This window comes from Megalops cyprinoides, chromosome 15, assembly GCF_013368585.1.
Source record: "Megalops cyprinoides isolate fMegCyp1 chromosome 15, fMegCyp1.pri, whole genome shotgun sequence".
Classification (NCBI taxonomy): Eukaryota; Metazoa; Chordata; class Actinopteri; order Elopiformes; family Megalopidae; genus Megalops; species Megalops cyprinoides.
Window position 1 is genome coordinate 6,042,319 of NC_050597.1, and position 72,089 is coordinate 6,114,407.

Here is a 72,089-nt window from a genome sequence, read left to right on the forward strand (position 1 = left end):
AAAGAGCAGCATTTTCCCTGACCTGTTTACACTGTGGCCTTTCTACATGTGCTGTAATTAGATGAGAATCGCAAGTACATATATAAAAAAAAAACAAGATGTATCAGTGTAAAAAATTAAATACACTGTGCAAATGCTTCACATGGGTTTAACTGTGGTTACTATGGTGACAGTTTTCAAGGGTTTTAACTTTTTCAGGACCTAATTCTCTTTTGTGATGTTCTTTATAGCCAAAATAGGAATCGGCGACAATTGGATAATGCTGTGGGACTAAACTAACTTTCTGCCAGGAAGAAGAGCTAAAGAAAAAACATTTCAGTCTGATGTAATTATTGTGTATTTTATTACATAATTATATATTGTTTTAAGTTATTTGTGAAACTTTCAGTTCAACCATTCACAGTGCACTGCAGCAGAAAACACCTCTTGACACTTTGACACTTTATTCAATTATTTTAATGTCATAACATTAAATTGTTGTTTACCAAAGTAGATACACTTCTCATTCTTGAAACAAGTCGTGTTTATTTCTACAATAAAAATGGATGTTGGTCCCACCTATGTGAATGTACCACAGGTTGCGGTTGATTTACAGTGTTCTTTCAGAGCAGACGCTAGACCTCGAGGTGCCGTCTTGCCCTATCCTTTCAGGTGTGTCTGTGTCTCTCAGCTGCTGCCACTTCCTGTCCACTCTCCCCTTTGACAGTTATGGTGACTTTGTGAAAATACAGGAAGTCTCGCTGTAGAGGGCTGCCTGCACAACAAGCAGAGCTCTGGCTTCTGTCTGCAGCAGATTTCTCCCTCTCTTCGGCAAATGAACGCCGTGATTCATCTGGTGGGAGCACCTCACTCAAACAAAGAGCAAAGGAAATGTACAGTATCTCAGGAAAGACAGACTGATGGTCGGGCATGATCTGAGGGCAAGTTTGCAGAAGAGTGTCAGGGTCACTGCCTTGCTGAGTCCTATGTCCTATGTCTTTTGTTGTGTTGGTAGGGTCTGGACCTGCAGGAGCAGCGGTGGGTGTGATGCAGGTATGATTAATTTCTGTTTACAGAGCCACACCGAGTCCCCTGAACAAAGGCTCAAGTGAGTCATGGAATTTTGAAACAGGCTTCAATATTAACCCTTTCCTTCTTGTCTCCTTTGTGTCTCCAGAGGACCCTTGTTCTCTGTGAGAATGGACTTTTCGCAGTCGTGATTTCAGGCTGCCGAAGCTGTATTTAAGCTGGGACATAATACACTTCCTGCACCAACATGACCCTCAATTTTAGGATTGCTGAACCTGGCTTAAACCCACTCTCTGCTCTTCCTATAAATCATGGTATTAATGCACAAAAAGTACAAAAAAAAATTGAAGTTGTATCATCAAGTTCAATGCTTTTTTTTCACTATTTGAGTAAAGGAAAAAAAGCAAAACATTTGAGGTTCAGAAAGAAAATTTGGAGACTTCTTAGTGGTGCAATCAGCAAGGCACTTGGTTTGAAACTGGCTGTGTATTCTGCCAACAATGTCCCGATCCCACAGCGGCAGATAAAATTTGTTTTTCCCTACCGAGTGTGAGGGTGGGTTGAGGAGCCAGGGCTTCTTCCTCTCATTACTCTCAGACATCCTGCGATTCACCGGGCTCCTGGGGAGTTGCCTTGGTTACGTCAGTGGAGTAACACCTATCCTCCAATCAGCTCCCGCTCCACTGTGGTGCGCTGTGTGACTAGTAATATGAAAAGCAGCGAGTGTGGCTGTGTGGGAGTATATGGGAGGGCTGGATTTGCCTAGCCTCAGTGTTCCTGTATGCGTGCAGAGGCTGATGCGGTCAGATGAATCTGACGCACCTTGCGCTGTCAAAACAGCATTGCATAAAGGGGTGAAAGGCATTTGGAAGAGAGTCATTAAAGGCATTTAACAAATAAATACAAATATAAATGGAAATAACATCAACTGGGCTGTAATATATATCTCTGTGACAGCTTCATGTGCAGTTACTGAACAAGATGTTCTATTGTACAATGTACTGTAGAATGGCAAACATAGAAATGACTTACTTACCTTGTGTTATCTTCTCCCAACTGTCATCTTGCAAAGGAAAGTGTTTTTTGTTTTTTTGTTTTTTTTGATTTGTTGTTTGATATTGAAATGAGTTGAGCAGACATATATTTTGAATTGCGGTGCAGTATTTTTTTCTATGTAGGAAAAAATGAACAAGACCATGTTTCCTTTTGACAAAATGCTAATAAGTCTCTGCTGTTTGTTGTGATTCATGCAATTATAGTGGCAACAGGTTCACAATTTTGGTTTCAGTGAAACCTTTGGAGGGGGTTGTGTCTTCTATGGGGACATGCATCTGAAACATGCAAAAAGCTTATCCACAGGGTTGCACACATACTGTGTGGGCACAGGACAATCTCATAGTACCATATGTTATGTATGGCTATGCAATCTTTTGGCCTTATGACAAGATATGTATTCCCTTGGTTTACTCTTGTTTCTTTTTGTTTATTTGTTTAAGAACCATATTGCTAACCCTCATAGCATGTTAAAGGACAGATTGTGATTTTGCAAAATTTTATGTGTGAACTTACCTGTGGCCTTGGGGGGTATTCTGTACCTCCTGTGAAGGATTCAAGGTCCTCTGGGCTACAAAAAACAATCTCTTGTCTCATTGGGGAGGGCAGTTAAAGAAGTGAGTCTGCCAAGCTCTGTACTTGTGTGAGCTTTTTTGGTATTGCATTTTTTTGTCTTAGCTGCTGTTCATATCGTTTTGTTGCTGCTAAACAACAGTGTGTAATGTGCATACTGTTTTATTTTTTTTTCAAGCCACCTTCTCTTTGAATGTTCTTGTTGAGACTCTCACAATGAATCCACCCTTCAGTTTTTTGAAGAGTCTGTGACTTTTGTGATCCCTCTCACCCCTCCATTGACTGCATGACCGCTTTGCATTTCAACAGTGTGTGTGTGACAGAGAGACACCACACCACATATCCACAGAAGTGTCTGTCTCCTGTAGGGGAGAAAAAAAAAAGAAACACTCCCATAATCCACCCCCACCCCCCCCCCCCCCCCCCCCCCCCCCCCCACCACCTCTTTTTTTATTTGTCTGTGGTGAGGTCACTGTTTCAGGGTTGGCCGTCTGTCTTTTGTGCCTCCGTCTCCGAACACTGCAATTACCGCGGACGCTCTGAGTGCCTGCACACAGGCTGGGTCCCAGTGAGCGTGCTCAGTGCCCCAGGCAACCGGCTCTACCGCTCTCAGACAGGGATACGCCCAGACATGTTCTGCAATAGATTTCTCGTGCGCCGCTCTCTTGTCCAGCGCTGCATAAACACAGCCAGGCAGTTTGAGCCCAGCTGCTCTGGTCCACGGGGGGATTACACTGTCCTGCAGAGCGTGGATCCAAAAAAAAAAAAACGCCGCCCCCCCCAAGGTACCACCGGGGGGAACTGACCCCTGCCTTGAACTTCCGTCTCCCCTCTCTCACTCATCATCTGGGTATTACTCGCCGCCCAGAGCTGGCTGGAGATAACGAGCAAAGGACAGAAACCACTGTGTAACTGATATCATGGGTTATCACTGAACCTGAAACAAAACCATGCTGAATTAGAAAAAAAAACAAAACACTAATTTAAAGGGACAGGGAGGGGGGGGGGGATGTCAAGAGGCCGTGACCCTAAATGAGGGTTTGGGGAAACCCACATTTGCAGTTTGGCTCAAGTCAAACCGAGAAGTGTATATGGAGTGGTTTGTCGGGTTGAATCACACTTTTGTGACATTTGGAGCATGTGGGTGATATTTTTAGGCCCGTCATGGTTGTAAACAAACAGCAAACATTAAGGAGTAGTCTCCTGCAGCCAGCGTGCAGGAGGATGCAGTGGAGAGAGCTGGCTGATGGATCCGGTCAACACTTGAAATTCGATTTAACGGCTGTACGGCGGGGATTTGGCCGCTGATTCCTGGCACCTGAGCCATACCTCCCTGCAACCTGTCAGATATCAAGCTGCTCCCGTTTGGGTTGTCCTGGCACCACACACAGCCAGCCTCCCACTGCCTAGTACAAAGTCTTCATCTCTGTTAGCCTGGATACAGGTAATGGTGTTTCCTTTCATGCAAAACAATCGATAGACCACCAGCTGAGGCTCTTATTGCTATAAAAAAAGCAGCTGAAAATGAATTCAATTCCCAAGTTTGTGGTGTCATTCATATCGTCATATTTCTTGAAAATGTGATATTGTATAACAGTTTTAAGTGTGCCTGCTCTGTGCAGTGATTATTACTTAATAAATCTGATTGTAGAAACATTTTTATTGTAGAATAGCTGTCCTACAGAGCTTTTACTGAGTTTCAATCCTATATGGGAAGCGTATGTTTGAATATGTTGTACATAATTAAATAATTAAATTACTGGATTTTGAAGAGCAGCACATGGTTTTCTGTAAGTCCATCTGAGCATGTGCTGGAACAACCCCACCACCGCCGCCACCCCCCCCCCCCCCCAACCAGTGGCAGCTAGAGGGTTAAACGTCCGCATTGGCTGAAAAGGAGAAGAGAAATGTCGCCGTGACGACAGACGCTGTGAAATCAATGCAGAGCCTATACAGAAGTGGAGCTGACAGGCAGTCTGCCCAGTAACAGACTCAGGAAACACACCCCTTTCTGTTCTCATGAGTCACTGTCCCAGGCCTGATGCACACTCTTTACCCAATGGGAAAGGTCAGAATGCACTCTGTATAAACATACAGTATTTCTCTATACAGCATACAAAATATTGATCTCAGTGTGAAATACTCTCCTAAAATATGCACAAAATACACAGTGCAAAAATAGGCTAGGTAAAAGTCCCAACATTACATGAATCCTTTACCTTGTAAGTGTATTATATCTTACACCTTTTTTCATTATTACAGATTAAACAGGCACATTTTTAATAATAAAGCAATATTATTTTCACACCAAACAGTTTGATCAAGGGATTGAAGTTGACAGAGCTCTGTCCTGGTCAGACAACGATTAACTCAGTTTAGGTAAAAAGGCTAAACACAGGCTAAACTGGATTGTTTAGCAGTTAGCAAAATAATAATGTTACATGAAATTTTTGTGATTATTGTGATTAATAATTCATTTAAAGATGAATGAAGTAATGTAGTAGTTTGATTCATTAATTACCACAGCCCTCATATTTATTGATCATATAATCTTCATACAACTGTGTGCACTATTTTACACACAGGGATGATCGTGGGAGTTGGAGTACGTGGGTGTCCAGTTAAACTACAAATCCCTGAGACTAAATTAAAACCAGAATGACTGTAGATTTTGCATTTTTCATATTTGCATCAATTTTCCACTTTGATTCTTGCATGCCTCTTCAATCTCACTGCCACCTGATCAGCATGTTTCTCGAAAGGCATGGGTGTGGGCACATTGTATGTGATAATATGCAGTCATTGTGCTTAGGCCCTGATGAAATTAAAGTCATAAACATAAGCGTGTGGGGTGATACCATAGACTCAGGGATTCCCCTAATTGTTCCTCTGTCAGGAAAACAAGTTTCATAATAGTTCAAGTTCCACAGAAACTCCCCTTTTTTTATGCCAAATCAACTTAAACAAAAACTCCGTCCAGTATTCCCTTAAATGATCTGTGCTCTGTAAACCTCCTAGTATCGAGAGTACAAATCATTTTAAAAAGTGGTTGACAGTTCCCGCTGTGGACATTTTAATGTGCTTATTGTATTTTATTGCACCAGTTATTTGCACCAGTAAAGCTTGACACGCACCTGGGAGTTGTGGGGTTAGATCCATTTTTTTGGACACAGGTATGGAACATTTGAACTTGTTCCCCTGTTAAAATGTTCATGGTATCACCAAAAAAACAAAACGGGTGAGCACTTTAGTGTGGTCTGAGTCACCTCATGGGGATGCTTTAACTTCCATTGGATTAATCTGGAAAGGCTTTTTCTTGATCGAAGGGCAATTTTTCTTGTCAGCTTTGGCAGTGTTGATGATTCTAGGTTTAAGTGTAATAAACAGTAATGCAGTGTGGGTCACTAAATTCTGGAATCAATAAACATTTGTTCTGAACTTTGACTAAAATATACATGCAAGTTTTTTTGTCTTTTATTTTCATGATTGGTCAAACTGTTTATGAAGGAGAAAAAGAGGCACGTATTTGTCAAAATTATGGATAAATGTTGATCAAATCCAGCTTCTGGTACAGTGTGACAGATCCATGAGGTGTCATGGTGGACTGAGACAGTTTCCCTGTGTCTTTCTCACTCCGGCTTCCTCACAGTGAGCCTCGCAGTGTCAGACTGTGGCAGGATTGTGATCTGTGTTGTTTTTATACCCACCTAAAAAAAGCCCCACCTGTCACCTGCAGCGGGACGGCCAGGTAGCGTGACTCACGTCCTGCACGGCGTCATTCCTGCCTCTAACAGGAAGGTCGCACAGCTATCTATAGGAGCAATTAAATATGAGTTTACACGCCGCCCAGGAATGAATAGCTTATTATGTTAAATGATAAAACAAAATATTTATCATATTGTGTATGTTATCAATATAAAATACCGCCTGAAAACTTGCTATAAATCTCTCATAACAAAAATTAAATAAAAAAGAAAAAAAAATGCGTATATTGAAGTAATCAGTTGCAAGCAAATAAGTTTTAAAAATCAACCAAACAAAACAGAACCAACAAAAAAAAACAAACCAACAGAAAGTTCACAAACAGTATTGTGGGGTAGGTGATGACACCAACGCCCAGCGGCTAAGCTTGCTTTCCACTGGGGCCGGTGAGTTCCCATCCTCTGGAGGACGTACCGTACCCCATTGTTCTCACCCGGTTACGCGGGCCTTCGGACACACAAAGAGGGGAGGATTAGGCCCTGAAAGAGTTAAAGTCCCTGGATGACAGCTGACTAACGCAGCAGGAAAGCACCCTTGCCGCCCGGCTCCTTGCCTCAGGGAGGAGGTCAGAGTCAGGCGCTTCCCCCCCCCCCACCTTCCCCGCTGTAATGGTGTCTCCTTTATCGCTGCGCTTATCACGCCCAAGTCCCCGCCTCAGCCGGCAACAGAACAAGGAAGTCTTTCAGCGGAATGCTAATGTCACATACCTGTGTTTGTAATTGTTTTTGTAAATGCACACAGCAAGTAGAAATACACACAAAAGTATTCGTGCTGAATGTTTTAGCACAGAATTTTTATTTTACAGTACATTTTTATTTTACAGCATCCTTCTATTTTCCAAAAATTTAAATCAATCAAGAGCGGGGATTAATTTTACCGTTATTAAAATATTGGCAACTTTTTTGGTTTGTTTGTTTTTCCTATGGATATCACCTGTGTTCTGTAACAATCTGCACGTAAATGGCTAATTCAAATTGATTAATTGATTGGCTGACTGGCTGACTGACTGATTAAAAAATACAAAATACAAACACAAAATCTCTTTGGCTGACAATAAAGCACCCTTTGGAATAAATTCTACAGTCAGGGTCTGGTCAGGGGTGCAATAGGTAGCAAAATCATTTTTTTGTCCCTTGACCTCTATAAAATGTACAGCCCCTGTCAGCATGAAGTGGAAATGGGCAGAGAGAATTCCCTCTGGGAGAGCAGCAGGCTGGAGGCCTGGCCCCTCCTCTCAGCTCTCAGCTCTCAGCTCTGAGGATGAACTCAGCGGTGTCCCTGCCTTTATGAAAAGCAGAAGGTGTGGGGGTCTGGGGTGGGGGCGGGGGGGGGGGGGGGTTGCATGCACGCATTGTGCAGAGTAACTGTGATGTGCACTATTTTGTTTTTCATCTGAAAGACGGTGACACACATTTTCCATTACCCAACAGAGGAGGTAGTGCGTGTGACTGATGTGGTCGCTCTCGTTACTGCGTTTCTGAAACAAGTCAAATCAAGACCTGGGTCCCTGAATCCCCCCCCAACCCCCCCCCTCCCGAAAACAGCTGATTTTCGCTCACAGAAAAGGGGAGGCAATCTCGGTTGCAGATCCGGCACTCTGAACTTGTGTTTGTGTGTTGTGGGTCAGGCTTACCAGCACACCAGGTTTCTCTTCCTTGTCCCCAGCTGTCAAAACATTCCTGCCAGTCTTTGACTCATGGATATTACCAAAGACTGAAGTGACTCGTATTATTTCAAAATATTTAGCCCTGTTATAAGAAAACACAATGACGCCCATCCTAACACATGACATAGAGACAGAAAAGGGCTTAATAAAGTGTCCTGCAGAGGTTACATAACATCCTAAGAAGTATAATCTGTAAAGAGAACAGGCCATTCAACCCATATGGGCGTGTCATTCTGTCCACAGTCGGGTTCATCCAGTGCATTTTCAGGAGTCAATCAGTGTCAAGCCTGGTCTTGAATCATTTAAGCTTCTCCGCTTCTGTGACATCTGCCGCTGAACTATTCCATGCATTTATAATTCTCTGTGGGAGACATTAATTCCTAGTGTCTGTGTAAAATGTACCTTTGACTAATTTCCACCTATACACACAGCCATGAACACATGGCACATATACACATGTGGCACACATTCACACACAGAGCACACATTCAAATGGGAATACAAAGAGGCATGTGGAGGGACATTCACGTTTGCCTGCATTGTGCTGGGACTGTGCTGGTTTCTCAATCCCACAATTCACCCGAGGATAGTACATGTACCGGGTGTGTTCCCACTGAAGGTCCCCATTGGCTGGTTCTTGAATTTTTTTCAGGTTTGTCATCCCCTAGTGAGGAACTCTGTGTCCTTGCATAGACACATACACACACACACACACACACACACACGCACACACACACATGCGTGCGCACACATACTCACACACTCATATACAGTACAGGTACAAGTTCACTTTTACACACACATTCACGCACACAAAACACACACACACTCGACTTAATCCTACCGTATGATATCAATGATAGCCTAACGCTCCCAAAAACTCGCAAAACATGCATCGGAAATAAGAGCCGTGACTCAAGGCCCTGTCTTAATTTTGCAAATTTAGTCATGAGGTCATGAAAGACTGAGTCATTAGCTGACAATGACTGAGAGTCCACATGGGCAGAACATAACCGGATCTGTTCCCCTGGGGTTGGGTGTGGTATGCCAGCCAGGGTCCCCTGCCTTTTGAGGCCGCTGTGAGCTCCTCAGATGACGTTGTTGGGGGTTGCACCTGTCCTCCATTTGCGTGTGCACTCCTGCAGTGCATTGTGGGATTGGTGGCGTGAAAAATAGCCACTGGGTGCATGTGAACGTGTGCGTCACACTTCGGTGCTCTGCAGGCTTAATGCGTGCACAATCCACCATCCCAAAGCCGGGGTGAAGAAGGGAGGAAAAGCCTATTTCGACAAAATGTCGCCATTCGTCATTCTTGTTTTTCATGCAAGTAGTAAAATATTACAACTCCAGGGAAGTTGTGAGTGCTCCCGATGGGCCGAGTGGTGTGCAGACAGTGCAGCGGAGTGTTGCGCGGGTTGACCTTTACCTGGGAACAGGGACTTTGTGGTTTCCCGACGGAATCGCTGCAGCACTCGTGGGGGTTTGGCAGACAGGCGGAGAGATAGAGATAGGAGAGAAACTGAAGCTGGAAGCGTGCCCCGACAGCCCGGGCCTCACGGCTCCCTTATCAGCCCAGCTCCTCTCCGAGCTGGGCTGTGCTGGGGGGGTCCATTCCTCCAATCCCCTCCGCTGGGGAAAACCAGGGGGGCAGTGAGGTGAGAAGACACAAGGACAAGGTCCCTCCGGGCTGTCTGTCACATGCAGGCACAGAATTTTACAATTCGATGTCTTACAATGGTAGTTTCACACCGTCGGCAGGTCGCCTGAATACATAAATCTCGGGGACTTACCAGGCAGTTAGAGCCCGGTGTTTGTTTCCAAGTTTGTGCTTGGCAAGTCTAAGCAGAATTTTTTTTTTTACTGCTTTCTTTTTCAGGTATGAATTGTGAAGCCTCCAGTTCCAAAGTTCCAAAACTCCTTTGACTCTTTTATCTGAACTCAATTAGCTTTTGAGAAAAGCTAAGTTAAAACTTGACAGCCACATTCTTAAATGATCGTGTTAATGGAGAATTGCTCATAAAGCTGTCAAAGGACAGCTTTATTTACCTTTGAAGCCACTTTTTTATTTTCAGCTTGCATCTCTATCAATAATATTTGAAGCGTTTCAGTTTTTTTAAACTGAGGTACTGGAACATGGAGTGTCCACTCCCTGTTACATGCAGAGATGGACCCAGTGTGGGTATCCCATGGCCCATGAAGTCTTAGCGAGTCACTGCTGGGCTCACCGTGGGCAGAGGTGGAAAACCCCGGCTTCAGAAAGTAAAAGTCCTACCATGTATTTGTTCTAGCCATTCACTAAACAAGGTGGTTTGAACTAATTAGCTCCTCTACCTGGCTGAAGAGTTGTGCTAATTAAATTCAGCTGGTGTAGTGCGTGGTTTTCCACCTCTGACCGTGGGTCAGAGGAGGTCTCCTGCACAGTCCTTACCTGACTGTGCCACGCCTGGCAACGCTCTGAGGCGCGATATTCCCACGGTGTCACGGGCGAAACGGCCGAGGGCAAGGGGAGGTGAGGACTGGGCCCTGCGGCCGTCACCAAAGCTGTCCTCCTACCGGCAGCGTCAGAGCAGCGCTTTGTGTCGTCCGCCTGCCCTCCGGGTGAGAGAGACACTATGATGGGAACGGCCGACCTGTGAGCGTTCCCACCGCGGCACCCACACAGACGCTCACGATAGCCGGTTATTACCTGCCCGCCCGCGCCATTGTTGATGTGGAGAGCAGAGTGTCGGGCGGGCTGATTAGCGTCTGACAACATGACATTGCCGAGCGGCGACGCTTTTGTTCTGTAATTTATAGATGTGGGGATTGACACTGAGTACTGACCCCAACAGAGAGGGTAAGTCCACACACAGCTATGAGGAGAACAAGACATGTAGTTCTTACTGAGGAAGGAGCTGAGTAGCGACAACAGCAACAAAAACATGAAGCCAAAGAGACAGAGCAGCCAAAATGTACAAGGAGCTCCATAAACAAAAGGTCAAAGAAAAGAATGGGCCAAAATGTACAGTGAGATCCATCCTGTCAATATTCCCTTACATCTTTACATTGTACACCAACAGTGTGATCCTTTGAAATGCATGACCACAGAAGAACTGGAGGCTTTTCGTGTGTGATGTATTCACTCGGTCTGAAAGCATGGAGTGGTTTGTAGTTATCAGGAGCTATTGGCTGCATGATTACACCTCCTGGCCTCTGATGGAAATACAGTTTCTTTTGGGCTGTAGGTACAAGAGTAAATAAAAGCACACAGCCAAAGGGAAATGTGTAGGGAATACAGTTCAAAGGGAAGGCAAAATGCAAAACAAAATGGATTTCCAAATCACTGTCTCGCATCTCCTGGAAAGAGATGGCCTTGTACGTTGGGGGAAAAAAGCCCCGACTGGACATGCAAATGCAGTATTAATGGAAGAATGACAAATTGTTGCAAGAAAATGTCAGCCTTTTTTCCTCTCCAAGCTATATTTAAGCTATTCTCATTTTATTCTCGGCAAATGTTCATTGTCAGTCCAGACTAGCACAATATTTCTGAAATTTAATATATTTTTGCCACCTCATGAAACCAAGTCAAAACTTCACAAACTTGACACAAAGCACATGCTTTTAGTAGAACTGTACTTTTAGTAGAGTTTAGCAGAAATTCTTTTTGTAGACTGTAGATTCAAAGATTCAGATTGGGCTTTCTTGGTGTGACAATTCCTTGTATAGTACGGTCAATGCAGGACTGCCATTTTTTTCAAGATATTACTTTATATATATCTTACATTACTAAACTGGAATGTAATATTACTTCAACTTCAAGTTCTGCTAAAACAGATGGTACGTGGAAAATGACATTCCATTTCAGCTGCTGTGGAAGCTGTGCCGTTGAGGGTCAGGTGAAGGTCACGGTGAGAGATTTCGGCATTGGCAGCGTAGCGTGAGGCCGTCCACCACGCCGAGGCAGAAACAAGGGAAAGTAGCGAAACGGGGGGGGGGGGGGGGGGGGGGTGTAAGAGCGCCAAGGCCGCAGACGCGCAGCGAAAGACGGAATTGACTCATCCACTCCCACACAGCACTGCGCAATCCGCTGCAGCTTGTAGCTGAGCACGCTGTCCGGTGGCACTCGCAGGACAGCCACTCGCCTACATCTCCCAGGTGGCTTTGCTCTCAGGCCGGGATTATCCCATTTGGGGATGTCCGACACAAGCGTTGGGATTTGGAGTTTTTGGAACGCATGTTACCATCCGTACCGTCATGGAGACTGCTAAGTAGCTTACTGGACCTGGATTATACAGTGGTAATGTTGTAAAAGTAAATAAATAAATAAATGAAACTGACTTGTTAAATTCACAGGCTGGACATTGAAAAGGTGAACAGAATTTTCAATGGAGTAGAGATGTTTCGCCAGTGTCTTGGGGGGTATTATTGTTGGATCTGGCATTGATCTGAAAGAGGGACTTTGATCCTGAAAACCTGCAATGCGAGTTACTGCAATAACCACGGCGGGTTGTTATCTTATCCTAACGAGCCTTTCTCCGTGCCTAAGCTGATTATTAGTGTTTTGCTTTGTGTCCTACAACGTGACTCAGTTGTTCTTGATGCATTGCGGCTTAATATCTTCTGGGGTCTGCACAACCGCTCGGCAGTCATTTCAGACTAAATCATGACTCTCTGCTGAATCACACACCACATTGTCTACTGAGCCATAAAACACAGGATAATATTGTAAACAACATATAATTACTTAAATATGACTCTACAAAAATACCACATGCCTGATATTGCTCTAGTTACACATTGCTCTGGTTTATTATTTGGCCAACTGAAAATAAAGCCATATCTTGTTTTACTCTCCAGTGTTAGGTGCAATCAGAGTAAAGTCGATATACATTTCATTGTTTTTTATTGATTTTTTGACTGCTCTCCAATCATAAAGCATTGAAAACCCAGCAAACTTTCAGTGGTTTGTTTCTGTAGCTTATGGGTGCTGTTTGCCAGCAATCACTGGCCCATGGACTATCCTCCTCCATAAGAGTCATGCCAAGTTGACAGGGTGTAACGTTTTTCACAACGTTTTTGCAATGTTTGTGCCGCAATACAACAACTCTGACGTGACGTGCTGCCTCTGCAAAGAAGCCATCTTCATTAAGGCCTGGCCCAGAGTGTCTGACATCAAAAGGGTTCTCTCCAGTGAAGTTGATGCAAATGTGATGCAATCTATGCAATCTAAGCACCCAGGCACCCCCACTGCTCTGGGCAGGGCCTGAGAAGCCAGCGCAGATGACGACACTCACACGGGCACATCGAAAGGCTGCTCCCTGCTAAAAATACAGTGGCATTATCTTCAGAGGCTGCCTGACCCAGATCACTCAGCAAACATCCAGGGACAGCACAAATTCACACCCCTCAGATGCCCCAAATGTTCATGTGTCCTAAAAGTCTCTCTTTTATCTGGTTTCCTAACAGTCCTCTCCATTCCGTTACATTCATTCACCATTAACGTCATGATGGTACTTAATGTGATACGGACATTGATGTCCTGTTAGGACATTTTTCCCTCCTTTTTTGTCCAGCGTGTTCTAAATATCATTTATGCCCTGAAAACAGTTTTAAAATTTGTATAGACCAGAATGAAAAAAATAACAAAACTGCAAGAATCTCTAACTGTGAGGTTGCTTGGGTGAAAAATATGAAAATTAAAAATAAATTGTGCCTTCCACCACCATTGTTAATATCATTAACAGACTTTGGCCAGTGCTGTGTAATGCTGCCGTTTAAATTACAATGACAGCAAACTACAGTCATCATATTTTTATTTCTTAATGGTAGAAGTTAGTCACAGCTGTGACTTTTCTTTTGTAAGAACTTCAGTCTCAAATCATCTTTTTTGCCAACAGCTCTTAAAAGACAAAAAAAAAAAAAAAACAAGAAAATGAATTGCCTCTGGAAACAAACTACACAGACTTGAAAACAGATTTTGTGTGCAAAAATATGATTAAATATAAAAAAGGGCTAATGGTGGTTTATTTTTCAGGCAAGCGTCCACACTTATTTTGGATTGTTTCGGTATGAAGCTCTTTGAGTTTTCCAGCAGCTTCTGCTTTGTCCATTAGCAGTGCCGCCGACCGCGTGGTGCCAAACACACACACTGTTAAAAAGCTGGTTTCTCTCCCTGTCGCTTTTATGTCCGCTGAATGCAGACAGCATGTTTCGCACTGTCATGCGAAGCACTTTGCTTTTCACTGGGGGGAAATCAAGTTCCCTGCCTGGCTCGGATTGTGCCGTGAAAAATGAAATCGTCGCCTCAGGGCAAACGTAAACGTCACATACAGTTAAGGATGTTTCTAACAATTGACTTTATCATCATTTCCGGTCTCACTCATATAGTAAACACTGACTGCATCTGCTGTCCGCATACATTTCCCACGCAGTGCCGTCAAGAGGAAATAACAAAGTTTGAATACAAAATATGGCCAAAAGTCCTTTAAGGCCAAACATTAGCTGTTAAACTAATTTGTTTGTCTTTTTTTTTTTTGAAGATAACGTTCTCTAGTGCTCTGTGAGAAGAGTGTTTTTGAAGTGGGCATTATCAGAAAGCAAGTTTTGAAAAGCTTTACAATGGACCACACCCATCTCAAATGTTGTTTTTGTGCCTCCAGCCACAGATTTTAATCATTGTTTCATAATTGCACAATTTCAGAAGGGAAGCTGTCTAATGGCATACAGGTTCTCTTTCAGGAAAGAATTTGAGCAATAAATTCTGTAGCTCTGCTCATTTTTATTATGTATTGATAGTTATTAAAACAAAAAAAATGGCTCCCCTTTGCTGCTTGTTGCTTCCCCTCCCCCCAACTCCCCCCTCCCCCCAAACCCCCCGGCCTCATCTCTCAACAGCACTCAGCTTTCCACTTCTCATACAAACCGCAAAAGCTTGACTTCAAAAATGTCTAAACTAAAAAAAAAAAAAAAACAGTTTCCAGCTGACCTGCATCACTCTTTCAGCGACAGAGGAAGAGAGAGAGGTGCCAGTTTTTTGCTGCAAGACCAACACTGACGCAGCTGAAGAAACAGCAGTCGAGATCAAAAAGTCCTTAGAGCATGTTGCCTAACCCCCACTGCCTTCCTACATGCTGCAAAGACAGACGCCGTGCAGTCTTACACTGACATGACACTCTGTGACCCGTTACGGAAAAAAGCCTCTGCTTGCTCATTAATTGCATGTAGAGGGGCCTAGCGACTGTCTCCCTGCATGTGGATGTGATTGATGAATACCGTATTGCATTTTTAGTGTATGAGACCCAGAACATAAGGTGTTTGAATAGAACTGTTACAAGTACAACTGCCTTACTAGAGGAAGAAATCGGTCTGGGGTTTTGGACCACTGTATCCTTGTCATACCATAGCTACCCCGGGAAGGCTCAGACAAAGAAGTGAGTGAGAGAGTGTGTGTGTGTGTGTGTGTGTGTATTCACATGTGTGCTTTTCAGGGGCAGACAATTTGGAACAGTAACTGCACCACAGGGACATTGAGCGGGAGTGCACCATGAACACTGAATTTCTTGCAAATTAACCGCTAAATTTCCGCATTATGTCCACTTTATCTGTAGGGCACACACCAATGCGCCGGGTGAGAATACACATCAGCTCGGAGGAAAGTTATAATTTTGTTTTCTGAAATTTTACAGACTTTCCTTGAAGAAGTCACTTGCATTTGATCACTGGTAACAACTAGCTCCCTAGAGCAGATCAAAATTTTTTTGAACGTGCTGATTTTGATGAGAAAAGGAAACTGTCTGGCCTCCGGCGAGAGCCGCGGTAGCCTGTGTGAAGACTTGCTGTGAGCATGAGCACAGCTCCTTTCCAGCCGGCTCATATGGGACCTGCGCAAGAGAGACAAACACACCAGAAAACAATAGATTCAGCACCAATTACTTTGGAGCTGCAACCTCTGTCAAAACAAAAGGATTTATTAATTTGTTAAATTTTATTATTAATTATTAATTTTAATAATAATATTAATTTTATTAATTTAATGCATTTTGCACTCAGTGTCAAAACAACAATGAAAGGGAAATTCTCCTGGTTAGACCCTGTGCGTGCAAACCCAACCTCACCAAACAGACAGACATCAGCCAATATTGGCCAAGATGGGACTAAAAGTGAGAGGGATTTCTTATTAATACGCAGGCATATATATATACTTCTGGAAATAGCAGCCAATGAACATAAGTAGCATTGGATTATAATGAAGAAAGAAAAGAAGCATCACCACACTTGGTCACAAGTTTGTTGGCAGAAACCATTTGCAAGTCACAGTGCCGTGATTCCAGCCAAGGCAGTCTGACCATGCTGAATCTGTGTAGGTGTGTCCAGACCAGAGCCAGAGCCTGAGCACTGCCGCTCCAGACCCTACGCATACGTTTATGGTCTGTGGGAAGTATTTGGTTTGTTGTCCCTCATCATCACTTTGTTGGGGTTATGACTTCTGTGTCAGATACAAAAACAAAGTGAGGGCCATCCAGTGCCTTGAAGCAGGTCTCCCGTTGAGCACGGTGACGAATCTCCATCCTAAATTTAGTGAACCGACACTCCTACAGAACAGGCGAAGAACAGCGAAAAGCCGATTCAACATTACATCACAAATGGTTTTCCTCTGGATCGTTGTGGTAAACCTCCGGCTGTTTATTCTGGTTTGGATATGTTCTGGGTGGCCGGGACGGTGGGATGCTCTCTAATCTGTGATGATTTGAACACCCCCCATCAATCAGTCCCGTACCTCGCCTCGGTATCTGAAATAAAAACACAGCACAACATTGCTAGGCAGATTACCAGCGCTGTGTGCTGGAAAACAAAAGCAGTCTTGAAAGGTCTGGCAAAAAGCTGCAATGCAATGCTCACGGGAAAAATAGAGCGCATAATGGCAGCAATAGGAGGTACTGCACACATTCGGGGCTAAACATATCATGTTTAATAGTAGATGGCATTTCTATTTTTACCAGAGCCCAGTCGCGACAAAAACTGTTTTTGTTACTTATGGGCCCTGAGTGATTTTTCCATGGGCCAGGCCAACACCACATGGCTTGGGCCAGCTGGTAGTGCTCGCCGTTTGTGAGCACGTGCTGTTTTGGTGGTTTACCACTGTCTGTAATTCACTGATGACACACAACACACTGAGGTGCTGCAATGGTGGTAGCAGTGGGATACATAGGGACTGGTGGGGGGAGTTGGGGGGAGCTGGCTTTGGGTTGGCTTGTTTTGGCTAAAAGCCTTGGTGTGTTGGAGTATGGTCCTCAGCCTATTCATCAAGTCCAGCTGCCCCTGTGGAGTCTAATGGCCAGGGCTTCCTCATCACTGCCCAGCACAGCATTCTGGGAACAGAGTCTGGTTTACATTAGGCTCAGTGAATTGCATGTACAGAACTGGGCTTGGTCAGTTATCACAGCCTCGAAGTGTTTGATAGTTTGCCATTACATTGAGGTTGTGTTTAATACTGTGTAATAATGTAGGATTCCTACAGAAGCAATTTTTCATAAGGCTGCAAAAATAATGCTACATCAATAGCTGTAAGTGGGTATGAGATAACCAGTGTATCTGAGGCTGTGTGTATAGACAGAATGCTTTAAATGAAGGCAAAGATAAGCCTTACAGAATGATTGATCTGACTAAGCACCTAAAGTGTCAAAAAGTTTTCTATTCGGACTAGATGGTGGAATTCACCTTCACCCTGCAGAATATGAGATGGGGTGTATTTATGCATTTATGAGGTCACTTTGATAAATACTAAGCAGCGACTGCCTGAATTTGGAACATGTAATTATCTCTGTGTGTTTGTGCCAAGTCGTGGAAGGTACTGTACTTTCCGAGTTCTCACTTCAGATATCTTTCAGCGAGAGTCTGGTCACGCAAACAGAGGAAGAGACTCAGCCCTCGTTCTTCTCTCTCACATACGCACCAACGTGCGCCGTTTGGGACAGACGGTGATTTTCTGCAAGCTGCTGTTGACGTTACTTTCCAGAGTCGACTTAATTTTGCAAACACATGCAGAGCTTTGGCAGGTCCCTTGTAATGCTTCTAAGATCTGCTCATTTGTGGGTCTGTTTGACGGATAAACACACATTTCACTGGGAGTAATAAGATTGCAATAACCATTTCTCCCTGGTCATTTTGCCACAAAGAGAATTTACAGGAGCACACTGGTGCAAAACATGTGCAGGTGTGGTGTCTTCATTTTAGTACTATTACTGTATTCACGTATCCTGACAACTTGACAATCCTGACAATCCTGACAATGCACATACATTGATACCATTGATATCATTAACTCTACGTGTTAATGATATCAATGGTATCAATGTATGTGCATGTTCAGACAGGTAAACACACACTAGGTAGAAAGTTGCACAGCAAGTGACAAATCAGATTTCTTTTATTAAATGATGAAGGTTTGCATGTTTTTGTCATTGCATAGCTATATTTTATTATTAATAATTACTTCCTGTATGATAAAGATCTCTCATCATATTATATTGATTTTGAAATATAATGACATTCTCTCGTTTGACCCAGCACTTTTATTTCAACAATAAATATGTGAGTAGGTCCTTGTATGTCATTATATGATAACTGATGGTTGTGACAGTCTGAGCAAGTGCATCATTGCAAACGCTTGGTTTGTACACTTGGGTGAAAAAACAGGGAAGTGAGATAGAGGCAGGTTTCGTTTCTGTTGTCCCAAGGTCAAACAGGGGATCATCCACTGCCAAGCGTGAGCCTAGCGTGAGTCATTGAGCATTTATTGGCATTTAAAGGGCACTGAGGGCTATTCTCTGAAGCGTTTCTCCATTGTGCAAAGGTTGAGTTTGATGGTGCAAGTGGGTTTCTACATGAATCTGATTATGCAGGCCTCACCTTCACAAAAATGGATTTTATTTAAGACTTGAGTGTTTGCGTGTGTGCCCTGTGGCTTCTTGGCCTAATTCAAGACTGATGATACAGATCTGAGGGCAAACCATCAAGTACACCTTAACTGACATTGGAATTGTTGGGCACTACCTACCATTGAGAGCAGGTGGCATTGATTGGTTCATTGTTACACACCTGATTCCAATACATTATCCACACTATAAAAGCAGGTGTGAGAGGGCAAAGAGGATCAGTTTTAAAGGAGCTGCAGAGTAGGGCTGCGGTGTAAGGCTTAATGATTTCTGTTTATTTAAAATGTCTACCGGTCATCTGAAGCCGCTTTTTTTAAAATCCTATAACTTTTCTGATAAATAACTTTTAGTTGACACTCCTGATCTTATTATTTAAACATCTGGCTACTCCACACAAACCATGCTGAGACAGATTATGGGTGACAGGCAACCTTGGAAGGACTTTGAAATGACTTGATTGGCTCACAGTGAGTTGTGAGACTTGATGCAGTCGCACAACTCCATTCATAACTTATGTTTGATACTTGGAATCACTTTTTTTGCTCTTCTCTATACTTTCTTGAGCTTGTGTCTCCTAGAGCATGGTGCCCATGGTTAGACTTGTAGAAATCTAACCAAACCACCTTTGTTTTATACTCTGTACTTTTTGCTATATTTCTAACCATCTTCTTTGACTTTGTTTACTGCTTCAACAAAATACATTTTAGAAGCGAGGCAGATGATAAAGAGAATTGGCGTGGAAAGTTTCGCACCTTAAATAAATGAAGGGAGGTCAACATTTGCATTCAAAGCTTGTTTTATTTCCACTCCCAGCATCCTAAGTTGATGGGACAGCTTTAAAACAGCTACTCCCCTTTGCCTTGTAATATACTGAAAAAGGAATACCAGCATAAACTAGTATAATTTTGACCAACTACGCCACATTAAAGATTTTTAGCATGTACTTTATTGATCCCCAGGCAGCGAAATTTGGGGAAAGACTATCAATTAGGAGATTAATCTCTACTATGGGGTAACTTCCAAAGCACTAACAACGCAGTGGTAATGTGTAAGATCTAAATCAATTAGCTGAGGGTTCCATTTTGTCCTCCCCATCTTTAAGCAACCCTTTCAACATTTATAATGTTCATAATCTGGCATAATATTCCCTGCTAGTCTGCCCAACCAGCCCCAAAATGCTGGCAGATTGAGGTGATGTTTTTGAAAGATGTGGAGTCCATTTTTTTTTTTTTTTGAACAGTAACAACCATATGGATGAGTGCTTTCCAGAGACCACCTACTTTATTGTATTATTTATTGTAGATATGGTGTAACCCTTTCACTAAATTCATATTTCCTAATCTGATATCATATGTAAAAACAGGTTCAGATAACCCAAATACCCCATACATTACGATTTAGCGTGCTTTATTCGACATTCAAATTTTCAGTTTTCAAGAGAGCTGAAAATTTGAAAATGACCCCAGGGAAAGAGTTCAGTTGGCCATACCAAGAGCACACCACATCAACCAAAGCATTTGCTGTTTCACTGAATCATCTTAGGTGTCCATGAAGTGGGTGTTCCACCCAGCCCAACTGAAAGATGCTGAAAGGCAAACTCAGCAGAAATCTCTACCACGGTCAAAAATCTTATCTAAGACGCACTTCTAGTAAACAATCACCAGGATGTAATTTACATGAAATGAACATCACCCTGATGTTTTGCTTTAGATTTTTATTTTTTTGCTAAGAAATTACATTTAAAAAAGTTAATAAAAAGTTGCGTATTTACAGCAGTATTGCACAATTTCAATTAAAAATAGCAAAATTTCAGTGCAAAATAAGAGAAGTAAAAAAAGACATTTTGCTACAAATGTACTGGGTCCTATAAAGTGGAATAAAACCAGATTCTGCAGGTGTTCAGTGCAAATGGTTATTGAACAGGTTGGAGTAATAATACAGTAATTAGTGCATGTGTGGATATCCTTTTCCTCATATTCTCTTCCAATGTTTATACCTGCTTAAGGCATTCATCAACTTTTATGACACAACTGTACGCTGCTGAATGGACTGTTTTTACACTCACTGCATGGTTATTACAAAGGGAAGTCACTGAGTCACAGGTCAAGGTACCCCCAGTATGAGGTTTACTGAAATGCCACCTATGTGGATGTATAATCCATGAATTCCATAAAATTTGATATTTCTGAATCAAAACTTTAAGCTCACCAGACTACTTGTCTCTTAGGAATATCAAATTATGTTTGGAAAAAACCTACAGGCCCCAACATAAAGCTTAATGAGCATTGTAAAATGCCTTCATAAGCACTAAATTAACATTCATATGCATCTACGCCAACTGACAGAGACAGTCATGGGGTGTGCTGTTTCACAGTGATCATAAGTGACTTTACAATGGCATACCAAATTAGAAGGTCATGGTAATGTCATTTATGACCTGGATGGTTACAAAGCAACCCTATTACAATCTATGCCGTTTGTCATTAGAGTTTACGCTTACGAAGGAGTCATGTAGTGCTTAGGAAGGCTTTATGTAGCTCTTATACAGGATCCTTCATAGAAAGCATTACCAAAAATCCTTCAACCCACCCTGCAACAGGCTTTTCCAATGGACAACCATGCTCTCATGTCATGAACAAAGGGCTTTGTGACACATGCTACATCACGTTTTAATTCACAGACTCTGCATTAGCTCAAATCATTGTTCTAAATTTGGCTGGGTCACATGGAGTTATTTTTCAAATGCAAAATCAACAAAAAACAAAAAAAAATGTAATCTGCTCATCTGTCCATTTTCAAAGTGGTAAAACATAGGTCATAAGTGCTATTACATCATTACTAGCCTGACAGGAAGTGGAGTGAGGTTTGTTTCCGTCTCATGTCTTCTATTACCGTTAAATCAAAGTGAACGCAGCCACATGTAACAGCAATATATAAGTATTTACCAGCTAACCTGTAGATTGGCTGAACCGAAATTTTGACTTGAGTAGTTTTGTCATAATTATGCTCATAGGAACAAGCACGTATGTCCTCCAATGCTACTACTAGAGGAGTTGACATTAACAAAAGAAAAAAATGGATCCACGTTGAATGTCTACGGTACCGTTAAGAATGTGACCCCCCATGTGACCATGCAGCTCTTTGCCAACTTCATTGTTCTTTGATTCCTTGCAAACGTTCTTACTGTTAACACAGATGTTCTATTATGACCACATAATCAGCTCCATCATTCCTTCCTTCCTCCGTCTAAGAGGTTTCGATTGTGACATGAGGTTCCGGTGCTGTCTGTGTTCCTATGCTGACTACAGATGCTCTGTTTCTGACCACACCCATTCAAGAATGATCACAATGAGTCAGCAAATCAGGACACTTCTGGCTTCAACAACGGCCGAGGCAAAATTTTCAATGTGACGCACATTGGGCTGACTATCTGGTCCGTATGCAAAGAATCTGTGCTACTTATGTGTCTGGAAAAGTACGGGCCCTCCCACTCCAACCTCTTGGTTCATCAGCATTTGGCATGAGGTTCCTACAGAAAACAGGTGCTAATTACTCCAACACATTCTCCCTGTGTACTCATATACAACACATTGGCACAAACAATATGACTAAAAACTGTATTCAACTGGCCGTCTTAGCCTAGCCCTCTCCCCTTGGCTGCACACGCGCACGCTGTTTCTCGCTTGCAGAAACTCCCCCTTGGCGTACTGAATTTGGGATTTATGGAAGAATATGTACGTTCAAACATCTGGAATCCAAATACAGTACTTGACTCTAACACAGCCACTGCTAACAAAAGGCTAATTAACAAAGGCAGCCTCAATTACCTTTCGCATTGAAACATTGCATGCCTTTCACACCGACAGGTGGTTTTCACAAAATATTAAGAAACAGAATCACATTCCATTGTAGTCAGTGGTGCCTCCCGCACCATCCCCACTGTCCTCGTGTGGCTTAGTCCCTCCTGCACAGCCCGGTGGCTGGGTCCGAGTTTTGCCTGATGGCTTGCTGGGGTGGGAATCCATCGCAGAAGCCTCACAGACAAACCCAAGTACCCCCCAAATCACACGCGCTGCGTGATTCTGGTGTAGAAGCCGGACACAGCGCGGTGCAGATGTCACAAAGGAGGTGTCCCAGGCAAGCTTTGGCTTGAAAGACGTGTTGACCAGTAATGCTAACGGTGTTTGACGATCCAAAGAGCGAAGGACTCGGAACAGCAACACAATGTCATTCTCATGACAAACAGTTATGGCAAGACATGAATCTCATTCACTTTTTTTTACCTACTTTGTTACTGTTGTTATTTCCTTGATTGTAATCATTATTAACAATCGATCATCGTCATCAACAAAACTCTGTTTAACACTGAATAAAAACCCTTCCCCAGATGACACACACACATACACAAATGAGTGACTGGCACCCACAGACTTAGAGTAACATCAGAGTTAAGAACTGGCGATGCATTTGAAGCTGATCTCCTGCTTAGCCAGTGCTACATGCACCAAGCCTGGAGAATATGGTTCTCCCCGCGATGGCTCTTGGCTTGACTAAAAGAAGCCCTGATTGGATACAGCTTTCTACTGTATGCAATGCATTGCTCTATGGTGGAGAAACCACTGGAGGATCAGGTCAAACCACAGTGACAAGGGAAGGCTTTTTCTGGAAGAGGTAGACAGCTGTGAACTGATGGAAGACCATTTAACTCAGAGAAGGAATGTTCTCTGTTCTCTAGTTTTAGAATGAGTTCTGATATGGGTTCTTGGCAAGGCCCAAGGCACTGTGGGGACAGACATGTTCCTCGCCATATGGCATACTGAATTTGCCAGGCTGACCAAGGGATGCTTTCAGAAAGAACTTCAAACTGAGGCAGACACGCAAAACCCAAGTCCATCATCTAACAACACCATCATCATCATCGTCAAGTAATCTGCATGTGTTGTGGAATTACAAGATTTGTTAACTTTATCAGGTGAAAGGACTGTAACCTCTGTAGGATGGATATTTCAGATTCATTATGGAAAATGTGTTTTTTCTACTTTTAAGTTGTGAGTGAAAGGAAAAAAATGCCAATTTAATTTCATGCTTTGGTTGCTATGCCATCAAAAGTGCAAAAGAAGTATAATGAGGAGCAGTGGGCGTGACAGAATGGTAAAGTTTTGGATTCTGCGAATGAACTGATTCTTTACGACTTCAAATAAAATACAACGAAATAAAAACACATTTAGAGTAAACTTAAAACAATTAAATACATCGAGGAAAAAAATAAATAGATGCAAGAGAATTCACATAAGCAGTGGGAAAAAAAGAAATAAAGAAAGAAGGGAAGCAGATGTTTGGAAGCGCAAATTCTGTACAAGAGGCTGCAGTATGATAATGCATATTCCACAGGAGCCCGGGTAAGAGAGGAGTGCCGCTGATCCTTGCTGGTCAGTGTCTTTGGCGTTTCTGGCGTTGGCTCAGCTTTCCGAATATCGCAGGAAACAGTCATGAGGTGCACAAAAATTCCTTTTTTTTTTTTTTACCAAATTCCCAATGAAGTATTTTATTTCTTGATGGATTCATCCCAGATTATTCCAAATTGAAGAGAACAGCTAGGTTCTCTGAGGAAAAAGGCTGTTCCAAGCCAACAGGCAGAGGCAGGTCCAGGGGCAAGGTGGTAGAGCTGGTGAAAGACGTACTTTAAAAAGCCTATGTATTTACATATGTACAGTGTGCAGGAAAGACCAGCATGCTACGCGTCTGCTGGGTCTGGAGGTGGGTGGGACGGCGTGTCCGTCCATCATCTCCACCGCTGAATGAGCTGTAGTAGCCGGCCAACCAGGATGGAGAGCCACAGCCGGAGGGCGGGCTCATTGTTGACCCGCCCACCTGCCAGGGCTGCCCTTCCATTCCTGCCACCCTGCAGAAAGAACCAGAGGAGAAAACAAACCCTGTCAACACAGTACCTCAACACAGTGCCTGCACACAGCATCTCACCCTCAACACAGCACCTCAACACAGCATCTCACCCTCGACACAGCGCCTCAACACAGCATTTCACCCTCGACACAGTGCCTCATCCACAACACACACTGTCTCAACACAGTGGCTCACCTTCGATGCAGCACCTCAACAATAGCCAATCGGTTTCACCTTTGTCAGTTTTGGCTCTGCGCGTGAGAATACATGAGTGTTTCTGTGCAGCCACTGGACAACTGTTTAACCAGTCAGTTGGCCAACAGGACAGGTGACGCAGATGTGAGTGGATGACTGACAGCACAGAGAACAGGGATAGGAAAGGAAAGTTTGCCTGGATGTGCTGCACCCATTGTTGTAGTTCTTAGTTTTTAATTTAAATATTTTTATATTGTCTGTACTTGCAATCAGTTACCTTTTTTACCTCCTCAGTTCCTGTGTTTTAAAAGAAACGTTTACATGCAGGAAAGAACCGGGCCCGTATTTTCACAGTAGGGTAGAAAGCACAGACCCACACAACAAATCACATCAAACTGGTGGGTGGAAGACAACTGCAATGGAGCGCTACAGAATTTATTTAATATATTTTCTAAACCAACAAAAACAGTCTGGTGTGGACAGCTCTTCAGTCATTCAGGAAGAAATAGAGAGAATAATGCCAGCTTGTTAGGCCAAGATGACTCAGACTTTGTGTGTGTGTGTGTGTGTGTGTGTGTGTGTGTATGTGAAATGGTTGCTTGCTACATTCTGACTCAGACTGCACTCCTAAGCAGCTTCACTTCAGCTTCAGGGTGGCCCCTGCTCTGCCAGACCAATGCAATTTTTCACCACTGGCTTATGGGATACAGGAGGACAATGGGCATATCTGACTCCTGCTGCATCCCCGGGACACAAATCAATCACATGGGTTTCAGACGTAACCCCATTTCCCTGGGGGGAGAACAATGGTGGTCACAGAGTTTGGGATCTTTTACTTGTGGCAGGGGTGGGGCAGGATGAGGTCTTGACATGTCAGGGGTGGGGCAGGTGTCAATCATTAGCTCATTCAGTGCAGCTGCCAGTAAATAACTAGGGAGAAGAAGGGGTGTGAAATGTCCCCCCGAGCGCCGCGCACACTGCTGTCCTCCTGTAAACCTGGCCAACGCAAATGCAGGAAAACGCTACACCAAAAACACTTTCATTGGTGGCAGTTCTTATCGGGGGGGTGGGGGTGAGAGGGAGCGTAATTGTAACGTTGAAGTTGTAAACACTGTTGAACTTGGTGGTGTGAGAGGGGACATGTTTCGACAAGTCAGAGAAAAAAAAAAAACCCTTAATGCCTGTTGCTTTCACTCCAGCAAATCTGCTTGCTGTTCCACAGTGCTGGGGAGGCGGATGCTGATCATTTAGACAAACGGGATTTCCTCCCTGCTATTTTCTAACAGTGCACTGTCCAAAGCGGAGTGCAGTCAGCAAAACTCAATGAGCAGGGGGGGGACCAGGTGTCCCTCTTTATGTCCCACTCCCCAGCTACCCTGCTCATTTCAGATGTACCCCCAATACAAGAGCATGAACTCTGAGGAACAGGGGTCAATGGTCTGCCTACTCTGGCTCAAAGTGGTGTTAAGTGAGGAGCTACTGGAATATGAAATGCTGTGCTGTCTGTTGTTCCATATACAAGGCACAGTCACCCTTATTTCAGTGTACAGTGAGTCAGTAAAGTTGTGAGAACATACCAACCAAAGTGCAGATTTCCTAACTGTGGGACCTGCTGTATTCTGCCTCAGACCATAAGGAAATATAACAGAATAAACCCTGGCTTAACGACATAGCCATGGTTCCTGGCACTGTCCACAAGTGGCCAGGCGGCTGATTGGATAGACTCACTTCAACAATCACTCCTTGTTAGGTCACACACCACAACCATTACATTTCGACACTCCAGAGCACAAGGTGACTCCACCCACATACCCAGCCATCTAAACAGGAGCAGCCATGCCATCCCTGTGCCATCACCACCAGGCCCCCACTGCCACACCTGCAAGGTGAGGAGCACCAACCACTTCCAGCTCTGCTGGGAACATCCTGATACGGACTACAGGACTCCAGGACTGCTGAAGTGCACGTTCGTGATTATCAGGAAGTAACCTTTGAGCCTGCCTTTTACGTGACAGTCCGCAGCAAGCAAGCGCAACATCCAGCAATCTAGAAAATTACGCCTGGAACCCATCAGCTTTCATCACGTTTCCATCACAGGATTCATCACTGCCTGCCATTAATCCAGGCCTCTTTCACGGCCATTAACCACAAGCCTAACACTGAAGCTCATGCATACCATTTAAAACCCACTAAAAACCAAAGCTGCCAAAAGGCGCAGCCAACAGGCACAGCCAGAGCGATGTAACCTGGTGCATGAAACGCCGCAAACAACAGATTAGGCCAACGCTGCTCACATCAGGGGGAGGAAGCCATTTCTCCCCGCAAATCGTCATAATTGGCTTTTAATGCATCCTGTTGGCAAGGTGGGATTTAGTCATAAGTAAGGCACTTAAAAAGCTGCCAAACGTTTCAAAAAAGACTGGATTCTAATGTCAGTGAAAAATCGACCCATTCACAAAGCTGCCCCCCTCTCCCCTCCACTCCCCTCCCCTCCCCCTTTCCTTATGCTGTCTGCGGTCTCTTCATGAAACCACCATGAAGACATCAGCCTTTTCCACAGCAAGACTGGGGGCATTTGAGGCGTGGGAGGAAGTCCTAGTCAAGCAGCTGGCCCGGTGCCTAACAACTGCTGAATTTATCGCGAAAAAGCCCCACCTCTCCCCCACCCACACCCGCAGAACGCCACATCTACACGGGCCCACGTTAGAGAAACAGCTTGCACACAAACGCAGGAAACGGAGAAAAAGGAGGTATAGCACAGGTCCTGGCCTCCCCCGTCACCACCTCCAGCGGGCTGTCAACACTGGCCGTGTTCGCTCCGTTCCTCTGAGGACAGACGGTTCACGCGTCTGTCTGCGCCGTGCCTTCAGACGACTCACTCACGTGTCAGCTGCAGTAATAGGGCACATAATGAAACCATCTGAGAACGGTTCTCTAAAACAGCCAGCGCCATTGTTTTACACTGTAAGCAGACAGCTGTCAGAAGACATGCAAATAGGGGCGGGGGGGGGAGTAAAATCACACAGTCATTACAATACATGCTATCAGCCTCCACATCGCGATTTTAACACAGTTCACTGAGATATTGGTCTCGGGCTGCATGACACCGAAACAGCACCTTCACTCCCAAGTTCCCCTTGAGAAACAAGACAGCAATATAGGTAGAAACAGTGCAAACTGGAAAAGCTTGCCCCATAGACTTAGTGTTATGATTGTGGGGTTCATTCCCACATGTTTTCAGGCATCCTGCCTAGCCCAGCTAAACATGATTTAATTACCAGGGTCCAAAATGGAATAAATAATTACAAAGAAATGCAGAAACGGACAGTAATTTGATCACCACTAGATAAAGGAGAACTTTCTGAAATAAAAGTTACGGGGATGGTGCACCTGCCAGCTGTCATTCAGGGCAGTAAGGAGCTTCCTCTTCTCCTTCTTTCTCAATCCGTCTGATAATTGAAACCTCGCTTAAACCTTCTGCTCAGATTGTAAGCAACATTTCTAGTGTGCAGTTGCAAATCTTACATTTTTTTATTCTTGTCACACCGTATTATTGGACAGGACATGACTAATGCCTAAATTTTTTTTTCCTTTTTTACTTATTTTCTTAGCAACATTATATGGAAACAACACATATAGGTCAGCTGTAAATGAGTAACTACCTGCGCTCCTTAGAGCACCTGTGGAAGAAAGTTGCCTCGGGGGATCATTCCTCTTTAAATGGGCCATCTACTCCGATACCGCGCTGGCAGACACCATGCATGCCCGGGCATGCGAGATATAGCTGACAGCTAGCAGGTCCTGGACCAGAGGTGCGGAGAACAGAGATCTGCACTGAACCTTCACACAGTTTAACAGGTAAACATCCTTCATAAATCTGGAGTGCAGTGTGTGAGCTGTGAGGAGACGGGGTGAACCAGTCGCACAATGAGGGCGGAAACGGGGGGGGGGGGCAGAGGGGGGGTCAGAGGGTCTCGAACTGAGACAGGGTGACGTTCTTCTGCCCAGCTCCAGGGAATAAACTGTGAAGGGTCGGGCGAAGGGCAAAACAGGCCCCCCTGCAGACACCTCTGCAGACTTGGCGTAGAGGGGGCCCCAAAACAGGTGGCGCTCTTGGCCCGAGCTGGCATGTCTGGCAGTCCGCGGTGGCGATAAGCAGCAGACCCCCAGCCTGAAACCTGCCAGGAAACACACTTCATAAATGTGATTCCTGTTCAGAAACAAAAAGACCAGGAAAAAAAAAAGAGGAGGGGAAAAAAAAAAAACCTGCGCAACTTTTTACCGCCGTCTTTGATTCTTATCTCTCTCGTTTCAGACCAGAGCTGGCATTGTTCTGACAAGCTGCGTTCAAAAAACGAGCTGCGGAAAAGCAAAGGGGTCAGAGACAGATACCGTCTAGAGGAAGCACTGAAGTCGCGGGCGCAGGAGGGAATTGTGGGAAACAAGAGGCAGACATGCCCGCCGCACATGCCATGCCCCGAGCCGTAAACAAATGCGCAAGGAATACTGCATGTCGCATTTTTATTCATTGACACTGATGCCAAAAATCACAAACAGCCCAGAAACTGATTGTCTATTCAAACTGGGGAAGCAGGTGTTGAGGAAATGCATCAAGTACAAAGGCATTAACCCTTTGATAAGCACATAGTGGCCAACCGCATGCTCATAACCACCAGCCTGGGGCATCAACCTCTGTTCCTGCAGGGCTGTATGACTAGTGGTTTATGCTCCAGCCAGCACCCCTGACTCAACTGGTCCAATTATTTGTTCTATTTACTAGCTGTACACATTTGCACAGACACAGTAAAATACTACAGTCAATAACTTCTGAGCATAAAAAGCTGTAATTTATCACTTGCAGAAATGTGACAAAAGGAGAGACTGTTTGAGCTTGATCACCTAAGTGGCTCAGAGGCTGGCATGAAAACCAGCATATGTACGCAGCTCTCTTGGAATTTGGGAGGGGTTTGACCCCTTTTTCTAAACGGATGCAACCCAGCTTTGACCTAATTAAACATGTGGATTTATTTGATTTTTTTCCTGTGCTAAGGCAATGGGACAGAATCTCTTTTCCTAACAGGGTTTTGACTGCCTTTGCTTGCACATCATCTCTGTGTCAGGCTTCTCAGCTGCTTTACCCAGCAGTCAACACTACAACGTAACAGTTAAGAGGGTAACCAGCGGGTCAATGCTTGAATATCAGCTGGGGCACTTTCCTCTCTACCTTTAAACCAGTCACCTGACCTGAGCAAAACAAATAAACACCCGGTTCTATCGACAGATGATGTATAAGAATACGTCTCCTAGCACAGCTGCTCAGTGAAGGAAGCGTGGCGATGTGTCCAGGAGACCCCCCCGGTCCAGCTGTACCCGGGTCTCTGCTTCTGCAAGCCTGCGTAGCGGAGGCTGGTGGTTTTTTTTGTAAAGAAACGCAGCGGAGAAACGCGCTGCAGAAACGCAGCGGAGAAACTCAGCACAGAAGAACGCAGCCCCTCTCCCTCTGTGGTAGCAGGTGTTCCCCGTTATCTCCCTCTACGATCGCAGACTGAGCAGCTGTTCTGACTGCTCCTCTCGCCGCCTGCGCTGAGGCCCTCGCTCGGGAGGAAACCGTGAAGCGTGCGGCTGATTTGGTAGAGCGCAACGAGCACCTCACCACCCCCCCCCCCCCGCCCCACCCCCACACCCTCTCTGCACACGCCCACCTCCACGGGGTCTCCTATCAGCCTCTTGGGGATCCCAGCGTTTGAAAGCCCCAGCAGAGAATCCCTCTTTCTCTCAGAGGGGAAGCCAGCGGTTCAGATGCCTTCAGCAGAACCCTAAGCTCTGAAAGAGGGAGCTCACTCAAAGCAGGTGAACTCAAAATATACACACAAAATTCAACAATACCCCCCACCCACCCCCCGGCCCCGCCCCGCTGCCTGTACCACCACCGCCCAAGAAAACAAGAGTACCGTATCCTTATCTGGGAACTGGGTCTTGCAATCATTTTGCTTTCAACTGGGACATTTGGAAGGAACAGTAAAAAAGGTGGCTCATGATTCCTCCTTATGAAAAGGGATTTTCCTGCAAAAGAAGTATTTCACTGCACGATCACCACATGGCGTTTTGTGTGTGTTTATTTTTAGCCTCCCGCTGTTCTCTTCACAGCAGGTTCAGCCAAATAACTTCTTGATTTAAAATGATTACACAATGTGTTTGTCTTTAACTTTCTATCACAAATGAGCGTGAATCAGATGTTTCTGTCCTCAGCTGCCTATTATTATCCGGTGATTCATAAAAACATAGCGTAGTACAGCTAAATCTGCGTGCATTTGAATTTTGAGTATGAAAATGAACTGGATCTCCTAGATTGCGTTAGGCACGAAGATAACTTTCACTCTCATATCTGTATGCAGGATACTTTGCCAATGCTCGAGTTCCCCTCATAAGTCTGACTGATGACATCCTGAACTGTCAGAAATGATCTGCAGTGTCATAGGTGTTATGCTTTCCGACAGCGGAATTCACCTCCATCATCATGATTGGAAAGCTGCGCTTGCCTTAAAGATGCACTCCAGGGAAAACCACACAAATCTTATATGATCCAAAAGAGCTAAAATTGCACAACTCCACTGCAGCTGGCAGTGAGCTGGACCACGACCAAAGCCAGGGTCTTTCTGCTGCTCTCGCAAAGCTCAGCAAAGATCCCATATTTCATTTTTTTTCCATGTTTACACCGTAATTTATACTGCATAAGGAAGCAACAAAAAAAAAAAACTCATGCATGCTCCATCATCTCTTCCAAACGTTGCTCTGGTCAAGACAGTAGCATCTTCAAGACCGGCCAGGGTCAGAATGATATTCTTGTGCAAGGGAAAAAAGTGGTGGCGGTCTTTAAGGTTTTGATTTTTGAACATATAGCATATGATCTGGTGCATATGTGCACATCTCTACAGTTGACTTATTTGGCACAGAAATGACATGCAATACGATATACTGGCAAGAAGCTAAATGACAGGGGAAACTGTCCCTTTAATTAAGTGCAATTTGTTTAGCCTGTGTAACATTAACTTGCAGAGAGACGACTTCAAAGACAGCTGTCCCACTTACGGGAAGGATGTTTTGTCATTTTACACAAAAGTTTCAGAAATAAACATTGTTTAGTCTGTACTGTCAGGCAAGTGTTTGGAAAAACAACCCAGAGAGCCCGCATTTTAACAAAAACTGAATGCAATTAATTCGCACTATTTAAAGCTTGCTACATCTCCACAATTAAATGTTCAGGAGAGGCACAGGTCTCCAATTAACGACACATTCATTACAACAAAAACCTCTGGAAACAGGTGTATTTAACACTCTTACCATATCTGAGCATTTGACCGTGTTCCTGCACAGGCTAAATATAGAGGATGGCTCTGAGAGCTGTGTTTCATGTGGAAAAAAAAAAGCCTCACACACACACCCCAGCACTGGTTAATCATACATCCACTGGCTGTCATCTCACTTTGACAATGGATGTTGTATTACAGAACAAGAAGTGAAATCTGCAAGACCACATGCAGCAAAAACAAGCAACCACAATTTACAGGACCAGAAATGCAGAAAAACAAATCTCCCTGAGCTCAGACAACAGACACGATGTACACAGGATGACACACAACTAACACATCAGACTAATAAGACCACAGATGTCTGTGCTCGATGATTGCCACACACTTCCAGAAAATGACACCCCGGGTAACGCCAGCAGTGTCTGGGTGCTTTTGGGTTTGGTAGGGCAAAGCTGCTGTGGTCACCCCTCTCGCACGTTCAAGGCACGTTTGACAAACACTATGAGCAGAGTTAGGTCCCCAGTGTAAAGCCACCAAGCAGGACACACCCCTGCCCCCCCGGGGAACGGCTCCTGACCTACTTAATATCGCCCGCTGCATTAATTCCGCTAGATCTCAGCGGACACGGGGAACGCAGGGAGAGGCCGTGTGTCGTACACCCAGGGTCCCGCTGTCGCCTCACAGAGGACAAGAGCCTGCAGCCACAGCTCAAACCGTACCGTTTTGGCGCAGGGGGGGGGGGGTAAGATGTGGTCATTAGTTCCCTACGAAAACAAACCTCATCTCGGCAGCCTCACATCTGTTTTCCATCTTCAGCGTACGCGATCGGCACCCAGGGTAACAACATCTCGCACCCCCCACTGTCTGTCACCCCCCCCACCCCACCCCACGATGATGACGGAGCCCTTCCAGAGACGGCTGGGAGATGAGGTTAACGGTCGAACCGAGGCCCACAAACGAAGCCCAGACCCGGCAAAGACCACGGCTCACGACACAACCTCTAATTGTCTGTAATGTGTGCCTTTCTCTGGAGGAGAGGAGGGAGGGTGTCATTACAACTGCAGCCTCTAACGCCAAAGATAGTGTACGGCAGCCCAGACCGCTGGAGCCAGGAGACAAAATCATTTACTGAGCTCTCTTTCCCTCTCCCTCTCTCTCTCTCTTTTTCTCTTTCACTCTTGTTTTCTCCGCCTCCCCCCCCCCCAGACACACACGCGCACACACGCACACACATACACACACACACTTCCCCCCTCACTGGCAAGACAGGGAGAGAAAAGGAGTCAGGAAGTTCTTGTGTGTGCGATTGTTTACTGAAGGGTGGGGCATACCCAGCAGAGCTCCCAAACTCATTAACCCCGCACACAACACTGCAGTCCCCTCCCCTCTGCCACCCTGCACCGCATCCCCCCCGCTTGCCCTCCCCACTGCCCCCCCCCCCCCCCCCCCCCCCCGCCCTCTCTGTTGTTCTTCTCGCTGGGTTTTTGAAAACGCGAGCCGCTGTCGCACGCCGGCTCGGCCCTGTGATGGACTCCAGTCGCGTGCGGCCGAGGACTCGCTCGAGTGGCACGGAACAGGAACACATCTGAGCATTGTCATGAGAGAGGAGCGCTCTGTTTTTGTCATCTGCTCCCTCCTAATGCCAAACAGCTGGGGCCCCTCACCAAACGCCTCCCCGCTCGATCTGTGAGTGGCCCCACTTCAATACACATCAATGAGCGCTGGGGGCTTAGACTGAGCCGGCGGAGGAACTGCGGACGCACTGTGGCAAGCAGAACCTGCAAGTCGATTCATTACCGGGGATTATCAGTGGATGCAGGTACATAAACTCTACACGAATCAGGCCTGGCAGGAGGTCCTGAGTAGCCTGGTGGCTAAGGTGCTCACTTTGAGTACATACTGAAACTTACAGCTGGGCTTCGATCCACACTCTGTCATCAGCCAACAACGACCAGGAGCCCACAGAGACAGTACAGAGTGGGTTTGTTTCCTCCGGGCGGTTAGGGATGGGTATGTCTGCAGGGATTGCTCGTCTCACCGCTCTCAGGAATCCCGGACGACGTCATCGGAGTAGCACCTGTCCTCCAGCGAGCTCCACTGTTATGCAGTGCAGAGTGTGATTCGCCGCACTGAAAATAGCTGCTGGCTTGCGTGTGCGCGGGGGTCGGAGGATCGCATTCCTCCCGCCTCAGCGCTCCAGCCCGAATGCGGGGGCTGTCGCGGTGAGACAGCCCCACTACTGTATACAATTTACCATTCCAAAATAGGGTTACTTAAGGGGGGGGTGGACATTTTAAAAAGATGCGGTGTTTACACATCAGCATGTGAGCTCCAGCGTCGGAGGGTAAGTCACTGAGGAACAGGGAAGAGGACTACATAGGAGACGGACAGCGCAGCGAGAAAAGCGATTCTAAGCCATCGCGTAATGAGGGGAAAAAAAAAACTCTGACTGGCCCTCTGCAATTACGACAGGGAGCAGGTAGAACCCTCTCTATGGCGCCCCGTAACTGAGGACTGTAAAAGCGGGATGGAGTCGACGGCGTTGTGTGTAATTAAGGCCCGGCCTGGAGTCCGCGGGAGCCGTAACCGCAAGCCGAACTTAATGAAGTTCCACGGTCACGTACCTCTGCCATCCGAGCAGACGAGCTGGGCCTGGCCTTTCATGTCGATCGTTTGACCCGAAAGCCTCGCTTTTTTTTTTGTTGCCGTCCCTCTGCATCTATAATTACTTCTGCACCGCAAGGCCATTAGCATGTCTGGAGCAGCGGTCGTTATCGTAAAAAAAAAAGAAAGGAGGGGCGAGGGAAAAAAAAAATGTTTTAAAGGTCTGCCATTTCGATAGCACCGCTATTCCCTGCTCTACCAGTCAGGAGATTACTTTGAGCTAAGTCAAAATACAAGGAGAGACACTGCGCCTTGTGTCTGACGTGCTGTTGCTCAACCTTTTAAACCTGGGCAGGGTATTAAGCGCTTCCTAGCAATGTTTTCCTGAGGGAAGACTAATTATTATTGAAATTTCCCCAGGGGAAGACACGCCAGATTGAAACCATAAACACCAGTATCAAGGCCGATTTTGGTACCAATCTGGAAACCACACCCAGCGTAGCCACAGAGAAGAGAGCTAAGAGATAATTATGGTAGTGGTGCAACAGTGACTAAGAAAACAAAGGAAGAGAATGTCCACATTACACAATGAGGAAGAAAACGAGTGCAGTCAGTACTTCCAGGTGAAAAGGCCATTGGTCATGCTGTAATCTTATCAGTCACAGTGGCGAAACAACCCAGCATCTCTAAGCCAGGTCAAAATATACAGCACATCTTTTAAAATGGAAACCAAAAACATGACGTGTATTTATTGGGAGTGCTGGACACACTAAATCTACAGCGTCTTTAAAGAGACTCTTGTACTGCTGACAGACAAACCCTTGGTGAAAATTTGAACACTCTGCAAGACATCAGCATGTCTCAAGTTAAGACTGCTCGGATGGTCCACAGGAAAGCATGGACCTTATGAAACGGCTGTCACCTCAAAAAAAAGAAAAAAAAAAAAAAAAACAAGAGGCCGCATGTTCCAATGTCATGGTAACAGCAGAAACACGGAACACCCTGAGAATCAGGCAAGTTCTGCTTTTTCCATTGTTCTCAGGCTGCGTATTCTCAGTTAAGAGGACAGGGATTGGAGCTGGACCAGATACACGTGCCTCACCCCCCTCTGGTGTGTGTCTCAGCTGAATCATGACCTCACCTGTCACCTGATGGTGAGAGCTTCCTACTTCCTACTTCCTTCTTCTCACCCTGTGTGATGTGGTCTGTAACCACGGTTAAGGCTAGGCCTGAGATGTGAACATATTAGCAACGGGACTAGCATTGGAAATGACCATCCATATACAGGCAAAGCACAACACCCATTCAGTTTCTGGTCTTTTCACTGAAAGCACTGAGCCTTCTGTGGCCATACCAATGTGCTGCAAGAAGACAAAGCGGTTTTTAAAATGTTACTTGAGGTCAGAGGATTGTTGTCTTCTGGAAAAAGAAAATGCTGTGAAGATTTAACAGGATTTAATGCAGATGATTTTGCTGCCTTGTAAATCCATCCTCTCTCTGGACATGAAACTATTCATCTCTGACTGTGATCAACACATAGAGATTCAGAGGGGATCAAATCCTTACAGGTTGCAAGTGAAATTCTGACACTTTGAAATCAATTCATCATACAAGAATGTTGCTCCAATACTAAAACAAAAAAAAACCTTGTGACATTATTCTGTTTTACTTGAAGACAGGACCTTTGTTGGGTGGTTCCATTTCACGGACGTCCTTCAACATCAGAGGCAGAGCGTTGAGCTATATCTGGGGCCACTGTTATACAACTGCCTTGTTAACAGATGTGGTAGGAGAGAAACAGCGTCATGTGACCCTACGAGGAGGCAACCTGGCAACAGTTTTTACAGTTTCCGACGTGCCAGGAAGTATCGGTGCCAAGCTGTACACAAAGTGCGAGGTGAAGGACGTCCGCTGAGGCTAACCGGTTCCATAAGGCAATCTGTCAGAAGGTTACAACATCTACTCTGGCGAATGTAACGGCGAACAAACGGGTCATGCCACGGTAGCAGACCTCTCCGCAGAATGCCTCGTTCCCCCTCTGCCTGCAGCTCTCAGGGGCAGGTGTAGATAGCAGAGGTAGGGCCTAGCAGCGAGCTTCGGCGTCCCAAACAAACAGACAGAGCTCACCCCCTGCCCCCCCCCCCCCATGCCTCCTTTTCGCTGGCGTTTGGAGGGGGGGATGTGTCGTTCAGAGAACGGGATAAACCGTTGGATTGTCATTAGTTCTGGTCTTAATTTAGGGCCCCTCACAGCTGCAAGTGCAGCACATCACATGCACTCTCTTTAATGAAAATCACAGCTTTCAAACAGATGTCAATAAATATTTTATGGCACAATATTGTGTTTTTTTCTTGCCATGCTTAAAAATCTGTTGAAGGGACTTCAAGAAGTCTTCAGAGGGAAAAGAAACACATGAAAGGAGGTTGTCCTGGGAAAGACCCCATTTAACAGGTCACGGAACAAATCCGTACAATCAAAATAATTACCTGTAAAACTGTTGAGGGGTTATGTGTTTAAAAAAAACAGTCTTAAAGGCAGAGCTGGGTACGAATGCAGCTCAGCAAAGCGAGAAACTAAGAAATTGGCCAACATGAACGCGTTTTGTGTTGGGAGTTCCTAGTACCTTTCTGCTTGTATTTGTTCCCTGCATCTACAAACGTTCACGATTTTAATTACAACTGTTTCCAGAGCCAAATGGACAACAGCAGAATTCACTCCACTTTCCAGTTTCCTCTCCTGAATGTCCTCCAGTTCACATCAGGTCACAGACTTGACCAATCAGACTTGCTCACTGTCAGGAGGGGGGGGGGGGGGGGGGGGGGTGGCTGGGCTCCAGCAGCTAACAATAACAAAACATACACAGCTAACATTGTCCATGAGAATTATATTAGCATCGAACCATGGGTGAAACATCAGAAAATAAAACAAGGAACAGGACGTAAATATCCTCTTTGGCCTTCTTTAGTCTTGAATGGGAGAATTTCGTGCAACTATGACAACAAGAATGACCGGTTTATAAGATTACTACACTCAAGGGCTCTGGTTCGAGAAGGTGGAAATACTTTATAATATTTTTAGCGACCAAAAATTAATCTTTAGTGCTGCTGTTAAAGTCTAGGCCTTTTGTCTCGATTGTTATCGGTTGACTGGTGTGCCAGTTTCATTCTACCTTCCTGTTGCCGCCTGATGTTCCTTCAACAGACTGACTCATTTCGCATCACTTTCTGAAGCCTCTGGTGGAAAGTAATGAAATCAAGCTGTAAGATTTCAGACTCTGCCACAGAGGACGACACCTTCTTTGCTACATTCACTCATTTTCTGGTTGGTTCACCTAGCGAGAGCTCTTTGATATTTAAAAAGAAAAAAAAAAAACAAAACAAGGTGATGCAACATTCAGAAATGTAGCAACAGAAAACAATCTGAAACTCTGTGTTAAATATCACTATTTCCACCCTTTACACACAGTTACAACTGCAGCAGCACCTCCAACAGAGGTGTCTCCAACAGAAGTAAAATCGAAAATGTCGTTTTTCTGTCCCTCCTGACACTTTTTATGTACAATCCGCTAATGACTCACTTACTGAATAAAGTCACGACAACAGCTGAGAGAACCTGATTTCTTGACTGACTGAACCTGGCCGTCTTGATCAGACATCGAAGAGAGAAACAAGTATGGTGTTGCCTGGATGTACAGAGAGTTTCATCACCGCGGTACCCCTTTTACCTGGATCCCCCCCCCCACCCCCCCAGCTCCTCAGTCTCTCTGCTGTCTGTCCACTTCATCCTGACGCAGAACCAGCTGAAGCAGAGCCCCAGGATATGATAATTCTCTCGGTTTTTAAATTTTTTTTTTATTTTTCTGTTTCACTTGAAAGGAAGGCATGCTGTTGAGGGAGCCCGGAGACGCTAAACCCCCCCCCCCCCCCCCCCGGGTTCGGCTGAAGAGTGAAGGCACCCCCCCCCCAGCCCCCCCCCAACCCCCCGCGGGGGACAGAGAGGGATACTCACCCCCTGCGTGTACAGCCTGTTCAGCTCGTCGCCAATGCGCCGCAGCTCCTGTGCCACCCACACCTCGGGCCGCATGTCCGCCGGCATCGACAGAGACCGCGGTCTAAAGGGCCGGTGGGGGATCTGCGCCGTCTCTGCGGAAACAAAGCAAACGCGAGCCATCAGACAGGCGTCTCCCGGCGAAGGAACACCCGCGACCGCTGCTCCACGCTGCTGCTCCGTCCCCGCGCTGCTTCCGCAAGCACTGAGCCTGGCAAAAACAAGGCCTTTCACAACGCACACACTCCACACCTTTTGGGAAGTACACAGTTCCTTCACATAAAACGTGTGTTACAGTAAAACGATTTTAAATCGTTAAATCTTGTCAAATCTACTGTCATCATTAACTTTGTGTGATGTTGCATTTGTTTACTTGTGATTTTCCATCATGGAACAGTGGCTTATTCCTGCAGCTGTGAACTGAAATTTTGGTTGTGAATTCAATCAGCCCTGTTTTTTCCATATTCAGCAGCATAATGAATTCATCTCTAATGCACTCAACACTGGACCATAATAGAATCTCCCCTGCGAAAGGGTAATATGTTGCTGAAAGCAATGATGTAATGATATTCAGCTGTGTGACGTAAATAAATGACCCCTGGTACCACAACTGGGTACATGGAAAGAAAAACTGAAATCCAGGAAGCAGGACCAACAGAGACACCAAAAACACAGCTCCCTCACAGACAAAGCCATATAATTGCTACTCATTATTCAGCTGGCTAATCAGAGGATCAGCACTGGATGCATACTTCCTACTGTAATCTGTCTACAAGCAGACATCCCCAGGATTTTTACTATCTACCTGCCCATTTTTTCATGAAAGAGTCAAATATAAAAGAATACTTAAAAGAAATCAAATACTTCACAAGTCCAAAGTAATTGCTTGGATGTGTTTATTTCACTTCACATAACCATGCAGGCTAAAGCCATCTGCACTCTGATGTGTCTGAACATAGCTTTGCTGCAACCACTGCTCTGGCCCTCCTGAGACCTCATCTCTGTTTGGAGTAATACCTGTCTCTACAACCTGGAGGCAGATCTGCACGCCTCCCCAACCAAAGATAGTCTGTGACTGTCGATAGCAGACTCGTGGTAGCAGTGATCTGTCATATCCGTGCCCTCATAGGTTAGTCTGTGAGGCTACTGACAGAATCCTATCCAGTTGGGGTTGAAATCACAGAAATTAGAACCAAGCTTGTGAGGTGCACAGGATGAGGAAAAGTTAAATGGCAACAGCAGGGGAGATACAGTACCCATCTGTGAAGGGAGAACCTTCAGCTGTTCCCCAAAGACTGTTTTAATTGTTTAATTGCTACTTAACTGTTGTGTAATTGAGGATTGTTTGTGTAACGGTGTAACTGAAAATGTCCCACTTGGCACCGCTAAAAATACTAGTACTCTCCAGCAATCAACTTCAATTGAAATGTGTTAGTTGTCTAATTGTGTATGTTGGTGCATTTAATCGAATGGTGCATGCCATTGGTTAATGGGCCACACCTGTGTAATTAACATGTGACTAAACACAGGTGTTTGGCTACTCACTGAGAGACACTTTGTTTCACTTGGCTGTGTGTTCAGGCTGGTTCCTGCATCTGTTGGTTTTTTAAATAAATTGTGTGGGTTTTTTTTTTTGTAAATTTTCTCCTTCTGCTGGTTTTTGTGAGGCACTTCATCCAGCTGCCCTATAATACTACTGACTTTAACAGAATGCTACTTTTTATGTTGTTTTTATTTTTTTTATACCAGCGAAAACCACCCGTTAGTGGAGAATTCACTATTTCCAGATGAGGCTGATAATAGACGCAGCATACGTGCAGTGCGTTTCCAACTGTCGAAGTCACAGGTTCGAGCAATTCGAAGGTCATGATGTACTCTCTCGGGCACAGTCACAGACTCATCAGCTGGCCCTTATCTACAGTACAGAAACTAACCCACAAGGCTTCAAAATCCCTTGTTGGCTGAATGAGTAGGATCGCTGTAAAGCGCATAGAAACTCTTGAGGTTAGCGGCTAATGAAATTTCTTCTCAAGCTGAGACGACTATTCAGAATGCACTTGTACTGATCTCTGGGTATGAGTCATGTGAAGGCCAGATTTCTGTTTCTCTTGTTTGGGTTTTTTTTTTAACATCCCATATTAGCTGTTACACAATCCACTACACTTCCTATTCTGCCGTCGACCCCTTCTCCGAGCTCCGACACCCTATCACGCCAACACACGCTGCAATTCAGGAAATTAACACAGATGCCGAGTGACTGCTGTTGAACCAGGGCCCAAAATTGTACAGATTGCTGTCCGCGGAACTGCCAACCCACACACACACACACGTCACTGGCAACTGCAGCACTGAGGAATCTGACAGTGCTTTCCACTCAAGCTCGTTAGATTCTTGAAACGCACCTGCATGTCTTTTGCTAGACCTGCTGACAAGATCACCGGTCCCTGCTGGTTAAAAGTAACTTCCACAAACGTCATACTCCTTATTTTTCATAATTTTATCATGAATGAGCAACTTTGAGTAGATGAAATATTCACCCCCATAGCTGTGTGTTTTCGGTTTATGCAAAACATCTCAGCTGCCCATGACAACACGTTGCACCAAGTCCTGATTCCACCAGTGCAACCGCTTCTGATGTCTTACTTTCAACTCACAACTGTATAAATCTGCACTTCCCTTCCCAGTCGATTCTTTCTGTATTCTCTATTCCAAGCAGGTCAATGACAGGCAACCCAAATATAAACAGCTGTTAACACACAGTCTAAAGCCCATTCAGGCATTTTCCCTGGCGTTCACGCCCCCCCCCCCCCCCCCCGTATTCACGCAGATTCCCTTGCTCTCAAGGGTTACTGATGGCATTAACACAACTGGATACACCCTCTGACACAGCTGTGCAAACTCAAATATGTGAAACACGCCAGATGGACGTGCTATCATTTTCACAGTGTTTGGATCAGGAAGCTTGCTTCTCAAATTAGGGGCTTGTTGCCCCTGCCACTGCCCCCCCCCCCCCCCCCCCCCCCCCCCAAATGTGTTGACTGCTAGGAGGATGTAGAGATACATGTCAAACACTACAGGAACTGATTTATCAGCCCCATTCATCGGACGGTCTATAATGACACAGCAGCGCGTAGCCTCTCTGTCTACCGCTTACAAAAGGCACTGGGCTCTATTTTGACTGTCACCGGAGCTCTCACTCTGAGGAGCTGTGTGTGATCTCTGCAGCAGCCAATCAGAAAATAAAAGGAAACAACCAAATCAGCCTGCTCAATCAAATCCTTTATGTAGCGGGGGGGGGGAGCATCCACTGTTATTCTGCTCTGCTCTGTCTCCTGGTGCTTCCTCCCCTCCCACCCCCCACCCCATACAGGCTGTTTCAGCTTGGGTTTACAAGGCTGGGACCAAGTGTATTTCCCAGTGCTGTTTTGAGCATGCCCATCAGCAAAACCAGTCACTAGTTAGAGGAAAGATAAGGGTCTGTTTTGGCATGCTTTTTTTCCAGCCGTTTGTGATTTGTTACAACGTGGCGAAACAAACAGCCTGTGGACACACAGGGAGCTGCACACATGCATCCGGCTGGGCTTTGTCTGCGTATCGCATGCTGGTAGACAGGTGAGATGCTGAAGGCTCCAGCTGCAATATGGACTCCGCCAGTGCCTTTTGACATTGGTTGCATTTACAGAACTGGTTTTTCTTTTAAATTCCAGGGGCAGTTGCTAGGTATCAAAACAGCAGCCATGACAACATTTTAATTAAGTACTGAACCTTCCTTGTTACCCATTTTCATTACACTAAGCCCTAATGTGAAAACTGAGCTACTTTAAAATGCATCATTTTTCACATGCCATGTGTTTCGTATCGTGACACTGACAAAGAAACAATACTGAGTGGTTTTGACCACTGCACTGTTGATGACTCCTGGCTAACATCTTTATTTATCTCAAATCCTTCTTACATGGACTGTAATATAACACAGGGCTGGGCAAAGGCAGGAGAGTTACTTGGACACAGAACCTTAGACCCACAAATCTGAGTCACTGACAGCAAATGAGCTATGAGCTAATAGCGTGTTTCAGCTTTAATGGTTAAGCTTTAGTGAAGCATATTTCAAAAGTTCAGTGGAGCAGAACGAGGCGGGGTCTACTTCCTCAATGCCTGCCAACACACCGCGAGGTACATTTCTGGAGACTCTTTCGGCGGTGCTCACTCCAGCCCCTCCCTTCCACAGTGTGCGTGTTGTTATACGCAACACGCGTAACAGCAAAGTAAAAGTTTTGCACATTAGAACAAATCCAATCGCTAACGCCGGTTAATACTGAAAATTCTGAAGTACTGTACGCGGAAGAATGACAGCGGCAGAAAATGAGCTATACACTAACATTTAAGGGGAAAAATACAGCGAAAGACGAATGCTGCACGCACCAGGCAGTCAGATCATGTCGGCGTGTTCCACAATTAAGGGGGTTTAAGGCCGTGCAGTGTTGGGGTAATTTATGTTGACAGTCACGCCAATTTTGTGTCACTAGAACACTTCGACCAAGTCTGGATTGCATTCACCATCTGCATTAACGAATTCTGTCTGTCCTCGTTGACCCTCAGCAGATATAAAAAAAACCCATAACATCTGAACGTGAGAACTGAGTAGCGTTGCGTGACATTGGCCAAAACATAACTGCGTGATGCGTTGTCTTTGAACGCGCTCCAGGACATGCGCGACTGGTTATCTTTCGGTTATAGCGCAAGAGTGAGCACCTGCTCCACGAGACACAGAAACTCAGGAGACAATCGTGCGGGCTCGAGGCAAGAGGTTCTTACCATTATCTTGCAAGTTTTCGTGCACGTGGGGCATGCGTCGCTGTGCATGGGTAATGACTTGGCTAGACGGACTCGGAGTCTGTGTCGACTTGTTATGGGTCATAAGAGGAGAGCTCGGGACAGAATCGTAGTCGAACGAAAAGTATCCGCTGGACGATCTGGATAGCGTTCTAAACACCGGGGACCTGGACTGGTAACCAAGAAGGCTATGTGGCATCGTAATTCCTCCCCGCTTATGGTCCCCTTCGCCGGGCTGGCGGGTCTCGGACTGGCCGGGCTGGGAGTATGCTCCGCTAGTGGTCTGCGACTCTCCACCTTCCCCGCTTTCGATTAGGGTGGTCGGGCCATTCACTCGTTTTTTTCCTCTGCGGAATAAATAGAGCAGGGATCGTTATTTGTACGTTGTTTCCTCCATGCACTGTGTTACTGATATTTACACTCACCGACGTCACCTTGAAGTGCGTTCGTGATTCATGCGCTTCTAGTGTTTACAAGCTTTTGATTCTACAAGTTTTACCTATGATATGTACTAAAAATATTCGGTGAGCAGGATAAGTTGCCAAAGACAAATGCATTATGTTGTAAAATGTCGAATGTCATGGAAGATGTATTTACCGAAATAATTAACTTTAAGTCCTTCTTTTTCCTTAAACCTCTCCCTCGCTCCCTGCCCCCATTGTTCACTAAAAAATGCTGATTACAGCAGTTTCCACAAGCGGACAACGAAGGGAAAAAAACTGGCAGGGGTGCGAGTTCTAGTAACTGCGTCACAAATAAACTCCCGCTGAAGCCAAGTTTACTTCCTAATTACGTTCTTGTTCTTTTCCAGATACGGGAAGCCGATCGAGAGTGCAATAAGTGCGTAATATCCCTTGTTTCGATATTTCAGGGTGTTACAGAGATGCCCCGCTCTTTTATATCCGTCAATTTTCGTAACCTCACAGCCGAAAATGAGCAATCGTAGAATACAGCTCCAAAACGAATGAATTGCGTTTTGTTCCAAACATTTTATTTAAAAACATTAAAAGAGCTACTTGGATATCGTATGTACACACGCATGTTTGAGTGGAATAGCCTATATAAATCCAACCATAATTTTATATTCAGAACCTTTTAATTCCCGCTACTACGGTTTATTTTAAACTACCACTACGAAGACCGCTACGAATACTTACATTTCACTAACAAATGCAGTATAGCGAACAATCCAGAAACTTTAATGGATGAGCGCTTGTAAAAAAAAATCCCAGACCAAAATTGACACGCGATCATTCGCCGAAAATTCCACAGGGATATCGGCAACTTGCACGCGTTGCTCGCCTCGGCTATGTTATGAAAACTTCATTTCGGCGTCAGGAACTTTAAAGAGCCAATGCCGAAACATGTGCCCAGAGCGTTTTGATCTTATTGGATTAGTGCTTCTCTGATTGGCAGACGATTAGCCAAATGAAACACATCCAAGAAATCCCAGTCTTCTGGCTCCGACCCGTTACTGCCGCCCAGTGGTAGATACACAACAATGTGCCGTCAGTCGACTGCAATTCTCACGATCGTATCCGAGTTGCAGATATTTGGCAGTATCCAGTAAAAGTCGGTGTATTTACGCGTAGCCTAACTATGTATTTTCCCGTGTCTTCCAGTTAGAATCCCAGCTACCTAGAGATGTTGAAAATGTTGTTTCACGCTGTTAAGACGCCACTGCATAGTGAAAGTAAATACAGATAAACACTCAGCGAGAAGGCTTTCTTTGCGCTCGCACGAAACTTGAGGACAGTTTCATGGCTTGTCGGAGACCACGATAGTAGCTCTAGACTTTTCCGTGGGTGTAAACTATACGGATAAGTAATGCATTGTATTTCCTCTCTTCTTTTTTTTTTAACAATTCAATATACCGACCGATGTAGTAATAACAAGCTTCCGAACACGTGAGATGGACTTACCAAAAATCACCTAAACAAAACTTCTTCAGATCGAGCCGATGCATGCATACATACGGACGTCGGCGCTCTCGCGTTCCCGCAGCGCGCGTGGCACACGAACGCAGTGCCTAATGCTGTGAATTTTTTTCATTCGCGTTCATTCAATTAATTGCATTGATAGATAACGGAAGTACCGATATAACTAAGGCAATACATGACAAATCGTTTCACACACTCGTACAGCGTACGCTTTGAGCATAAGTGATGGTGAGAGTGTTGCAATGAATCACAGTTAGCTAGGTGCTTAATGTCAAAAGTACTGTGTCAAAGTTAACCCTCAAAAGCGTGAGCGCTGCATTGATGCATCCATTTGACGTAAACAAAAAAAAATCAGCGAGGCACAATGTGCTTCCTAAAAGATATGAACATCGGCAGCGCGTGCATGTTTGAACTTACCTGGAAGAATGGGACATATCCAAAGGTGTTAAAATTTAGTAGCACATAGTAGTTGTAAAAATGACAGACTAAAGAAAAAAATCTGCAGATCCGTTGTTGAACTTGCTGTCTGACTCACCCCGGGCTGCAAAGCGAAAAAAGTGTAGGTGTTCTCGTAAACCTGATATTCTTTTTTTCCTACTCAAAACTGAAATGTCAAGAAGATAATTCTCTGTGAGGTCGAAAGAAACGTGTTTCGGTTGGTCTGGTGTCTGGTGGAAAAAAATACCTCCTTGAATCGAAGTACATACAAAATAGCGCGTTACAGTAGATCTCCGCGAAACGCGCCGCTGCAGAACTTGATCGCGTTGCTACTCGCTAGTTGTGTGCTCCTTGTGTGTCAGGATGCCTGACGTTTCTTCTATTATTCTCCGCCAGTGACCCCTCCCACTCAGTGTGGGACGGGTCTATGCCCGAGCACACCTCGAGCTGAACTGCTACACGGTCTATTTACGGAGATAGGGCAATGCAAATTAAGTCCGCAAAACGCTGGAGTAGTAGTCAGTTTGAGAAAAAGTAGTAGTAGTAGGCTAGTAGTAGTAGTAGTAATTAATAATTATTAATAAAATCTGCACTGATATAATAAGATTACATAATTTCTTTCACCTGAATTTTAAGAATAATACAGTGTAATCAGTGTAGTAATACTGATCTCATGTTTGGAACAGTGATTGAAAGTCTCACACGCGCCATGCCGGAGGAATGTGCGGAGGAATAGTTTTTCAGTTATGTGTCACACGTTTTATATCAAAGGAAACCACTCTTAGATGAAGTACAAGTTTATTCATATTTGCAGCTGTTTAATATTTTATGTCTTCACAGACATACATATACGTTCTGTGTGTGTGTGTGTGTGTGTGTGTGTGTGTGTGTGTGTGTCCATGGAACTCTTAAATCATAAATCGATTTCTTTATCCACCCCTCTTTCAATTGGAACTCAAGATGAAAAAAGGTGTTTGTTGAGTGTGGGTGTTCAAAAGCCACAAAAGACAGACATGTCAAAAAGTTTCTGCTTTACAGAAAATGGTCGATAAACAGCGCGTAAGTCTATATGTAAATATAGCCTGTTACGATTCTCAAACGGCGTTGTCCAGATTTGAGTGGGCAGCGCGTACGTTGTAGCGCAACACTTTAAACATTTAAAATGCAAGTCAAGTCACTTGCGCAGCCTACCTATATCTATATTAGCCTACAACCTTATTACTGAAGGGGATTGGTGCAAGGGAATGGCAAGTATTATAAATTCATGGAGAAGTACAGCCACGTGTTATCTCAGACATGTTCAGCTGAATCGCACGAAACTCTAGCGTCCTCAAAAAGTACGATTTGATGTTTTTTTTTCTAACGTGGACACAACAAATCTCTGCTCATGTGGCGCTTCTCCAACGCTTAGCATTCATGAATAACACCACGCCGAAATATAAACTTGAAGTAGTGCAGTGTCATAACTAGAAAAACATAACTGCGCTTACTGTAGTCTATAGGGTAAAATCAAATCGATCTGAAAACCGTGAGATGTAAATTTAGTAAGGTAGTGTGAACATCTGAAACCGAACGTATCAAGCATTCAAACGTTTGCCCACGTCCCAAGTCAGAAAAACAGATCTTGCCTGACAAGAGTGAAACCAGATTTTAACATATATTAAAAGACAATAACAACTTGAATAGACACACTTCTGTTCTTTTGTGCTGGAAATCGTTTTGGATAAGACCGTCTGCTAAGTAAATGTAATGTAATAATATATATTTTTTTAAATAAACACGCCTCCTACAGAATTATAAATTCTACGAAACTTTCTACGAATAATAACAAAGCATTTCAGCAAGGCTATTTACAGCAGACAAGGGCCATGATTCATAATTTAAACGTAGTCAGTCACTATCATGGAAAATATTAACATAATGTTATGAGAAAATATTTTCATTTTCTTTCAGTGGCTCTACATTAAAACATCTGCAACACACTGTTAGAAAACTGTAATATTTAAATAATTATTAAACACACTTGAAATCACGTTTTCAGTTTTTTTTCCATAGGCTATTTTTATCAGGGGGAATTGAAAATTTGTACATATGATTTTTTTTTTTTTTAACACGAGCAAAACAAATTACGAAAGTGCATTTCCCGAGGGATGTCAAAATCAAGAGTACGTGGCTATATGATCAGAAAACGCATACGCCGATAACAGCCTACCCACACAGAGAGGTGGGTGCGTGGCTGCATTCCTCTACTCGTAGCAATGCTTGCGAATCACCATGCATGCGCGCGTCGTACGACTTCAAGGCCATGCGATCTCTGAGACTGTGAACCACTTATCTTTCACCTTTGACATAAAGGGCGCTTCAGACGATCCCACAATGATGCTCGCATGTCATTTTGTTATCCCCCAATGCATGGGTAATCCCGTGCCAGAGTTTATCTGATAGTCTGAGGGTTACAGTAACACTGGTGCAAAGTGATAACTGTTTTGTTCCCCGTTCTAATGGGGACTGCGATACACCTTTTCTGTATGCTTGTTTGTCTTTACCTGGCAGTGTTTCAACATTACATTACTTAATTCCCCAATTTATACTGTATCCATATTCATTTAGAATCCACAATTTGACTATGCGCCGTATTTATTCCATTTGATATGGATACATGTCTGATCTGAACATAGTTGCTAAGATAGAAAAATAAGTGCACAGTCCGGAAAGCTTGTTCACATTCAATTCTGCACATGCAATCGCAAACCTCGGTACTTCTATTGTAAACAAATTTAATATAGGAAACAATACCTCCAAATATCTTTTTAAAATCAACATCAAAACAGATGGCAATGCAGCATATTTAGAACATGAGGTAAGGGTTACGCGAAGGCCTAACTTACGTAGGTCTACAGCAATGCTTAAGACTGACCGAGGTGGGGTGGCTGAACAAATATGTCACTAAGAGTAAAGTCATCATTAAAGGTGTGCTTACAGGGAGAAACCGAGACGATCTGAGTTTTGCGAAAGTAAACGACATATGACTAGAGGATCATGTAGGTGACGCGTCGGCGTGTGTATATTCATAAGTAGTGCACGTGATGTTTTCGGTTCAGGACCGAAATGTCACTGACAGAACAGAGGGAGCATGCATGCACGCTGTAAGCCGCCCATCTTTGTAAAAAAAAATAATTTTTAAAAACGTCTTATTATAATTACTCAAATGCCGAAGCATACAGTGTGGTGGTGGTGGATTTAAAGCACAACCAGCGCGGGTAGTCAGGGTCACGGAGTACAACATATCCAAATAACAACACAATATACATACATTATTACCCTCTAATTTCCCTTCAGTTAACCTGATCACTCCTCAAGAAAACGTACATACATGGCCGAGGTACGGGTTCGGCATTAAAGGGATTACATAGCCAACGCTGTGCGGCAAGACACCTCAAAACTGAGTTAATGTTTCTGACGTTAATCGTAACCACAACTTCCTTCTGAGTTTCAGACAAAAAAAGAACATACCGTGTGCAGGAAGCTCCAAATGGGTTAAACACTTCACCACAAAAACAATATGAGACATAGATAAATAAAACAGGGAGCTTCTCTTTCACAAACATGGAATCGTGGTAATATTGTGTACCTAATATCAGCGTCAAATGATACATATCTGCACAGTATCTGCTGTGCAATCATACTGACACTTTCTTTGCACCAGGGCCAAAGAGTTCTCCCACTCGAATTTCAGCTTTCTGGCTCACATGGTTTAATTTACAGCGTTATGGCTATTTTCTTCCGACTGAATCGGTCTTCACCTGTACATATGGACCGTCCGATCAACTCAAGATTGACCAGAGTGGCATGCTTCACCATGCCGAGGTCCAGCAAGTTTAATTATGTAGCCTCGGAGTAAACGGGCGGAGGAGTCAGTGTACTACGACAGGCCCATCGTGCAGGAAGAATCCCAGAATCAGCTGATGTTAGAACCGCGGGTGTGTGGCGGTAAGTAACAGGGTATATGGACGGTGTATGTGTTTCGCTGTGGAAAAGGCATCTGCTAAAAAAAGAGCGAGATTTAGGTCATAACAGGCCGCATGGAAGATGATGAAACACGGAAGACGTCCAGTCTGCCTTCCTTCGCGTCTCGAGTGCATGTTGGAGAGGTGACGTAAATCGGAAAAGCGCAAAATATTACCGGGACGAGTTGGGGACAAGACAGCAAATCCATGATGATCTCATTTAAATGCATGGTCTTTCAGCATGGTAGAGCGCAACGATATAACGGTATCTACAGCACGGTTAGCATTCTCCCCCAAAATAAACGCTAGATCTCTGCTTAACTTTTTTTTTCTCGTGGCATCTGAACTCCGCCTTCCACGTGCATTGCCTGGACAGGAGATAATGAATTCACAAATATGCGCTAACATCGGTCAATATCTGGAGAAGAATCTTTCATTACACATTAAAATTCTGTTCATCGCCTGCGTCTAGAATAAACATATCTATTTCCTTTGTATGTGTCTTGTTATCGTTGGAGTCCAGAGCAACTCAGATAGCATTTAGGTGTAATCATTTATACTTTGCATTATACTGTCACTGTAATTTAACAGCACAGATAGGCAACGTTGCACATGTTGTACAGGTACTTTGAACACGCCAAAATATTTGGTTATTTCCCTTTTATCAACAGTCATATTAAATCAAATCTTTTAATATTGATTATGTTTTTTTTATATTTAATTCAGCATAAAACGTTCATTCCCCACATTTTATATGTGAACCTGCTTTGAGAGACTGCACGCATGATTGCTTGAAGTCTGGGCCTTGGGAAATAATTCATGAAAAATTTATTTTCCGCGTGTAGACCAAAGGCATGTCCTCTTGTTTGTCAATCCTGTCATTGCAGCGTAGCTTTCTTTTGTTCTGTCTCTGACATAGCCATATATATGCAGGATGGTTGGTGATGTCACCAGTCAGATTTAGTGTGGAGTCTTCAGCCAGAACAGCAGTAGATCAAAGGGAGCGGAAACAAAACAAAAAAAAAAGAGAGAGAGAGAACGATGAGAAAATCAAGGCCCCACTGGATCGCCAGGAGACCTGTAAAAATCAATGGGGTGGATTTGGTGAGTAATGGTGACACACAGCCCTCTTTGTCACAGAACACCCCCTGCACATCTGCTGTTGGTTAGAGTCAGAGAAAAGAAAGCCCAATGACTTTTTAAATTAATTGTCCAGTATGAAAAATCCTTCCGAGAAATTCAAAACTGTCACTTGGAGGCTGACCCAGCGGCGAAGTTAACCGGTCTCTTGACGTACGTTATAAAGTTTATATACTTTTGAAGTGTTGACACAAGATATTATAAGCCATCAGAGTTTGGTTGTCTCTGTCATTTGCTAATTGCAGTGGTTGGTGTAAGGACCCTGCTGAATTGAGGGGTAAGCTGTTGGTTGCATTAACTTGCCCTTTAAAATAAATGTTCTCATCTGTACAGCAGTTAACCACGAGTGTACACAGTGTACCACTCGTAAATTAGCATAAACAAATGCACACTCTCTGCATCACGTTCCATCTATCGACCTTACTGAAACGCCACCTAGTGGCAGCTAAAAGAAATTCAATTAAAAACGCCACCGTTCCAGAACCTTTTGCTACATTGAGATTCCACCTCACCTCTGGTGTCTGTAAAACAGTCATTCCATCTCACTTACTTCAGTAATAATCCACAGCTCTGCAGTATTGTTTGAATCCACAACAAGACTGCCTTTGTCTCCTGGCGACTGAAACATGGTGAGTCATCAGTCTCTCACACTGCAGTGTGGTCAGGGCCAGACGTTAGGAGCAGGCTTGATCCAGGTACAAGGGGTAATTGTTCTTTCTGCATGAGTACTGGCATAATTACCAAGCTCAGAAACTACAATTCTGCATCTGTATGTCTGAACATTTAAATACATTCCACCTTGATTGCTTTTGAAGGTGCATTGTCTGGGATGCATGGTTATTTTCTGGCACAGATAGTATACACACAGTCAATTATTCAAACAGACCCCTGTTCCTCCAATATGTTAGCTTGTCAAATATCATAACATGCAATATGTCCTCAAACTAGCCTTTGGTGTTAGTATTTCAGCACAGGGAAAAGTCATGCTGGACAGGATAACTCAGTGCCCATTGCTCTGAGTGGGTTTGTATTCTTATCAAATCCCTTGGTGTGTGTGTGTGTGTGTGTGTGTGTGGTGTGTGTGCTTTTGTGTGTGGTGTGTGTTGTGTGCATGTACATTTGTGTGCATTGGTGTTCATGTGTGTGGGAGTGTGTGCATGTATATGCATTTGTATGTGTGTGTGTTTGTGCATATGTGCGTGCATCTGTATGTGTGTGTCTGTGTGAGTGTGTGTCTGTGTGAGTGTGTGTGTGTGAGTGCGCGCACGCGTGTGTGTGAGTGTGTGTGTGTGTGTGTGTGTGTGTGTGTGTGTGTGTGTATGTGTGAGTGCACGTGTGTGTGTGTGTGTGAGTGCGCGTGTGTGTGTGTGAGTGTGTGTGTGAGTGTGTACTGACAGCTGCAGGAGTGGGAACTGTCCAACTCTCAGTTGGTGCTGAACTCAGTGGGAGGGATGCCCTCCCAGGGCTTATAATGACCCGTGTTCTGAATATGTTCTCATTGGACCATCAAATCAGGACCTATCAAATGGACTCCAGTAAAAGGCTGTTTGATTAGTGATAGTGCAGTTAGGTGCTTGTGTTTCTCCTTTGTGCACAACAGCTTTGTGTATCAAATACATATGCCTGGGATCCAGTGTGAAAAAGGTTTTTACTCTGTTATACTGCAATCGGAATGCTTTGACCAATTTCCAACAAGGGGAATTGTAGATGTCCCTGTTAACATACCCTGGCATACAATATAACCACTTAGTGGAAATAATATTGTAAAACGTCATTGCAAAATGTTTGTATTTTGTAACATTGTAAAATGTATGTTTGCTATGTTAAATAAACCCAGTTAAACTCTGAAGCATCTTAATACTCACAGTTTCCACTGTATGGCATGCCAAAAAAAAAAGATCTTGACAGGAGGTCAATGCGCAGGTAGGGATTACACCTGTCAGCCAGAAAGATGGACAGGGAGGACTCAGAAGCATCACATTCCAGCCTCGGCACAGAGCCTGGCCTTTTAACCACGCGGTAGCATTGCTGTGGCAATGGAGTGGGATACCAGGGTTCACGTCCCAGCCCCTCGTCTGCTCGAAAACGCTGCCAGAGGGGTGTCAGATTTTGGAGGCCAAACCAGTCTTGAGAAGTGCTTGTCATCACCCGAGACGCTCACCCGCAAGAATCATAATGGCTCTCTCCCACACCAGTCTGCTTGGGTTGGACATGAGCTGCTGGCTCTTAGAGGAATCGGGAGGCTGGCACAGCTCCACGTGTGTTTTACCAGCACAAAAAAGAGGGCTTTTCACACGTGCCCACAGCATAGGGTTTTGCAGAAGTTTTGAATCAATAAGAATGCATGTGCTAACATATTCCGACCAATGAGATATTGACAGGCTGTAACATATCTGTTAAAAAGAAGACTATTACAAGGTATAAATTACACGATGCAAATGGCTCCTACCTATTCCTCTTCCCTGTCTTGTCATCTTTATTGTGTATTTTTTTTTTACATTTAATGCCTTTCTCTAAAATTTTTTGTGCATCAAAGTGATCATTTCTATTGGCCGTGTCAGAGCATGTGTGACATTATAATCTGATTTCTAATGAAGTAATGGTCATTCTAAACCAGGCAATAAAATGTTTACAACCCAGAGAAACAGCTATTGATTACCCACAATTATTACCTATTGATTTCCGACACAAAAGTTCCCATAGAACAGGGACAAAGAGAACGGAGATAACTCTACATTATTTCAAAGCTCTGTGAAGTTGTTCATTTTTTTGACATTTACAGCACAGCCTTTAACAAGCTCTTCAATATCTTATTTGCCTAACCCATCTTATCAGGGGTTTACTGCGGTGCTAATGTATGCTCGGACATGCTTTCTCAGACAGTCACCACCGTTTAATGTTGTTTCTACATCATAAAGTGCCTTGATGTGTGCCGGCCTTTCACCACGCGCCTGACCCCTGTCTTTGAACTCACCCTTTTTCTGGCTCACCCTAATAACGTTGGCCAATGCCGAGGCAGAGATGAAAGGACCTGGCTGTTGAGTGCTGTGAAAGGGAGAGAGGTCCTGTGCTTTACACACACGCACTGGCAGGGGTGAAAGGTCACCTCCGTCCATCACCCTGAAACACACTGCAAGGTGTGACCTCATGCGACATAACTCAAGCCTGTCAGCGCCTGCATTCCTGAAGGATTCGGCTGGTGTGTGTGTGTGTGTGTGTGTGTGTCCGTGTGCATGTATGTAGTATGTATATGTGTGTGTACTTGTTTGGTGCCTGTCTGTGTGTATCTGTCTTCTGTGTATGTGTGTGTGTGTGTGTGTGTGTGTGTGTGTGTATTGGTGTTGTGTCTCATATCTCTTAGTGTGTGTGTCCATGCTGTATCCTTTTGTGTATGTGTATGTGTGTAGTGTGTATGTATATGTAGGTGTGCCTGTGTGTGGGAGTGTGAGAGTGAGTATGCGTGTGTAAGTGTATGGGTGACCCTGTTTGTGTGTGAGAGAGAGTGTGTGTGCTGTGCTCCTGTTGTGTGTGTGTGTGTGTGTGTGTGTGTGTGTGTGTGTGCGTGTGTGCGTGTGTGTGTGTGTGTGTGTGTGTGTGTGTGTGTGTGTGTGTGTGCGTGTGAGCGTGTGTGTCCGGGGAGTTATTGACAGCTGTAGCCGCACTCCCCTCCCCTCCCTAGCGCGGTTCCCATGAAATGAGTGGAGGCTGGCAGACCCAATATTGACACATGTAATGAGAGAGCTCAGCCCTCAATAGCAGCCTGGCTCTGAGGTCCTAGAGGCACACTGAGAAAATTCACACCCACATGTCAGCACTGCGGGCCAGCCTTTGTCTGACGCCCCAGGGGCACTGGGTGTGTTTTGTTAGAGCAGACCCCCAGGGATGAAGGCATAGACATCCTCTGTGCCACCCCCCCTCTGCCCCCCCACTCCCCCTGCACACACACACACACACACACACACTGCCCACACTCTGGCAACTCTGGGAACCCTGGTCTTGCTGCCTCAAGAGAAATGATGTGGTGGGAAGTTGAATATGTAAATCTGGAGGCATTACAACAGCTCCATAAGAGGGAAGTTGTGGTGACATATCGAAATATACCTGGGTGGATTACAGTATATGTTTTTACCTGTATATACCTATATAGTACACACACCTGTGCTGAGAGTCCTGCAGTTCTACATGTTAACTGTTATCATAGGCTGTATATCAGAGATGCACAGTGAACAAAGACACTTTCACAGCTTAACTTGTTAGCATAGTATCCATTTATTTACTTAAGCACCTTTATCAAATAACATAAGAAACACTAACAAAATGTTTAAATACTGCACACTGAACTTTATTTACTTCTGAGAACATTTGCATAGCAAGATGTATGACATACTGTAAGACAACTACTGGCAGCTAACTAATTTCGCCATGTATCATTACTTACAAGCAGTCAGATAGCTACCTTTGATTTTTATATTCATTAACACAGCAACTACACAGAGACACAGCTGTACCACGCCTAAACACAGAGGTGCATGTAAGCTAAACGATTAATTAACAGATAAATGACCACAAAAAATAACCAACCTGGATGTGAAACTCAGGGAAGTTGAAATACATAAGAAAGCAATAACAGCTTTGGGATTTCCAGTTCTGCAAATAATGTCCACTTTCCAAGGTGCTTTGAATGTTTAACATTTTTGCTGCCAATGAGCTCTTCTGAAATATACTCTGTAAATAATTTAGAATAATTTCAGATCTAGAATAGCTGTTATTAGGTGCTAGTAGGTGCTTTGAAGCGAATTTTTATCTCGTTCAAGAGAATTATAATATTATTAATATTTGGGCATCTGCTCTTTGACACAGTATCAGACTACAACCTGCACTGTAGCACAGTAACCTTTTCTTGCTGTGAAACCTGCAAAACTATTTCCCACAAATTGTATTTGGGGAATCCCTAGCCATTCTCGGTTCATAGTTTACTACACTGTAGTTTCAATGATGAGGGAGGTTAGTCTAATACATTACATTACATTATTGTCATTTAGCAGGCACTCTTATCCACAATGATTTACACAGGTTACGGTTTTTTCATGTTGTGTATCAATATAGCTGGATATTTTACTGGGGCAATTCTGGGTTAAGCACCTTGCCCAAGGCTACGGCAGCACTGCCCCAGTGGGGAGTCAAGCCACACACCAACCTGCTAAAAACCCTTAATGGAGTGCATTCTAAAGTGGCCCTGCCTACTTGTGAGAGACTGCAAACCGAGCGTTCAGTAAAGAACCGCTGAGCACATCGCCGGAGTTAAAGGCTCGGAGAGAGCTGATTAAGCCAGCACAGAAAGAGAGGCAGAGCGCTCAAGATCATTCTAGAAAACTGCCAGCAGCTGCTGCTGCGCGCTGCATGAGAGACAACCACGAATGGAGCCTGCGGAGAGTGAGTGAGGTGGGCAGACGGTCATTTGCATGGCTTGTCTTCTACCACAAGTGGCACGATAATAAGCAAAGATGTCCTGGCTTATCTGGTGGCTGTTTTCACTAACTCTCAGCACATGACCAGGACAGTTCACTTGTGCGGGTAAACACAGAGAGAGATAAAGTAGCTCTCATCAGACCTTAATATAATATATATTCTATATACACACACACATATATATATATATATATATATATATATATAGGTTATATATTATATTAAGGCCTGATGAGAGCTACTTTCTCTCTCTCTGTGTTACACACACACACACAAATATATACATATATATATATAAATATATATGTATTATACATATATGTATTTGTGTGTGTGTGTTCTTACATAAAGTTTGTGCAATGCAACTGTTAAAATCCGTGTCCTAAGTAACCTTGAAATATACATTTTCTGAATGATACACTTAGGCAGATATAGAATTCTAAATCTGTGAAAAAAATCAATCTGATACAGTTAATGGAATAATTAATAGATTCCTCGAAATCCCTCCAAATTAGTAAAGTTTGGTTATTATAACTGCTACCAAGAATCTGTACTCGGTGTTTCTCAGAACAGGGGAGGCTAGAGATTCAGTTTCAGTGCCCTGCCTTCTTTGTTGAAATAAAGATAAATGTTGCAGAATCTTGCCTTCTTTGGTGAAATAATATTTCTCTGATGGCAACCTGGTCATACTCAACTCTAAAACATAAATGAAGATGTACAGGATCATTGGAGAGGAACTGCTAATCAGTATCTGTATTTTCTGTGGGGTTGTTAATGAAATCTTAACATACAGGTGCAAGTCCCAAAAGACTGTGCGGTGGAGCTGTACTGCAATTTTTTCAGCATACAGGTTAAAAAGAGGGGTGTGCTTGCTGAAACACTTGAATCTTTACCCTTATCTGTACTGAAATGCACTGAATGTTGACCTTTTATGAGTGTGGTCACTGAGGCACCTCCACTGATTTAAAGGCAGGGGCGTTTCCCATAATAATTACAGAGAAGAGATATATTGCCACATCCCAATAAAAACTTCTAGTCATTGTTCCATTTGAGTGTGCTTTCAGGGACACAACAAAAGCTATTATTATTATTATCATGTTCATTATTATTAGTATTAGTATTAGTATTATTATGGCAGTGTAGCACAGTGGTAAGAAGCAGGGCTGGTACCCACAATTGCTTCAGTAAATGTCCAGCTGTATAAATGGGTAACATCTAAAGCTACAGCCTGGATAAGAGCATCTGTTAAGCAACAGTAATGTAATGTATTATTATTGGTCTTGAATGGTGTTAGGACATCTGGTACCCCGTGACAGCACTAATGAAGACAGCATAAAGCCTATGCACACAACCACATTCGTGCCCCAGAAAACTCTGCGGAAACGGGCCGGCCCCAGCCCAGCAGCGGCCAGCCGGATTGTCACGGAGCGGTGTCGACACGCCAATCCCCAGCTCCAGCATGCTGCAGAGTGTGGGAGCACCCGTATCAGGGCCAGGGCCCTGTTTAATCACAGGCAACTGTGAACAACTGTTAAAACTGTGGCTTCACTGAAGGGCCGATTGTATTTACTGCAGCGGGGGGCGCGGGGGGGGGTGAGGGGGGCGGTTATTTTTGGAGCTTGCTAATTATACTTCTGGCCAAAGCAGGCTCGCATTCTTCTGCTGTCCTGTGTTGGTGGTGCACGAAAATAAGACTGGCACTCACGCTGCCATGGGCAGTCCTTGAGAGGTAATTATAGTCTGGTACAGAGTTCTCACTTTACTCCCCCCCCGCCGTCTCACAGCTCAGAATGCTGCTTTAAAGTTACTTTAACTGAGTCTGACACTATTGGAGAGAGTCTGCTCCCCCGAACGGAGACCATTTATAAGTGGGCCAGTTAAAATTAGAAACAAGGGCACCAGAGTTTAAGACAAACAAACAACAAAAAAAAAGATGAGCTGATCTGTGGAACAAGCAGAACAAACTTCAGTCTGTAATCTACATAGTGCACACTGTGCTCTGTTGAAAAGAAACGAGAGGGGAATCTTGTGGAAACCATAGTCATGCCCTTACTCAACAACGGCAGATTGCCACGGTGTAGGTGGGTTAAGCCAGGAAAGTGATTTGGCCGTCTGAAATCCAGTGACACAATGTTGTTCACAATGATGTGTTCTGGGAGGGAACCATCTCAATGTTTCTATAATGCCTCGCAATCTGCAACACATTAAGGGTAGAGGAATTCCAAGACCAGTGTGATCAAATAAGAGTTCTATTATTGTGCAATACCACCAAATAACACAATGATTTGCATATGTAATAGCAGGACCAAAAGCATGATACTCTTTAGTAAACAAATGCATTCTGTATGGAATTTATAAGGGTTTTTATGGAGTGCTGTTGCAAAAGCATAATTTTTGTGAACTTTTCTTCCACAGGGGATAATTGGCTTGTGTCTAAGTGATTACCACAATTTCATCGGTACTGGTGAATCTGGATTGAAGTTGGCTGATCAGCAAAGAAGTGGTAAAAATATCAAAGGCCAGCATGCAGCAGTTGTCTCAGGTCAATAGGCTTGAGATCTAAGCATGGGTGCTGCTGTGTCAGGTTGTCAGGTTGCAGCCCACATGTGCTTACCTGAGGTCTACAATGGATGAAGTCCAGAACAGCTTAGTGCAGTCCAAAACTGACATATTTTATTGTGTGGGACAATATCAGCGTCCACCAAGCAGGAGTGGTGCCTAATCGCTTAGCTGCACATCAGGTTTATGTAGTTTTATCGTTCCCCACTTGCCCCTACTCTCCATTTCACAGCTCACTGGAGAAGAGGGCACAGAAAGGGTGTCATCATTACTGGCCAGACAGTGAGTGATGCGTGCGATGACATCACACAAGAGTAATGCCAGGAATGGAGTCATTATGCGAGGTGGATTTTCCCCTGGCATAAATGAGAGAACTGACATACATTCATGTTTTATTTAATAAGATATACATAATATCTTTAACTCATTGTAAATACATCAGTAAATATAGTTTTTTAATTTGTGACTTCACTGGTTTCAGCAATAATATTTGTTTTTGTGCAGCTGTGTACCTTGAGAGGTGCTGCTATTGCAGTAAAAACACTTTATGGTTACACAGTGGCTTTTGCTGCTTTTTCTGTGTGTTGAGTAAACAGTCTTCAGTTCTGTGTGTGAATGAAATCTGGGGACACAGCGCCCCACACAATGAAAAACACACCCCCTTATCCTTCCATAACCATTACAGTTCAGTTCAGTACAGTTCAGTTCTCCCTCGTACCACCAAAGGCATTTGTCTTACCACATTTCTTGTGTTTTTGTCCTCCCATAAATACACATTACGTGTAACGGGAAGACTGAAGTCTCTTGATACCAATGACGGAAAAGTGACCATACTACAACTACTAATAATAGAAGTATTAATTCACTTCACACATTCCTTTGAACCTACTCAAAGCTACGAAGTTACATACCATGGCGAAAGAGTCATTTGTGGGATGTGGAGCGGGGAGCTGAGGTCAGGGCATTTCCACAATAGTTGAATAAGATGCTAAATGAGCCAGTGGGCAGTGAGGACTGCCAGGGCAGCTCGAGGCCCGGGGTGCAGGTGAGGCAGGCAGCACCGCTGGACAGCCGCAGACGGAAGCTCCAGGCCTTTCTCTTTGTATTCTCTGTCTCTTCCTCTAATGCAAATCAGCTCACCTGGGTAAAAAAAAAAAAAAGCTAAACAGAAACTGTTATCTTCAAACTAATAAGTGGCTTATCAGTCCCTGTCCTCCCTAGATTCGCTTTGATGGCTTGTGCTGGACGCGGCCACCTGAGAGAGTCCGCGTTATGGAATTATGCAGGGAAACTGGAGCCGATCTGTAATCTGATTGGACGGACGTGCGATAGCGTTCCACAGCAGGTTATCTGGTGTTGTGCTCTCTCCAGCACAGTGGGAGAAGCATAATCAGGGCTATTGTGTAATCTCACGATAACAGAGCCATGGGAAACCTCAAACTAAAAAAATCAAACTCAAAGGTATACCTGTTTACATGAGAATGTATAGTTATCTGTGTGTTAAGGTATTAATGTTTGAAAATTAGGTTTAGCTGAATACAATCTTCCCCATTATTTGAGCTGGGGAGTTCCATCAGCTCAAATTGGTCAAGGCTGTTAAAAAATGTTGGTTATTTTCTATTCATTTATTTATTTATTGTAGGTGTTTGTGAAAATTCACTCAACCTCCTCATTCATTCAGCTCTGAAATTGAATTGCTGATTCTCTTTTTTGGATTTTCTCTCTTTTCTTTCCTTTTTCGATTTTCTTTTTCTCACACACTTAAAGATGAAAGCAGGCCAGTCAGCCCAACTAGGCACTGCGATCCACTGCATATCAAGCACTGTGCCAAGCCTGGGCTTGAATGTGTCTCTACTTTCACTATGAATCCCCATAAGCTGTTACACACATTTATAACTCTGGGTGAAAAAAATACCGGTGTATGAAATTTATCTTCACACACCTTTGTGCTCTCGTTCATCTGACAGAACTCATCCTGAAACAGCACCTGCGGTCCGCGTTATTAATCACTTTTTAAAATCTTGAAAAACTCAGCTCAGATTCTTCCTTCCTTCCCCATTTGCTTCCATGTGAATGAATGTGAAGTGCATCAGTTGCATGCCCTCACTCTACACTCATTTCCCGAGCTGCGAAAAATCCAGTTAACACGAATGCAGGCAAACACATTCCATTTGCCATGCATAAAGAAGCGTGATTGGTAAAAAAAGAGCGGCATACCCTAATGCAAATAGTTTGAATGTGAGATAATAGCTACGGCCTTGAATGAACCTCTGAGTCTGCGTGCAGAATTAACCAAGTACATGGCCTGTGACGAGTATAAAGCCATAGTTTTATTAATGTGTGCAATGTTCCTCACCTTTACTAAGAAATCCACCCAGAAGAGCAGCATGTTTTTATTAAGCAATAAAATAAGCTAATGTGAAATTCTGCCATGGTTGTGTAACCAACTCCACAGTAATCAAACTCTCATAAAAGAAAAAAAAACAGAACTCATTGAGCCATCTCACCCCTCTCTCTGGGTTGAACAACTTTGCAAATGCATGCTGGGAAATAGAGGCAAAGAGGAACAACATTACATCACTGTCTGTTTTAACTGAAACTCTAAAAAATAGAAACATTGCTATAAAAGCGTAAATGACTTGGTGCCAATCTAAAATCAAGCATCCATTCACTTTATCTCACTGGACAGGGGAAATGTAGCATGTAGACATTCCTGAATACTGAATTTGTACACCCATTAAGTTGTAAGGGAAGGAACAACTTTAAATTGGTTGATAATTTTAGTTTTGCTTTAGCATGTCAGCAAGCTCTAAATGCATTTTTTTTCTGGAGAGTGACAGCGTGGAGGACAAAATCAGTTCAATCCAGTCAATCTCACCATTATATTGACTGAACACAGGGCTCCAGATATGAACCTGTTGCAGGATCTGAACACAAGCATCCCCTGCTAGATGGCGGGGCAAGGTTTGCAGACCTCATTCTGAAAGAACGCTCCCATGTTCTGTGACCTCTCGTACTCCAAAGGGCTCTCGGCACCTTTCAGCAGCCCGGGTGTCTACCTGTGTGGGGACCGGAGGTGCGTCTCTGCCCCTCGCACGACCCCTGTGCCGCGGGACAGGAAGGTGGAGAGGGTAACAGCTCCCGCTGCTGGAGCGGAACTTTCCACCCCTCACCCAGCAGCGCCAGGCAACGGCAGCTTTGAACCAGACCATGGTGTCTGTGAATTTCCGCTGCAATTTCCACTCCTGCAGTGAGCTGCAGAACCTGCACAAGGGCGTATCCTCTGACCAGCTCAGGCAGATGATCAGCAAATGTGGAAGGGTCCCTGTTTTACTCTACTGTGAGATGCGCTCTAACAAGTTTTGCTCCATTTCTTCAGAGATTTGCATTTTCTTTTCCTTGATATTTCAGGCCACATCTGTCTAGAATGGAGTTTGTCATATGGCAAGACAGAGGAGAGAAAATGTATTTGGGTACCTCTACAGTCTGCATTTAAACCCAGAAAGCTGATCTTTGGAAGTGGGTGACTGTTGAATTTACACAAATGTATTTTCTTCCAAAAAAAGGACTCATTCAAATCACACTAAGCATAGGGAAATTATATATGAGGTTTTATTCCCTGAATCAGAACAAACAAAATCTGTCCTTGACAGACACGTTGTGGCTGTTGAAGCCTTCATCAGGTGTGCGGAGTGCAGAATATCAAACATGCTTAAATCGCTAAATGATTTAATTGGAATTAAAATAGTTAGGTGAGACAACTATATATTAGGATCCTGTGTGGATCTGAATTGTATCCCCCTGTACGAGGTAACAAAAGTCCCTCATGATTCACTATATAAGGAGTGTAGACACCCTTAACATCTATCACAATTTGAAAGGTTTTGGGTATTTAATCTGAAAGCAACTACTTTCCCGGGTCTTAATGAAGTGATAGGTTATCCCCTTTGCTGCTACAGATACAATACATTCATTAATATATTGCATTACATTATATTCATTTATCAGACACCTGCAGACTTCCAGCACCAGGTGGGTCTTTGGTCTGTGTCAGAAGATGGCCAGTGATTCCGCTGTCCTGACCCCACAGGGATCATGTCTGATGGGAGCGACTCTGTTGGGATGGGACAGTCTGTCGCCCCATGGTTGCAGAGTGTAGTGATCTTGAGGAAATATAGGGTTTGAAGACCGATTGTAAGTGTGAGGGGGCTGTCCCACTCACTGTCCTGTATGCCAGCACCAAGGTTTTGAACTTGATGCAAGCAATAACAGGAAGCCAATGAAGTGAGGTGAGGAGGGGTGTAACTCGACTATGTTTAGGGAGGTTGTAGACAAGTCACGCAGCTGTAATCTGGATTAGAAGAGCAAAGAGACAGTTACAGTCCAGCTGCGAAAGGACAAGAGCCTGAACTAGGAGCTGCGCAGAATATGTAGTGAGGTAGGGGCGGATCCTTCTGATGTTGTACAAAAAGAATCTGCACATCTGACTCACCGCTGGAACCTGAGAGGAGAAGAACAGTTGGTTATCAGGCCACAATAGGCGACATATTGTATTTCAATATATCACATCCATCTCTTTTTTTTTATTCTATACTTTTTGACCAAACCAGAGAAATAAGAACAGTCTACAATAAAAATCAAACTCCACCAAATGATATTACAGTCAGAATAAAAGACATATATCTCAACTACAGATTTCTCAACTACAGCCACATTTCAGGACAAAGGCAGAAATGGCACGTCAGGGACATGGAGCTGTAGGTTGCTGTGAAAGACAGCCTCTGTCTTTAACATTAATAACTCCATACATATCACATGCACTCCACAGCAGCTTGATAGACTTTTCCTCTTGGCAAGAATGTGTAAACAGTACAATCTGTTTCTCTACAAATAGTTTGACCTGAAAAATTAATATCATTATTCACAGATAAGACAAGAGACGCTGCGTGCACTGCCAAGTACTGCGAGTCCACAGAAAGGAAAGAATATAGTCTGTGCGATTACTTGAAAATAAAAGATGGAAATAAAAGATGGTCCAATTTAAACGGTACCAGATAAGATTTGAGGATGCTTTTCACAAACTTTTGTGCACATATTTGTGACCTTCAAATGCAATGTATAACTCCCCGCCTACAAGCCTTGCAGAATGCACCCGGCAGTTAGATACCTGACTGGAGACACACCTGCTTCTCCAGTATGGAGTTATAGTAGGCCATGACAGATATTGTGTGTAAATGTCACTCTCTGCCTCAATATGAATTTTTTTTTCTTTTGTGGTGGAAAATACGAACATCGACATTCTGCCTTCGCTTTGCTCCCTTTCATCTGCAGAAGCAGATACGAATAAAAGAGAGAAAAAAAAACAGCCGATGAAAGAGTTTGATTTTTTTTTCTTTTTTTTTAAACACAGGTGGGTTTTCCCCCAGTTCCTATTCTTCACAACACGTTCACGCTTCCCTTGGCCCGATGTGTTTTTTTTTTTTTTTTCTGCCCGCCGTTTTCGCTGTGAGTGAGCAGGCAGGGAGGACAGAGCCGGGTGAGCAGGCGAGAGGGCGAGAGGGCGAGCAAGCAAACGGATGAGCGGGTGAGAGGGACAGCAGGCGAGAGGGTAGACGAGCGAGCGAGCAAGCGGACGAGAGGGAGAGCGGGCGAGAGGGAGAGCGGGCGAGTGGGTGAGAGGGAGAGCGGGCAAGAGGGAGAACGGGCTCCAGGCCAAGGCCGCCAGTAAGCATCTCTCAGGGACAGCAGCTGGGATTGCTCTGCCTGCCCACATGGAGTTTTACAGCATTGTTCCTCCACAGCCGTCATGGCCCACAGGGGCCAGCTTCCAGCTCGGAGCACGGCACCACCCGTTCCCCCCCCCCCGGGGGGCTGCTAATAATATCTGCTGGATCACCGATCCCAGCATGTTACCACCCCCCCTCCAACTGCAGCGTGACCCCTAAATGAGCTGAGAAAATGCTGTAGAATACAATGACCGCCTTCAACCCCCCCCCCCGACAGGGCGCTGGGGAGATGGCCAGATTACAACCAGGTGGCACAGATAACGAGATGGGGCGGGTGGAGCTGCGAGTTCCAGAGAGGGCATGGGAAAACAGGGATGGCACACACCCCCGAATTCCGGCCTCGAATGGCGGAACGCGAGGGCACTCCAGGCATGCGGCCGGCTCGGGCCCGCCTTGGCCCTCACGGCCCTCCGACAGCCTCCAGAGGGAGAGCGCGCCGTTTCCCAGGAACCCGTACAGGGCTGCGATTGTCTGAGGGCATCTAAATGGATTAGACGCGTCTAAAAGTGTGACCGCAGTCAGTCGGAGGGATGCCTCTCTCCAGAGAGAGAGAGAGAGAGAGAGAGATAGAGACGCTGTGTTCCTGTTTCCGAGAATGTGGGCCTTCCTCACGACATGACCTCCTGCACTACCTGGGGGGGGGATAAATGTAGTCCTCACTGCACGGTTTTGAGGGACAAGGCTGGGTTCCGTGCTACCGTCCACAGCAAATGGGAGCCTTGGCGTGAGGGCGGAGCTCAGAGGCCTGTCTGAGCTGCAGCCCTAACGAGCCTCAGACAGTCACAGCCGGCGGGAACGAATCGCAGGCTATATCCAGCCCCTCACGTACGCTGTCCCGATCTGGCGTGGTCCGACCATGACTCTGTCTCTTGCCGGTTACGGTCACACACACCCCCCCCCCCCCACCAAAGAAACCACAACACAAATTCACAGAATCACGCAAATAAGCATGTAAACGCTCTGAAATGAATAAATGGTGATGAAAAGGCCATGTGTCTTTCAATATGTCTGCTAGTCTGAATACTGGGACAGATCCTCAGGTGTTTTAAAGGTTTCACTGCTATGGTTGCTCTGCTATGGTTCCTGTAAAGATTGTCAGAGGCGTCTTCTCTGGTGTCCAGTAGGGGGTTGAGTTATGGATGATGTGTATAGAAACATACGTGATTACACGTCCGCATTAGCACCATGTTGGATTTACAGCTGTGTGTGTACAGTTATGGCCACAGAGCAAGAAGTCACACTCTTAATGCGCAGGCCTACCTGTGTATGATGGATTTCATTTCCAATTAAAATCCTAAGTCCCCACAAGGAATAAGCCATAAACAGATGTCTTCATTGCCTTCATTAGACATTTAAAACGTCCCTCAAGCCCACATCATGTCAAAAACAGATATGCATGCTCTGAAGGATAAACATCTAATATTCACGCATGGACTTGCTAATCAGTCATATTAGTTCACAGACATTCACAGACAAATCATTAATTTTCTGTAATGCTCTCTGTGGAAATGCCTTCAGAAAGTAGTTAAATTTGATTGATTGATTGATTAATTCATAGAAGTAACCACACTGCAGTTCTAAATGCTGAAAGTGTTCACAGCTGGAGACTGAAGCTCAACTTCTTCCTATGGAAGAGGAACGTTCAAATGTTAAGAGATGAGGCTGATAAGGCTTTTAAAGTCAACCTAAGGACACAAATCATCCACATCCCTGAGGTCATGTTTTTAATAATTTTAATCTATCAGGAGATCAATTTATCCGGATTGTTTATCCGAGGGAGGAACTGGATATATCATCCCAGTGATTGAGGAAATGTCATTACTGTTTACTGTGTTTTTGGATGTTCTCTATCATACCAGATTAAACCACTATTCATATGTGACTATCTGTAAGACTATACAGGGACACTGAACACAAAGCATTGTGGTTCATTTTTGATTATTATAACAGTCATGTTTGCCACTTGTGAGAAATGTAAGGAGCGCTCTTTAATGGGGTGGAATGCTTTGAGAAATTGTGCATCTGAACAGTCAAAATTTGATATATTCAGGTACCCCTCCTGAATACAGCAGAACATTTCCATCAGCTTTAAACCACACTTGTTAGATCTTCTTGCTAGATGAATCAAAAAACAGTAACACATACTCACAATGCTCGCATACACGTATACATACAGATATCAACACACACGCGCTCACATACTGTGCACACATATACACACATATGCACACACACACTCACATACTGTGCATACACACACATGCGTGCACACACACACACACACACTCACATGCACGCGTACGCGCGCACACTCTCACACACACACGCATACCCACACATGCCCACACACGCGCGCACACAGATGTGTCTGTAAGATAGTGTCTGGCAGCACTCCACCACCCTCCTGACGGAGAGCTTGCCATTGCGTTATTGGTAACGTTTCTCAACAGTGTTCAGTGTTCAGGCGCACTGCCAGATCTCATTCAAATCCCTGCAGCTCAGACAGATGACAGCCCCTGAGAGCAGCACTCACACCAAGCGTCTGCCCACTGACACCACAGAATGGGGCACAGCGCCCCCCCCCCCCCAGACCAGCCTGGGACAGGCACACTGAAAAGAACAAAAAAAGTCACTTAAAAAAAACTCAGAGGCTTATCTGTTTCCCTGCTCAAATACACCTCTACCCATGAGCCTCTTCTTCTTTGTGTCAATGGTGGGGCGACGGAATAGTTATCTTCAAGGAGGAATCAGAGGCCCCACAATGCACTGGGGTAATGTGTCACTCCCTGAGTACGGGTATAAGTCTTGTGGAGGGCCCACGTGTTGGGGTCTCTCAGGACAGTGTTCTCTCAGGTATCTGATAATAAATGTCTGAGGTCTGAGGCCAGTTCCCTCTCCCCTGAACTTGGTTGCAGTGCTGGATGTAACATCATGACCATTTCAAGGTGAATCCACTCTGTCTCCTTCAGTCACAAGTATAAATTGTGCAGTGCAGAAAGCCAGAATCCAAGCTCCGTACTCACCGGTGCCTCAGCGAGTTAAACGCGTCTTCACTGAAACGATGACGGAGTTCAGTATAGTAGCAAATAATCAGGGTAAGGAGAGGACTTCACACCCCAGCCATCATGGTGCCTCTCATGTGATGAGGACTCACATGAAAGCATCCCATTCAAAGAAAACAGCATGACTCAGTCTGATTCAAAAATCACTGGCCAGCACAACTCCTTAATGAATCCTTAAGTTATTTCTGGTGGCCAACACTGTGGCAAGAAAAAAAAAATGTTGATCAAAATGAACAAAGCGTACAAGTCTTCAGACAAAGATGAGAGAAAGAAGGGTATGCTGCCTGTGCAGAAGCATTACAAAATAATAACTTTGAATGCAAAAAAAAGTTTAGGAAACAGAACACAGCAAAAAAAAAAAAATAACTTTAGGTGTTTCCCCAAATATCTGCTCTTTACTGCTTTCACACCCTTGTACGCCGTCTAAGATAGAGGGAGGACACTGATGCTGCCAACAACGCAGGGCTTATCTCCCCTTTCAGAAACCAGCAGCTGCACACAAAGGCCAAGCAGCTCGACAATCAGGCTGTGCCTGCCAGCACCGATAGTTGCGGAGGGCAGCGTGGCGGCGAGGTGCGGCAGAGACAAGGCATTGTGGGATGCGGAGATACGCCGCTGTTTCGTCAGGAGCCGCCAGCCGGCACGCTGCGTGCTTTTGTCACGAGGAGGAGGGCGGCTCCCAGACCCCGCCCCCGCTGCTGACTCAGGTTGATGAGGTCACTGGATGAGGTAATGCCGGAGAGCCGGGGGGTTAACTTGCTGCCTGCAGCCCTGCCATATGCTGGAGGCATGGCACTGGCTGCCCTTTTCTCTTGGTGTAACGGTGCAATGGCGGCACCAACGGATCAGAACAGGCCTAAGATCAGATTCCCTGGAGGGGTACTGCTGTTGTAACCTTGAGCACGGCACTGGACCCAAATTTAGCCAGCAAAAATCCACTTATATAGTTGGATGACACATACACATCTGGGTAAGAGTGTGTGCTAAGCAAATAAATAATGTCAATAAATGATACAGCTAATCATCTGTTAGAGAACAGAATAATATAAATAACGTTGATATACATCTGTTAGGGTACTGAATATTTTCCATGAGCACAGTTCAGGGTTCAGTTAATAGGCTTTTTTTTCCAGCTGACCTCAGTATAGTTCAGGGCTTCAGAATGTAGCTCATGTGGAAGAATACTCTAGCACGTTCTGGGGCTTGTCAAGAATAGTGGAAAACTGGTTTCACACCTACTTTTGTCAGCAGGCTTTGGTCAGCTTTGACCCGACACTCTTGTACTGCCATTACAAAATGGCTCCAGAGTTGTCATGGAAACAGAGCAACAGACCACAGGGCATGGTAAACACAAAACGGTCCTCTCCTTCTGCTTATGAAAGTTCTTCTGGCCGTACTGTGGCTGCTTCAGTGCACACACTGGAAAATATAACATACAAACAACAACATGACCACAACGCTCCGTCACTAAATATAGTCCATAAGTGAGCTGCTAAAACAGGAAACTGTCCGTCAGTTTATGTTAAATTTCATATCCAATAGCCCAACACTTAATTTGATTTTTTTTCCAATTTAATTCCAAAAACACTGTTAATTAGACAAGACACAAAATTTCAGACAAAATACGTGCATGTTGACACGTATTTGCATTTCATTGAAGGAGGATTGTGCGTGAGTTGGAGTTGGACTTTGACCCATTGGGGCAGATATGTGCAGATATCAAAATTAAGGTAAACAAGGGCTGCAATTCTGCAAGTTCACTTTAGGAAAAGTGACATAAAAATCATTACATCACTATTGATCCAAAGCTTTTTTTCTATTAAATCTTTTCATTCTAGTTTTTCAGTTTACTCAAGTTGTCACAAGTTGTAACATTGGATGCACGGTATATACAATATCTACATAATATTGGGTCCACAATGACATGCTGGCATCGTAAAAGAAAGTAAATTAACAAATCACATGATCATTTACCTGAAACTTACGTCATTTCAGCTTTGGAGTTTTTATCACATAAACTGCAGCTACTACAGAATTCAACACCACATCAAAACCCCTACTCATTTTGTAAGTAAAACAAACCACACTGTTAATTTCACGTCTCTGCACTGCCATCACCATGTCCAGCTGGGCTCAAACATGAACATGACTTTGAAAGATCCTTTAAGATCACCTTGGGTTTCCACTACTAGTAATTTATTTTACCATGCGCAATCATTGAGTTTTTTCCCACTGGAGCTCAAATGAAAGTTTCCTGTGAGCGGTCGGCACACACTTTCAGCTGAACCGCCAAGGAAGGTGTGTTAACCAAACCAACTAAGAGTCCATTGCAGTGCTGATTGTGGAACCACATAATCACTTTCCCCGGGTTTTACACTGAACACGAACTCTTTTTACTGTCTGGAAAACTGCTGCAACAAGGAGTGAGACACGATGCTGCTAATGCATTTCTAGATGATGACCATTGCTGCTGCAACACTGCTGCTGCAACACTGCTGTTGCTGCAAAAATTCTGCTTCAACAAAGGACGGTGCACAGTTCTATTAATGCATTTCCAGACAATGATCATTGCTGCTGCAACACTGTAAGCTACAACAAAGGATGGCAGAGAGTGCTGTAGTGCATTTCTAGTTAATGCATTCCTTTGGTGGGGTGGGGTGGGGTGGGGTCAATGAGCCCCCCAAAAAAAGAAAAGGAGCACCCAGCAGTATCACACCCTGCCCCCCCCCCCCCCACTTTGGAACTTCAGAGAGACTATTGTGTTTCTTCACTGCTGCCGCTGCTGCTGATGATGATGCTGGTGTGTGTGGGTGGGGTGCGAGAGAATGGAAAAGGTTGTCTTCTGAGGAACACGTGTCTTCACACACCTCCTGCGGGTGACATCAGCGCTACTCCCTACACCCTGCTATTTATAAAAGAATTCAGCTTCTTAAAGCAGGGTTTCATCTTCACTTCTCTAACGGGCGAGGATTGCTTATGTGTGCATTGGTAGATCTCAATGTTTTTTTTGTTTTTTTTCCCAGGCTCCATAAACAAGACAAACATCTTGTTTTTGTTCTGGTAGCTGTTGCATGATTAAAATTAATTCAATATACTATTTAAGTGTAATGGTGACATCCTGTATAATATGATATTAACCAACAGATGAAATTTGTACAGAAAATATTCTGGAGGGTGTTTGCATTAGAACAAAACTGGAACTCAGTTCCAAAACTCCAAAACTGTCCGGTTTTGCAGCCATGAACACTGGACTTTCAGCCCGCAAGGCAACACTACAGTGCCGTTATCTCATTGGAAGCGACACTGATACATCTGTGACGTGGATGGAAACCAAATGACACACGCAGGGTGTGAAATTGCTAAACGACTAACTGCAAATGTGAACGAAGCTTGCTGAAACACAGGGAATAGACTGTGGTGAGACGCAGCGAGAGCTGATGAAAAGTTCTGGGCGTTTAGAGTGAGTCTTAAACCATATCACCCCCATGCAAGTCCTATATGCGAGACAGAGAAAACGAAAGCACACCTGAGTCTAAGCTGACACAATGTAAGGTAAAATAGCCTAGGTTTTGGTGTATCATCAAGCAGTGGTTGTAAGACATGTCAAACACAATACACGGCCCGGCTTGTGGTGTCTTGCACTGTTTTGACTCAGCCACTTTACTACTTCTGTATGCCTGTGTCACAGTGTAACAGAAATGTATTAGTGTAAGGATATTTTGAACGGCAGACTAGAGGATACAACACGTATGTATGTAGAACCTTTCTTAACTTCATCTGACATACACACAAATGAGCAAACATTTAATAAAAGCCCTTGCAT

The 72,089-nt window shown here is 44.4% G+C and overlaps 1 protein-coding gene across 2 annotated transcripts; it reads right to left on the reverse strand.

Annotated features, from left to right (window-relative positions):
- Positions 1-24,274: 24,274 nt before the first annotated feature.
- Positions 24,275-46,582, reverse strand: bcl2l11 (BCL2 like 11). Of its 2 annotated transcripts, XM_036546457.1 has the most exons (4): positions 46,223-46,582; positions 43,848-44,212; positions 38,994-39,127; positions 24,275-24,877 (listed from the first exon to the last, which is right to left on the reverse strand). In XM_036546457.1, the coding sequence occupies exons 1-4, from the start codon at positions 46,237-46,239 to the stop codon at positions 24,758-24,760; spliced, it is 636 nt and encodes a 211-aa protein (XP_036402350.1). In that variant the 5' UTR covers positions 46,240-46,582; the 3' UTR covers positions 24,275-24,757. The 2 variants fall into 2 exon arrangements, 1 of the variants encoding a protein (XP_036402350.1); XR_005005481.1 differs by lacking the exons at positions 24,275-24,877; positions 38,994-39,127; positions 46,223-46,582 and adding an exon at positions 45,023-45,164 and having other exon boundaries at positions 44,136-44,212.
- Positions 46,583-72,089: the final 25,507 nt, after the last annotated feature.

Excerpts from the sequence above, each read along its gene's own strand:
- bcl2l11 (XM_036546457.1), bottom strand. Across the intron at positions 39,128-43,847 it reads CGAAAACTTGCAAGATAATG|AGACGGCGCAGATCCCCCAC; the intron begins GTAAGAACCTCT and ends TTGTTTCCGCAG. Across the intron at positions 24,878-38,993 it reads ACAGGCTGTACACGCAGGGG|GGTGGCAGGAATGGAAGGGC; the intron begins GTGAGTATCCCT and ends TTCTTTCTGCAG.